Source organism: Zonotrichia leucophrys, chromosome 1 (assembly GCF_028769735.1).
Source record: "Zonotrichia leucophrys gambelii isolate GWCS_2022_RI chromosome 1, RI_Zleu_2.0, whole genome shotgun sequence".
Taxonomy (NCBI): Eukaryota; Metazoa; Chordata; class Aves; order Passeriformes; family Passerellidae; genus Zonotrichia; species Zonotrichia leucophrys.
Genome location: NC_088169.1, coordinates 32,365,480 through 32,437,568, shown reverse-complemented (window position 1 = coordinate 32,437,568; position 72,089 = coordinate 32,365,480). Strand labels below are relative to the sequence as shown.

General features: G+C 39.4%; 1 protein-coding gene across 6 annotated transcripts; it reads left to right on the top strand.

Annotated features, from left to right (window-relative positions):
- Nucleotides 1-18,592: 18,592 nt before the first annotated feature.
- On the top strand, nt 18,593-71,842 carry UBE3A (ubiquitin protein ligase E3A). 6 transcript variants are annotated; one of them, XM_064711255.1, is made up of 15 exons: nt 18,593-19,018; nt 22,684-22,773; nt 28,219-28,286; nt 36,500-36,618; nt 37,265-37,346; nt 39,962-40,006; nt 49,699-50,009; nt 53,133-54,388; nt 62,546-62,690; nt 66,168-66,373; nt 68,508-68,672; nt 69,053-69,208; nt 69,303-69,376; nt 69,847-69,990; nt 70,201-71,842. In XM_064711255.1, coding segments are annotated over exons 6-15 (2,580 nt in total). In that variant the 5' UTR covers nt 18,593-19,018; nt 22,684-22,773; nt 28,219-28,286; nt 36,500-36,618; nt 37,265-37,346; nt 39,962-40,004; the 3' UTR covers nt 70,322-71,842. The 6 variants fall into 6 exon arrangements, with proteins under 6 accessions (XP_064567325.1, XP_064567286.1, XP_064567296.1 ...); XM_064711216.1 differs by lacking the exon at nt 37,265-37,346 and adding an exon at nt 35,750-35,896; XM_064711226.1 differs by lacking the exons at nt 22,684-22,773; nt 37,265-37,346 and adding an exon at nt 35,750-35,896.
- Nucleotides 71,843-72,089: the final 247 nt, after the last annotated feature.

The following is a 72,089-nucleotide window of genomic DNA, read 5'->3' as shown; positions in this document are numbered from 1 at the left end:
GGATACAAGCATCATAAAGTCACCCTAGGACAAGGAGAGATTAATAAACTGACACAAGCTGCTGTGTCAAGTGACGACTGGAGATGGTGTCTTTGCTCCAGAGAGGAACAAAGATATCCTGTGTTTTGCTAACTGGTCTCACTTTCACCCCTGGCACTCACACCCACTAACTCATAATTAATTGACAACTTTCCTGTGGTTTTGCAATCATTGAAACACACTGTAAGAACAGATATATTAATTTCATTAATTTTCTCAGTGACTTGGCTAAAACTAAATGTTTTTTGGCTTTTTTTTGAAGATATGAAATAGAGAAATAGGACCAATTTTGGCATAGCTGCTGTATTCCACTTTTTTCAGCTCTGTGTTAAAATTTTCAGTAAGGCCCACTGTGCTGCTCTCAGCCATTACATGGACAAACAGGGATGTTTCACCACTTTTGGAGATTCCAGCCAGGAGTCCCTCTCTCTCTGCTGCCTGTTCAGGAACTCGGGGTGGGCCAAACACCTGGCCTACAAACAAAGAATTGAGAGCAGAAAGAGATGGTGTAACACATACACAATACTCAGTATTTCAGAAATGCCCACCCTCTTCCTTGTTTCAGCATGTTTTCAGAGATGTTCAGTCTCTTCACGAGCAGCAGAGATTCTGAAATGCAACTGCTACTACTTTGTGAATGGCAGTTTCAAGCATCAGTTCTGCTCCATGGTTTTTATTGTTGTGCTATTTTTACTTCACTTCTCTCACGTGATCTTCTAATGCAGCATCCTCCCCAGGTAGCATGGTGAATTATGCAGCCACCCTGCTTGAAGGGGTGAACATAACATAAGCTTTTACACAACTAATGGGTAGCATTTTCCAAAAGTCCAGATGAAAAGATTCCCTTGACACCTCTATTCATGCATTATGTGTGTTTCTTTTTGCATAGTGACTTGAAATTTCATGACATAAAAACTCAGTTATTTGCAAGTAGTATTCCTTTCCCTTAAAGAAGGGAATAAAACATTGCTAAAATTTCTTTCTTCTATGGAGGATAAGCTGCTTTTTTTTTGAGGGTTGTGCACTCACCCTGAGATTTTCCCCATTTCTGCACGAGAGTTCATCCTCCACTCTCAGCCAGAGGGGAGAGCCAGGCAGAGCAGCAGGGAAAACCAGCCAAGAACAGCCTGGGAAAATTCAGACACCTCTTTCCTTCAGTCCCTAGACACACACTGGCAGAAAGAAATACTAATAAGAACACCATCCATCTGATCTGCTCTTTGATTTTTAATTTTTGTATAGAGGGACTGTTCCAGTACACAGATAATGATCAGAAAGATGAGGTTTTGCCATAATCAATACAAGCTTTGAACCAATACTTAGAATGGTTAGCATTTTAATACAGACAGAAATATTTTGCTCTCCAGCATCAGGCCAGAATATTAACTAGCAGAAATATTTATTCACAGACCTTTCACAATTAGGTTCTCAGTCTGCATAAGACTTCTCAACTCAGAGATAGGTACAAGGATTTCAGTGGGGGAAAAATAAAAGTAAAGCCAAAAGACTTCAAGCAGCTTAGAATGTATAAAACTTTTTGAACAGATGATGAACATCAATGAGACAGAAAAGACAACCTTGTCTACACAACCATCTACAGCTCAAACTCGTCTCAAGACAACAGCAGGGTAAAGTCTAAATAGAAAATCAAAAAACTTAGTAAGTCTGATATCTTCAGCCTCTTCACTGGCATCAGGTACTCTCATATCACCTGGTTCTGCATCCCTCTCCCTGTAAACTGATAATGTGCTGTCCTAGGAGTACTGAAGTCCAGTTGAGATGGGCAGCTTGAGTTCAAAACGTAGCCCAGTGAAGACCAAAGTGATTGTGGCAGAGAATGAGCATGTGTATGAAACCTGAAACAAAAAGCAGAGGAAAGATCCCTTCTGCTGCTGCTCATCCTCAGCAGGCACTACTGGCACTGCACCCAAAGACTTGGACCTGGCCTTGGATGTACAGGTCACACAGGGCAGGGAGGGAAAAGGAACAACTTTCCTTCCTACTCAAGCCTTTATAAGTAGCAATAACTTCAGCTGGACAACATTGCATCTGTGTCAATAAATCCAGCTTGGCATTAGGATTGTGCATGTGCAGGATGCTTGTGCAACTTGTGAACCAACACTTGAATGAAACGCCTCTCATCTGAAGAAAAGTAATTTACTTTGCCAAGCCAACTCAATTTGACTTTTCTAAAATAGAAAAATAGGCCAGCTAAGCCAGAATGCAAATTTACAGAGTGATTTGGAGAAATTAAAAACTACTTTTGACAATCAGAAGGAAAATAAGAACAGGGAAAATTATAATGTACCAAGTAAAGCAGAATGTGAGCCATCCATGCTAATGCAGATTTTTTTTTCTCATTTGTTTTCCAGGAGTGTCTTCAAAGATATTGAAATTTAGCCTCTACACCCCAGACTGGCAGCAAGAATAACAACAACAATAATAAATCACCATATTTCAAAATCAAGAGAAAAACTAGGTCTTACAGGTTTTATTCACTGTCTTAATAACTTGTACTTATTAAAACTCATAGTAATTTCAGAGAGATCACAGTGAGATTCATTGAACTTTTAAAATCAGCAACCAATCAAGTCCTGTGACAATGCTTTAGGCTCATGAAAATGTCTGACAGAAATTTAAAAATGTTCTTGCATTTTTTTCAGTGTTTGTTGCTATCAATCCAAACAAGCATGTGTGCACACATTCATGCATGGATACAACTTACAACTTTTTCATAATGGTTTCCTTCCTCCCACAAAAAAAAAAAAATAAAAAGAGATTGTGTTGTTTTACCAATGCAAACTATTTGTAAACTCTGAATTGGTTCATTCCTGGTAAAGTGAAAATCATGAAAATCCTGTGGGCCCTCACTTGCTCCTTCACCTTGCTGCACTTTTCATACCCACTGTAGCAAGCCAGCCCCCAGCAAAAGTTCAGAGCCTGGTGACATCCCTGAACCAGGGCAAAATCCTCAGCCCTGTAGCTTTGAATGAGTGGGGCAGCCAGGGGAGAGGGAGGGAACAGAGGAAAAACTGCTGTATCACTGTGGAACGCTTGGCACCCCATGGCAGGAAATGAGGCAGCAAAGTCAGCTGCAGTCAAGCCTAATCCTCACTGGCAAGGGGCAGAGAAGCAAAGGGAATGATGAGGAGGAAACAGCAGGGATTTCCCCTCAGCAACAATGATACTTGAAAGCATGCAGACATAAAGTATTTTTGGACTGCCTGGACACTTAGCAGGAGCTGGGGATTATGTGTGTGCAGGAGTTCAGAAGAGGCTGCAAGAGCTTTGGGAGGATCCTAAACTGAGTGCAAAATGCCTAAATCTCTGGTCTGCTGTGAGAGGGAAGCTGCAGTGGTTTATTTTAGCTGGAACAGCTAAACAGCTTCCTGGGACCTCTGCTTGCCACAGTGGCCATCATTGTGGCAATGTTCAAGACACCTGCTGTCTTTACCTCCTGCTTCTCTCCACAAAGGTATAACACAGGCACTTTTATTGTCAATGCTCATGATTATTCTGCCTGTGAAACTCAATGCAAGGGTATCTAAACCCTCTTTCGTGAGCCTCTCAGCTCAAAAGAAATACAAGTGATGGCAAAATACCCCAATTTAAGCTATCAGAAAGGCCTCTATCATTTCTACCTGTACTTTCTGGGGGTCCAAGGACATTGGGCCAAATGTCTGTGATTGATAGGACAGCCCAGCTCCAAAGTCTGTCAGCAAGCAGAACTGACAGGGTCTAACAGAGGAACCCAGAGCAGGGACCCTAAAACATCCACATATTGCCTATTACACTGCAAAGATATCTGCCACCAGCAGGAACTCTGCCCAGATTTGTTAAATAACTCCCTACTGATAAGGATTGCATCAGCTCTCCAGATACAGCTTAATCATGCCAGTGATTTTTTGCTGTCCTTGAAATTCTCAAATACAGAGTGAAAGTGCTTTCCTTTTTTTTTTAAAGCATTGTTAAAAGTGAGATTGCCCCATATGTTTTATATTTTCAGTTCATTTGCTGGGACAGAGAATACCTTTGGGCAAAGTCTTTGTTTCCTTAACTTAACTCGGCTGTGCTGCCCATACAGATGAACAGTTTTCAGAAGTAAGGTACAGTTATGTCCAGCAGTAAGTACAGACCACTGTGGAATCTGTGGATTCTTTGCCATGTGGATGATGTCTTGCCTTGCGTCATTTTTCAGTTTCAGTATTCTTTGTCCTCAGTTTATGCACTATTTCTCCATTTCTTCAGCCCTCCTTGAACCATCTCACAATTGGGTTTAGGTAGCAACTAAACTGGAAAACTGCTCTGACCATCCCTGCACACCTTGCTGCAAATAATCTCCTCTGTTGAAAAATCTCTCCCCACTGTGGGGGCAGCTTCCCTCTAGCAGCAGTTCATGCAACAGGACTTTGTGAAGGGTCAGAGTATCCTTTGCTCTTCCTCACAAAATCCTAGCTGGATCATGCCACTGTGCATCAAAAAGAAAGCGCAGGGTCAAAAGAGCACCCACCTCATGCTGTCCTCCTGGCTGAGGGAGGAGGCAGCCCTGTGTGTGGAGGGTGCTGGTCAGACAGAGTGAAGGAGGCAGGGATGGAGCAGGCAGGCCTGCCAAGGGCTTCAGCCATGTCCAGATGCCTCCCTTTATGTTAACTCTTGCTGCCCCAGAGGGCATGGGAAAAGCAAGCCCTGAGAGGAGCTGGCAATAACAAGGCTGTCCAAAAGGCCACCTTGGAGGGATGGGGCAGGTTCCACCTCGGACCCCTGCCCACCACCAATGCCCCCTCCCCAATACCCTCTGCCCCCACATCCTCCCCCAACCTGCCAAAGGATCCTGTTTTACACACCTTGCTTGTCCATGAGCAGCCTTTCTGATGTCCAAAGCCTCTCTGGCCTCAGAAAAGACTCCTCAAAGTGACTGATAGTGTTGTCACATGCTCCATCTCCTCCCTTGAGCCTGGAGGGGCACTTCCATGACTCTGGGACACTTCAGACTGAGCAGTGGCTGAAACTGAATGGCAATATTCCATCCAAACACCATGTAAAAGACACCTGAATTCAGACCTGGAGTGGATGGGGATCATCAGTCTGCAGAGTTTGGGGGAGGCAGGGGGGAGATGAGGACCAGCAACTGGACCAGGAAAAAGCAAAGATGATCAAGAGGACAAAATAGGGAACATGGGTTTGGACACTGTCAAGACAATGAGGAAAATAACATTCAGAGGAGTGGAACTGGAAAACTGGGACTGGCTGAGTAGTGAAAGCATGAAAGGGCAAAGCATGGGCTGATGTTAGTAGGAAGAGTGATGCATAAATAAAACATGGTACAAGAAGAACAGAAGGCTGGGGAGAACCAGGGATGCAGAGAAAGGCGAGCATGTGGCATCAGAAGAGAGTAAGAGAGGCAAAGCAGCATGCAAAGAAAAAGTAGAAAGATTAAAGGAAAAGTTCTGGGAGCTGAGAGGCATTGAGGGTCTCCTTTTTTAATTTTCTGTCCAGAAATGCCTATGAAAGTTTCTGACAAAGCATCCCAGATCTCCCAAAAGCCCCCAGGCAACCCACAAAGGGCAGCTGGCAGCTGCTCTGTACCACCTTCTTCATTGCATACCTACCACAGGGAGATTGTTCCACAGGGAAATCGACATTTTTGTCCTGGCTGTTAGCATGTCCACACAAATCAATAGTATGATCAATCCACGTTTTCTTTGCTTTTTAGATACCCAGGCTAACAATTGTGTTTCCATCAGTTGCAGCACATAGCATCATGTAACCCCTGTACAGAGACTCTGCATTAGGAGGCATAATCTGACAAGGACTCTGCTCCACTGTCTGAGCTCACTTTGTTTTAGGAGAAGAGATTTCAAATTAAGTATTTGGAGCCAGTGCAACACAAATGTGTTCCTGTGAAATTCAAGCACATGGAAGGAAAATATTTTGATTTTATTCTTCTGGAGGAAAAAAAATCATCATCACACTTCCCAGAATAGTTTCTAGCTAAAAAAAACCTCATCAATGGACAATTTAATTTTCTTGAAATGGTGCTTTTCCTCTATAAATGAGTAAACTTACTTCATTTTTTTACCTCCAACTTTCTGTTGTTAATCTGTAAAGTACAGTAATGCTACCCCATCAACATTTTGAGGTGTTATGAAAATAAAGCCATGGGAAGCATTCAGTTGCTATAGTAATTAGCATCCTAGGAAAAGGCCAATAAGGAAACATAGGACTTTGTCTCCAGAACAGGGTTTAAATCACACATGAACTGTGTGCTAACCATAAAATCCACATAAAACAATGAGGAGAAAATAAAAAATACCGAGGCAAAAAGCCTGCAAGAATAAATATAACATGCATTGGCATAATTAAAGGCTCTATGGCTCACACATATGCCTCCTTTCTGACATTTCCTGAGAGATTTTTAAGTGACTTGGCAACCAGAAGAATGTTTTTATTAGTTAATGATTTGTGTGTCAAACTCTATTTAATTTGCTTTAAATGAGTAATTTAGTCTCTTGCTCAGATACTTGAGGAAATTATGAAATTTTAAGTTCTTTTTCCATTACAGTAGGTACCTCATAAATATATCTAAACCATACTATATACATATATTTTAAAAGCACTTAGGATAAAGCCTTTAAATTTTTTGTTCCAACCTTTGTTCACAATCTATTTCTTTTGCTCTGAAAGGCTTTCTTTTTGCCACCTTTTTTGTTCCACTCTATATTCAATAAAGAAGAAATGCTTCCTAATCACAAGACATGATGGGTCTTGCTACATTTCCAAACCGTCTTATGCTTGGGTGCTTAAGAGCATTTGGCTTTGTGCTTTGCATCTAACCAACAACGTACCCAGGTGAGCTTCTATTGGGCAGGGACTTAATCCCTGTCATGTTTAATCACTACATTAAAAGATTTAAAGACTAATGTTAAAGGCCATTCATTTTGGGCACCACAGACCTACAGGATGCAGTTGGGAAAAGCCACTCGGTTTATCCTGACAAAACCTGTCATAAATCTTTGAGAAGAAAAGCCAGGAGAGCTGAGAAGGAAACTCCTTTTCTGTGACACCCCCTCAGTGTGTCTCAGACATCCACCTAGACACCCTGGGACTTCCTGCAAGTTTCACACATGAGGTGTTACTTGCACCATTTACTTAAATAGCTGCACTAAAAGGTTAGTTTTGGCCCACTTCTGTTCTGCACAACACCAATGAGAAAGTTATTAGGTCAGTACTGAAAAATTCCATCCCTAGTCAGTGCAAAACTCTGCAGAGAGGATGACTCATCTGTTACCCAGTACAGAAAATGTGAGGGGGCCATTTTGCGCTCCCTCAGGAATCTGAACCCCAAATGTAAAATCTCCTGCTTGGATTCCACACTGCTGCAATACAATTGCTAGCAGCAGTAGTTAGGGATGTTTCTTCCTGTCCAGTTCACTGAGGTATGGACTTTGCTACAATTCCCCAAGTGCTGTTACTCTGTGCTTAACTCAAATATCAGGCAGCTGCACATCCAGGTTTGTCCCCTGGGGCCACACGACTCCAATGCTGCATTAACTCCACTGGCTTCCAAATACACTTCCCTGGTCCACATCCAGGACAAGGCATTTTCAGCCTGGTAATTCACCAGCTTGAGGACCCGGATGCTTACAGATTAACAGAGGCTATCCAAACCACTCACATTATTTTCCCAAGTGAGTGAAAAATAGTATTGTGATAGCAGTACATACAGTACCCTTATAATTGCTTTATCTGCAGATAAAATTTAGTTCTTCATAGACAGCCCTACAGCAATCACTACTATTTTCAGCTACCAGAACCTGGCACAAACGTCCAGGGAACAACTCTCTTTCAATAATCAACTTCTGTCAGCACCTGCAGAGCAAAGACATCCCTCCCTGATGCTTTTCCTGCTGCCCTTTTATCTATGCTGCCTTGACTGAAAACATTTTCACAGCCACAAAGCTAACAATGTCACATTTTTTCAAATACCAAGTCAACCCCAAATGCTGAAAAAAAATAATTGTAAAACAGCAGACTAGATAGTGATAACCACTGATGTACAATCTACATGATTTAAGAGTCTTATCAGTCAGGTAATTTCTTATGAATACTCATTTAGATTGACAATGTCTCTATATAAACATTTAGCAATTTATTCCAGTTTTCCTCATTTCATTTTAACAGTATATGGACTCATTCAGACCCTTTGTTTAAAAAAAAATTAAAAATGAGCATCAGGATAAAAATAAAAATTTTCTTTCCCATAGATGCATGACATCCCAATACAGGTATGTTCTAATACTCCAAAGCAACCTTTTCAAATGTTAGCCTTTATCATACATTTTCCTTCTTTTTTTCCTGCATCAGTGTCCCCCCAATAGATATATATAAAAAAAAAAAGGCTAGGGAAAACAAAATACTTTATAGACCAACCACTGCCAGCAAAAGACATTTGAAAATGAGACAAGTCATGATCTCTGTACACAAGAGAATTCTTTGCTCTTTGCTCAAGTAGGGCAGGAAAGATTTTTTTGATGTAAATGTAATATAAAATAACTTGCAGTTCAAATACTTCATCATTCACATGACTTACATGTAGTCTGTAATATAAACACCATGAAAAGAGGTCTTCTCTTGTGCTAGATTTATATTTATTTATTTATAATTTAAGGGAGTGGAAACTGAAATATGAGCACAAAGGAATTGTTAATGGGTGTCAGTCTGGGAGGTGGCCTCTCCAGTTCTCACTCACCATAAACGTGTGTCTGTGCAAGGAAGATAAGGCACACATGCCCTCTGTGCCTCTGATGACATCTCACCACGTCCTCTGGGGGACAGCATGACAGGTCTTTTCTTCTTCCAAGGTGTCATGGTTTAACCCCAGCCAGCAGCCAAACCCTACACAGCTATTTGCTCACTCCCCCACCAGCAGGACTGGGGAGAGAATCAGAAGTGTAAAAGCCAGAAACCTCACAGGCTGAGATAAAGACAGTTTAATAGGGAAAGCAAAAGCCAAGCATGAAAGCAAAACAAAAGGAGAAATTTGTTCACTGCTTCCCACAGGCAGGCAGGTGTTCAGCCATCTCCAGGACAGCAGGGGTCCATCATGCACAATGGTGACTTGGGAAGGCATATGCCATCAATCCAAATATTTTTCTGTTCCTCCTTCTTCCCTCCACTTTACATATAAGGAAGGATGTCGTATTGAGTCCAATATGCCTTTGGTCAGTTTGGGTCATCTGTCACAGCTATGTCTTTCCTAAATTTTCCATGGACTCGCAGTCTTCACATCAGCCTGGCAGTAGGAAAAGCAGAAAAGACCTTGGCTCTGTGTAAGCTCTGCTCACCAATAACAAAAACATCTCTATATTAACAACTCTGTGTTTAGCACAAATTGAGAACATAGCCCCATATCTGCCACTGTGAAGAAAATTAACTGTCCCCCAGAAAAAACCAGTACATAAGGAAAGTTCAATATAACAAAGAAAGCCATTGTTCCTTATGTATCCCATACTTGATATATCCCATGTATTATATTGGATTATAATGTATCCCATTTGATCACAATAAAACTGTGGATCAGAACTTCACTTACTATTAAACTTCAGAGATTATGTCTAACCCTGAGTGTTTTTACACTAATTTTGATATTATTTTCATATAATTTTAGTTCACAGACTTGGCATATTTTTTTCTGAAAGACAATAAAAATTAAAAGGATAAAAAAAAAGATTACTTAGACATGATAGTTAGTTATATCTTAATTAGTTTTGAAGCATATGACATGCTGTATGAAAATACTATTTCCAGCATTACAAGCATTATAGTATTAGAAATAACTCTACAACTTTGATTCCAGTTCATAAATTATTAATAAATATAAGTCTTAGCTGAGGACCCTACAAGCAAGCTTTTGAAAAATCTGCAGCTTTGACAGGGAAATCAAGCTGCAGTATCCACTCTTAGGGAAAGACTTTCTCATGCAAATCTTGCTTTTGAGTTCAGTAGGAGTATCTTTATGGATAAGGAAAAAAAAAAAAAAGTAGTATGGTGATACTTACAACATTTAGGGGCTCATTAATTTGGTTTAAGAGTGAAGAGCTTAACAGTATTTGTAAGCATGGAATGAACCAAAATTGGAAACTAAAGGATATTCCTTCTGGAATGTAACATGCAAGTCTTAGTAACATCAGTTCAGTGTGGGTATTTTAATAAAAAGAAACCTTCCCATCCTACACAATGCATCTTGCCACATGTCCATTTATTCCAAGGGACAGATTCTTCAGCAATTTTCAGCTGTTCACTCCAAGCTGGAGAGGGTATTCTGTGCTTTGAAGGAAAATTTTCCATTCCAACACAGGAGTTTGTGACTGAGTTTCAAAGATGCAATTCTAAGTACTTTGGGCCCAACAGCAAACCAGTTGAAAATGAACTTTTCATTTTCACCTACTTTATGCTCAATACATGTAAGAAACCCTAAATAACAGACAAACTTCCAGTCTTGTTCATACAACAAATGAAAGGAGCTGCAACCCAACAGACCATGCTGTGATGTCCACCATTACAGGACCTGCATTGTTTAAGTGTTTTACACTACCTTGCCTTGTGAGTGCCCATCCAGCTTTAGTATGCCTTTAAGTCTGCAATGACATCAATTTTGATCACTTTAGAAACATGAGATTATATTAATTTTCAATATCCTGTCTGGAATGGTGAGGGATACTTCTTAAATCAGATGTTACTTGTGAAGAATCATAGAAGCACTCCCCCATTGCTCCCTTCTGCAAAGTGGTGTCAGTTCAGCCTTTCAGGGCACAGAATCACATCTGCTCTGTGGCTTTTAAAAATATTTCTTTCCACAATTGCAAGGCTGTCAAGGAACTTTTAGGCTTACAAAGGAAAACATGACAAGAAGTCACAATTAACATTCATTGTATCTGTTTGAATCTGATTCCCTTGTGCATAAAAAGCTCTATATTTCTTCTTCAATGTCTCCAAACAAAGTGAAGTAGCTTGTTATATTTAAAGTACCTGCAATAAATGACTACAGAAGGTTAGGAAAGAACTAGTACTAAAAAGCCTATCAGATCTTTAGTACACAATAATTTACTCACAACCTTGGTCTTTTCCATGTAAATAAAATAAAATCGGCATTTCACAGTTTACACAGATTTAAAACCAGGCTAAAAAATTACTGTAACATACTTTTCTGAGAGACCAGAGAAAGAGGATCCTGTTTTAAAAGATATTAATTTTTAGTGCAAATGAGGTCTGCATCCAGACAGCTCCAGTCATCATAATTGAAAGAGAAAAGCAGTGGGAGCAGGGATCTCTGAAGCACCTTGGAAAAACTCCAAGGTCTTTGTCCATCCCAAGGGCGAAACATTTCAGTGCTTATTCAAGAAAAACTCACGCATATTTCAAGCCATTTTTCTTCTGTCACATGGGATTTTACCTTCTCAGTGAAAATAGCTATATTTCTTTAGTATGCCAAACAGAAAGATTTATTTTCTAATCTTACAAAATTCAAAATTAAGAAAGCAAAACTGAAAGCAAAAGAACAAATGCAAACAAGACCCCTTACCATAGATCTGTGTTTGGGCAGTAGTTGGATCAATATGAATGGGATAGAAGTTCAATGCTCTGCCAGATCAAACACATATTGAATGCTTTTGCTGGGTACAAAATAGCCTGGGTGATCTCTTCTGCAATATGGGTATTACCAGTCCAGAATAAGTTCCAGTTTTGGGGTTAAGAGGTGTGACAGGGTCACATGCCAAGTTCACATGGGTCAGATTCAGCCTCCAACATACTCTAGTGGGATCCCAAGCATGAAACTTTATCAATCCTATGCTTGTGTGGAGAGCTCAGCACCGGGGATAGTGGTTGCCTCAGGACACAAACAAATTATCCTACTTTTAACCTCTGGGTTCAAACACAGTTCATACCCTCTTTGACAATAAATTAACATTTTCATCCTCTTCTCTACACTCTTCAATGATCAATGCCTCCTAGACACTTGTCCTTCTTCCTCCTCCTCTGATGTTCCTCGGAAGTAAGACAGGCAGCAAGACACAAAGTGCAGGAATTAAACTTCCACCTGATACTAAACCCAGGCAATTCACTGTGACAAGGCACATGAAGCAGCTTCAGCTCTCCATCTTCCTCCCCATCACTATTTTTTTCCTGAAAGGGGCAGCCAGCCAAGCATCTGATGTTTATACATGGTTGAAGAAATGCTGTGGGTTGTACATTCTGCCTTTAGAGTAAGGTCATACTGCAGGGTAGGTCCTTGTAGCTACAGGAGGTTGAACCAGGTGTGTGGCTGTAGCTGGTGTGATCTGCAGTGGCAACACCTACAGTAAAATGAGTACTGCTGCTGAAGAAAGGAGGGGAGATAGGCTTGTCTTCTAACATCCTTCATCACTGAAGACAAGAGATGTTTGAGCTGTGGCTGGTGCTATTTCTTCTCAAGCTAAATAAGGTTGCATCTTCATGCAGACACCCCCTGTGAATGCCCTTTTCAAATTAAAGCCTCCCCAGACAACAGTAATAGTAAAGCAGCTTATAAAATACTGGGTGGAGAAAGCTGAATATTGATGCTAATTACCTGAGCCTTCAGCTTTTCAATTATGTCATGATGACCTTTTAAAAATCATTTATAGACTGGAAAAAATATGGAGAGCTGGTTGAACCTGATTTCACCAAGGTGCCACTGCAGTACTAATAACCAAACCATACTCAGTATTCAAGGAATGAGCTGTTTAAATAGGAAAGTAATAATGACATTAAAATTCCAAAGAAGAAAAAAAAGTCATAAATTGAATTTGTCACTGTGGAGAATAATCCAAGGATAAAGTGAGTTTCTGGCATGACACAAGTTCTCTTGGAAAAATAGAGTGTTTTGTCTCAAAAGCAACACTACAACTAGGCACCACGTGGTCCCTTTTTTAGAAAAACATGTATTTGCACTGGGATTGCTTATGAAATTTTTATATTTTTTTTTTTTTTAGCCATGGCAGGTTTATAAATGCAGTTGCCTGCATCCTTCCAAGCATTATTAAGCGTGTCACATTAATTGCACAAAGCCATTTTGCTCTGTTCAGCAAATCAGACTTCTATATATATCTTGGAAAAAAAAAATAGGCATGTGGTCAGAAAAACAGCTGTCAGTCAGGCTCCTCTTCTACAACCAAAACAATGGCTGGCCCAAACCTGCACAGCTATGTAATGTTAGGCAGCTTCAGCTGTGTTGAGTGCTGCAAAGCATACCAAGGTGTCCCCACAAAATCTCTGAGGAAACAAAAACATTGCTCCTAAGCATCTTTCACAGCTACAACTTCTCAAGACTTCTTTCTGAAAACAGATATGTCAGGAGCCAGGGCCAGACTGTGAATGTAGAAAAATAAGTAAAACAGCACAGCAGCAAGTAAAAAGGAAAACAACACCTCACCATAAACCACAGAATGGTCAAAAAAGGAGCATTTCCAGTTCATGTGCACAGGTGACCAACGGAAATTCCATGAAAACCTGCAGCAACCCACAAACCTCTCAGCCCCTGGAAAGAACTGAAATTGCCTGTATTCTGCTCCATCTACACAAGACTGGAGAACCTAAGTGCAAGGCTTGCAGAAAGATGATACACTGGACTTGGAGAAAAAGAGGTGCATGTGAGCTGCTTCTCCTTTCACCCTATTTCCTTCCAGAGGCCACTGGGCTGGGCAAAGCATTCAGGGAAACAAGACTCTCCCTGACAAGCTTATTTCAGCAAATGAATTGTGAAACCTCCCCCAGCTTACAGGGAGGACCTGAAACAACCTCACTCCACTGAGATAAGGCTTCAGAAACGGGAGTCACTTCAAGATGACACGAACCTTCACATCACAGCTTAACCAAATCATCTATTTGTGTGGAGAAAAGGGAGAACAAGTATGCTTTTCAGGAATCAGAAGTATGCATAGCCCTTCAGAAATGCCTGTATAAAGGGGATTTCTGGAATCTTCCAGTTGCCCAGACTAAGCTCTAACTCCAAACTTCAGTATTTTATTTCATCACTGATGACCTCTTCCCATCCCTTATCTTTTTATCTGCAAAGGGATGCTGAAGCATTTGGCTTGGCTCACAAAGTCTCTGTATGCTTCAGCGCACACCTATCTCCTAAGGGGTTACACTCACAGAGCTTCACTATCTAATTTTCACTCACATAACTATTTGAAATTAATGCCAAAAAAAGTATTATCAAACCATTTATATTGGGGGTTTTAAATTAAATGAGAACAGAACACACACAGCACTCTGTGTGTGTTTACAAACACAGGAAATTATTTGCTACAAAGTTCTGAAGTGAGATATCAACATTACTAAAATTAATATGCAGTAGACTTGGTTCACAATGGCATTTCTCCAGCATCATAAGTAAATTGTGGATGAGGCTTGGGATTCTATTTTTAAAGCCTTTTTCCTCCTGCTGGGAACCACTGCCTATTCCATACAACCTGTCTATGAGACAAGTTGTATTTGTTTCCTTCAGCAGTTAAAAAAAAACCCTGTTTGTTTCCAAATATTCAGATGTTAAAACTAGATTTTCTGCAGGACTTCCACTACATGACCAAGTAATTAGCCGTAATAGTTGATTTTTACTTTTTTACCAAGCTTCAATAATGTAATTACTTCAATAATGTAATTGAAGCATCTCACCAGAGCCTGCTCTGCGAAGGGATCGCTGCAAAAGGCAGTCACACCATTTGTTCCCTTCAGCTGCAGTCCATACCCAGGCCCTAGAGTTTCAGGGATTAGCAAGGAAGCAGGGAGGGAGTGGTGGCCTTTCCACTGGAAGTTCCAGTCACATTTCTACAAATTCAGAGCCTGTTCAGCTAGGCAGATCCAGTTGCTTTCCAGCAGCTGGCTATACCAATGTAAAGTAGCTGAAAGCACTCATGGCAGCAAAAGTATTCCTGTGCCCTAGTATCTCACCACTTCAGAATATGTAACACACTTAAACGAGGCAGGAAAGTACAATCATCCCCATTGTAACACAAGCAACTTAGGTACATCAATGGCCACAATTACTCTACTGCTAATCACGCTACCTCAAAGTAAAAAAAGAAGCCCCCAACACGGGCTACAAAACCTAAAAGTGATCTAGTATTTCCCCCAAAATGGCAACTTGTCCCCGGCAGAATCAAAACGAAATCCATCATGCAGCTTGGTCATCCGTGCAACACTGCCGTACTGCAATTAGTCTGGGGTATGTTCCTTAATGTATCATTCTTCGCCTGTCCACTGCCAGTGTGATTTGTCCCACATCTCAAAACAGAAGGTGAATCTTTCCACACCTGCATCCTTTTCAGAAAAGTCTCCTTCCCCTGCCTCTGTATTTAGCCAGTGCAATAAATAACCACCAGCATCCAGAGCAGCTTGTTCCATCTCGCACATTTCCTCCATCCGCTGTCATCTGCCCCTTCTTCATAGCTGCGTTGGTTTCTTCAGAAGAAAAGATGTGTGAACCATCTACACTATATTACCTCAGAGCAGAGATGGGTTACGAACTGCTCATTACTAACATGGGACAAGATCTCAGGATTGCGATCCATGGAAAAAAATGTAATTGATGGTCTCCAATGGGCAAAAAGCTAAACAAGTGTCAGCTACTATTTGGAAACACTGAGGGTTGAAAAACACCATCATCATATAAATCAGTTGTGTCCTATCTTGTATACTGGTCTTTTCTGCTATAAGGAAACAAGAAGCTGCCCCAATATCCTGATAAAAGTTATGGAGACAGCTCCCATGCAATGATTGACTGCCATAAATTCCAGGAAGGTTGTTAGGACTATCACCTCAGTATGCAGGGATAACATTGTGAAGGCCGGAGTTAAACTGGAGTTGAAACAGGTGAGGGATGTGAAGGACATGTAAGAGCATCAGTAGGTACATCAGCAACAAAAAGAGGACTAAGGAAATTGTGGCACTGCTCCTAAATGGGAAAAAGCACTGGTGGTAAGGTATAGAGAACAGAGTACATCAGTGCCATCACTGCTAGCAAGGTGTAGTCTTGGAACTCCCAGATCCTTCTGGAGAGGAGCAAAGCTTGAGGGAGAAAAATGCTGTTCTTGGATGAGGAGCATGAAGTTAGAGACTGCTTAGGTAAACTGGATATATGTAAGCTCATGGGATCAAATGGCAACTGATGACACAAACAGAGCTGAACAATGTCACTGTGAGGCCACCTTCTGCCATCTCTCAATAATCACAGTGTCTGTGAGAGGTCCCCAAGGGCTGCAGCCAAGAAGATGTGAGGTGTGGAGATCAAGGAGGATACAGCTGAGCAGCTTCACCTGAAAGTCTGGGAGATTATTTCCATAAGATCAAGAACTTCCCACCTGGGAACAGCCAGCATGGATATACCAAAAGCAAATAATGCCTGACCAGCCTGAGTTGAGAAGAGAAGGTTCTGTAGATAAAAAGTGAGCAGAAGCAAGAAGGACTCAGCTTGTGACACGCTGCCCCATAGCATCCTTACAGTTAAGCAGGAGGTAAGGACTGGACATGTGGGCTCTGCAACAGAGCAAGGGAAAAGTGGCAAGACAGGGCATTTTCCAGATGCAGGTTTTTTCAATATTACTGCTTCTGAGGTAACAGGAAAAATCATGGCACAATAAACTTTGGCCTGAATCTGAAATTTTAATACATGAAAGTTGGCAGGTTTTGCTACTATGTGGGAGAGAGCCTCCAGATGCAGAAGGCTGTGTTCATGCCAGTGATTATTTTTAGATGGTTACCAATGCCCATCTGAACACAGCAATCTACCCTGCTTTCTGACCACACTGAAGTATAAGAATACTTCATTCAGTCTTAGTATTTCAATTATACATCTGCCCACCATGTCTTCTGCGAGCACCAGGACTCTCTGCACTGGTTTGTAATAATGTCATTTGAGTCCACTGGTCTTACCAGCTATTACCCTGCAACAAACACAATAGGTCTCACAAAACTGTGCCCAAGAAGACATGTCCTCTTAAACACCTATTTCCTAGCCCAGAACTTGGCTTTAGTATCATATTTTTGAGAATTTGTGTTTATGGTTTTACCAGCTTATTCTGGCATTTGAGAACTACTCATATTTCTAGCTTATGCTTTTCAAAACAAAATAAATCAAAACCAAAAAGAATAGAGGATGGAAGCATCTCTATTTAATTGTCTTTATTAAGGGATAATGTAGAAAAGTCTGATGTATTTTCCTTTTCTACTTACTCTTTCCCCCCTTCTATGCTTGTAGCTCCATATATTTAATGCTTTAAAAAGTGAATGTCCAAAAAAAAAGTAAAATTTTCCAGGCATTGCCCCATTTTTAAATTATTTAATCAAACTGCTTTAAACAGTCACTTGCCAAAACACAACTTTTACTCGCGCTTTTAACATCACACGAAAAGTGTACTTGCAATGCATAGGCCTGGGTATAGGTAGGGGAAGGAGCAAGAATGACCGAAAAGGACACAAATTCTGCACAGAGCAGAGGGGAGAGCCACATGTCAGGCAGGGCTGCGCAGCACAATAGGGTGTGTTGCCCACCCTTCGGGTTCCATCCCTGACAGTCCCTGACCCTTCCAGCCCCACCAGCCAGCTCTGCCCTCTGTCCCCCCCAGGCTGCTAGGTTTGAATAACACCAGGCATTTGATGACCTAAATTTACACCGTGCTGGCTCTCTGCCCAGCGCGGCAGGCTGGCACAGCAAGGCTGTCCCCACTCTTTGCCACCTCTGGGTCACCGAGCCCTCGGTGTCCCCGTCCTCGCCCCCCCTGCCTGGGAGGGGCCACACACGGCAGGGCTGGCCAGGCCTGGCACCGCCTGTCCTCTCGGGCCTGGACTGACTCATGGCTCCAACACGGGCTCCCCTCCAGAGGTCACCCACCGGCCGCTCCCCTTCCACTGCTCCCTTCTGCCAGCCGGCCACGGTTCCCTGCCCAGATTAAACCCGATAAACCCTGGGCGGGCTGCCATGGGGCCTGCCGGACAGGCTGGACTCTGGTGGGGCTCGGTGGGGACCTGCCCAGGGACTCAGAGCTGGTGGCGGCCACTCTCCTTGCCCTCGGCAGCGATGGCTCCTTGGTGTGCCACCAGTCCCTGCACTGCCCGCCGGCCTCCTGTGTGTGTCCGTGTGTGGGTCAGTGCGTGTGCACCCACATGTATGCGTTAGTATTTGCAGATGCTTGTGTACACGTATATGTACGCGCGTGTATGTGTGCGTACGTGTAGGTAGTATATATGTGTGTGCCCAGCCGAACCCGACGTTCGCCCCCCTGCTCCCGCACACCGCCCCACCCACGCCGCACGGCCCGCACTCTGCGCGAGCGCACACGCAGCCCCGAGCCCAGCCCCGCCCCGCCCCGCCCCGCGCGCCCGCCTGGCAGGCGCCCCCACCCCGCGGCCCCGGGCTGCCCTCTTCCAACATGGCGGCCCCCGCCTCGCGCGCGCGGGCGCGCAGGCGCCGCCGCGACTCCGCTTTTCCGCCGGGCGCCGCCGCGAGTGCACACGGCCGGAAGGCGCGGCCCGGCTGCTCTCTATGGTTGCCCGCGGCGGGTAGCGCGCCGCCGCCGCCGCCTCGCCTCGCCCCCGCCCGCGCTGCACGCCGGGACGCGGCCGGTCCTCCCTCCTTCTCTCCCTCCCTCCTTCCCGCGCGCCCCCCCGCGCGCCCCGAGCCTGCGCCGCGCCGACATCCGCGTTGTCCCAAGATGGAGGAGCGGGGTTCGCGCTGAGCGCGGCCCGGCCGACACAGGAGCAGGAGGAGGAGACGCGCCCGCCCGGCCCGGCCCGACCGCCCGCCTCGCCTTCCCCGCCCCGCCAGGCCGCGGCTCCGGCCGCACCGGCAGCAGCAGCGCCTCCTTCTCGCCCGCGGCCCGGCCCCGAGTGCGGCGCGGCCCCCGCATGAGCCCGGGCGGCAGCGGCGGCGGGAGCGCCCGGGAGCAGCAGCCGAGGCGCCCAGGTCGGTGTGAGCGCTGCGCAGGGCCGGGAGCGGGGATGGCGCCCGGCTCACGCCGGCCCTGGAGGGGAGGGAGGCGGCCCTGGCAGCTCCCCCGCGCCGGGGAGGGGAAGGCGGCAGCCTCGGGGGTCCTCGCCTTCCGCGCCGTGAGCCGCACGGGTGCGGGGCCGCCGGGAAGGCCGGACGGGCGGGCGGCTCCGAGCCTCTGCCGCCCCCCGTGAGACCCGGCTCGCTGGGCGACCTTGGGTGAACCCAGCCTGCCCCTGCCTCTGTTCCCCGGTTCGGTCCCTACTCTTCGGGGCTGCCGTGGGCATGGTGCTGTCGCAGTGGGAATGGGAAGTGCTGCGAGGGTCTCTTAACCAGTGGCCAAAGCCTGCTTGACAAAGTGGGTCTGATCACTTTGCTCGTGTTACCCTCTGAAGAGTGGGATCCGAACCTGTGAACAGGCTGCCTTGTTGATGCATGTGATCTGTCGCTCCTGACTGCAGGACTTTTTGGGCTTCGGTTTTTAAGCATACCTACAGTATTTCTGTGAAGGGATGTTACACTTTACCGCTGATTTGTAAATCAGATGTCTAAGCTGATGTGTTGTGGTCATCCAGCAGTTACTACTGCTTAAGAAACAAAACATGTTTCACAATTCTCCTTTAAGTGACAAGAACCTGTAATTTATAGGCTTATAGTTATTACTTTTCTTTTTTCTGCAATTAATGGAAATACTTGTTTATGTTTCCTTCTGTGTAATGTGTTGGTCTAATTCTGGGACTAAGCGTGTGTTTTACACATCACTTCAGGAATGGTCCTTCTGTCTACGTGGAACTTACCTGCTTCAGTAAGAATCTGCAAACCTGAAGCCCTGTGAGAAATCGGCTTCTCAGAGGGGTTTTACCATGCTTCTTGCATGTCTAGCAGAAAGTTTCTCAGTGGAAAATTGCACCCGATTTTAGCTTTGATTTCTTAACAAAGTAGGACCTGCGTGATTGTATTGTCGATTTATCTTCTTTCTCTTTTTCTTCTTTTTTTTTTTTTTTTTGACTAGCTGACTGGTTTGAAAGGGAGAGGTCTAAAAGATAAGATTAAGTTCCTAATTCATGCAAATAGCATCCAGTTAGAGAGATTACCTGCTAAGGAGAAGCCAGCTCTGAGTTGTACTGTGTTGTTAGGCACTTACGGCGGGGGGGAGAGAGGTGTACTACTTGATAAGAATGAAAATTGTTGAAAAATGGGCTTACAGTTCTCACAAATCTCTTGGTTTAGATGTTGGCTCTGAATAGCTGTGCCCTTTCATTGTGAAAACAGTTGAAGGTACTTTTTAGAAATTTGAAAATATGGCAAAACTCAGTTTAATTGAGTATGTTGAATTGAAAGTATGAAATTTGCATCGCTAAATTGATATGGATCTGTGGAGAAAACTATCACACGTGTTTGTCTTTTAAAGCAGATGCACTTTGTAGTGCAGTATCATTCTGTCAACTCAGTACAGAAAAGTAGTGAAAGAAAGACTAGTCCACTAGTTACGTTTACAGAGCTGAAACTTTTAATTGAAATTATTTCTGTACAATGTTACAGATGCTTCATCTCTCTTTTACAAATACCTTCCAATCCACTCTAAGTGTTTGCTATTTAATGTAGCATCTTTCCTGCTGGAATTAAGAGGTTCATTTTTTTTATCAGAGGTGTTTACTGTTTCTCCTCATTGGAGTGTCCTGAGCATCTCCCAAGAATATAGAAACAAAAGCCCCAAGCTAGGTACCAAAATGAGTATTTAATTTGTTCAAGATTATTTCAGCGTATCTTTCTGTGGCTTGGTAAAAAAAGTCAGGCTTGAACAGTAGTGTGTTTTAAAGCCTAAATTTTTCAGTCCAAGTCCTCTTCAGAGCTCTAAAGTTGTGTGGGTTTGATCCTTTTTTTTAAATAACAAACAAGACTTCTGGTTTTTTCCTTTTTTATAATTGCTGCTGTTGCTTTAAAACATGGGAAGGATGATTCTTTTATGAATGGAATTGAAAACTGTGTGTATATGTTGAACACACCTGGAGTTGTTCTCAGTCTGTTGGAGTCCCTGTTAGAGCACCTGGAAATTGTTCCCAGTTGTTTTAATCAACTTGAGAAAATAAACCTGGTTCTTTTTCATATCATTTAACTTCTCTTCTGAAAGTATAGAATGTCGTGTGTACCACCAAGACCCAGCACACACAATATAAAATCATGTTTGTTTCACTATGATTGTCCTTTGTTGACATATTCTTCACTAGTTCTCAGAATTCACATAACCAGAGTTGAGTTTTAAGTTATAAACATGTTTAATAGTAAACATGTTTAAACATAGAACGTTTTCTATGAGCAGTAATTAGCATAGTACATGATATGACACTTACCATGGAATTTAATCAGTTTTTATGATTTTGTAAATATGCATCATCCTAATTTTTGCTGCGCAGGAATGATTTCCCCCCCCCCCCCATTACTTTTAGTTTACTTAGTGAATGTCCATAGAGAATTCATCTTCTTTTAAATGCAGGAAATTTCTTTCTCCCTCCCTGCACCAGTGTACTCATACACCTGAAGATGAAAGCCACTAATTCTTAAAAATAGAACATGCAATTGAGGGAAAAAGGAATATAATTCATGAAGTATCTAGGCATAGATCTCATTTCCAGCATCAATCTTCCTTTCTGGTAGTGTGGGCCAAGTCTTCACTCTAATTAATGAATATCTATTGATTTTTAAACAAAGGAGGTGTGTTTTACAAGTTTTCTGAAATATCCAGTGTATTTAAGGTAGCTGCGAATTTTTTAGAGAAGCAGTGTTAAAAGGTTTTCTGTCACTAATCAAACTCTGATTTGTATCTGGAAGGAGGGGAGTAATACATTTGCTATCAGGGTCTGTAATGAAAAAAATCTAGACTATGTTGTTTACTTAAAAAAAAAAAATACCCCCTCCCAGAAGTTCTATAAGCTGTGCTCAATAGCTGGTTCCCAGAGACAACAACAGTGGGCAAATCTCATGTTTGAAGTGAATTTTGTCACCTTAAATATTTTGACCTTAACATTTACTGCTGTAACTTCTTGTATTAGCAGGCAGTGCCTGCTGGACTCATAAAGCTGTGTTGCCCATGAATTAAAGTTTGGAAAAAAGCTGCTTCACAGGAATAGTAATGTGTGTAACATATCTGGTTGGTTAGCAGAAAGTCAGCAAATACAGTCTAAAGGTAACATTTTGCAATGAGGCAACACTTCAGTAACTACAGCAGCTGGTGACACATTTCTTCAGGAAAATAACCTCATAGGAAGAATGTGAAAATCAAATAATGTTGAGATTCAGGATTCAGGTTTGGCAATGTAACATCTGACTAAATAGCATTTTAAATTGCTATTTTTGAATAGCTGCACCTTCCTGTGGTTAGGAGGGATAGAGCTTATTGACAAAATAACTTGCTGGGTGCAAAATTACATTATGAATCAAATATTATTATAGTTCTGTCTAACAAATACTCTTATGAATGAATCTCTTAAAGGAAGCATTAACTACTTCTTACTTACTTTAATAGGTTGAGCCTGCTTCCCTGTATTATGCAAACTGCTGAATGGAGGAAGGGGGTGGAAGTCAGTCTTTACCGATACTCTTTCCGTTACCGTCCTGCATGGTTCTTTACCCATGTTTTACAGAGTGGTGAAGAATTAGGAGAAGCTGCAGTTGTTCTGCTGAGTGGAGCTAAATGGGTGGCTTCCTTCTGGACCCTCACTTCACTGTCTTAGGTAAGAAGGGTGATCTGCTTCTTTTGAAGCTACTTGAATTTCCTTAGGACAGAAGTATATATGGGTTTTTTAGAGAAACTTCTAGTTAGTGAAGCAGAGCTTTGAATTCTTTTTTTTTTTTTTTTGTGATCTGGTGGCTTGAAAAGGGCATTCACAGTATGTAGCTGTCCCAGTACTTTTCATTGAAAAGCATTGCTGTTTGCATCCATTCAAATAACTTTAAAAACATGCTCTGTGTACTAACATAACTTGCTCCTGAGAATCACATTTATCTTATGTAGCATGATGGAAGTGGGACTGTCATTCAGAGGTGGATTATAGTGGTGGTGGATATAGGACAACTCTAACTCATGTACCATTGACTGCTTGATATGGAGTGCATGACTTTTTTTTCCCACAGACTTGGAATAGTTTGGGTTGGACTTTAAATGTCATCTAGTCCAAATTCCTCTGCAATAAGCAGGGACATTTTCAAATAGATCAGATTGCTTAGAGCCCCATCCAGCTTAACTGTGTATATTTCCAGGGATGGGGCATCTCCTGTCCCTGGGCAATCTGTTCCAGTGCTTTACCACCCTCACTGTAAAAAATTACTTTCTGATATCATATTAATCTGCTCTCTTTTAGTTAAAAGCCATTACCTCTTATCCTGTCATAGCAGGCCCTTTTAAAAAGTTTGTCCTTCTCTGTCGTGTAAGTTCCTCTTCAGTACTAAACAAAAGCCAATGGGTCTTTTCAGATCCTTCTCTTCTCCAGGGTGGACAATGCTAACTCTTTCAGCCTTTTTTCATAGGAGAGCTGCTCCAGCCCTCTGATAATTTTTGTGGCCCTCCTCTGGACTTTACCCTACAGGTCCATGCCTGTTGTGTGCTGCGGACTCCAGACCTGGATGCAGCACTGCAGGTGGGGTCTCAGAGGAGTAGAAGGGCAGACTGATCTCCCGTGGCCTGCTGGCCATGCTGCTCTTGATGCAGCCAAGGATACATTCTGGACTGCAATGATACATTCTGGACACATTGCTGGGACAAGGCTGGTCTTCCAACAGGATCTCCAAGTTGTTCTGTAATTAATTCTGCTGCCAATTCCCATGTCCCCTGGCCTGTGTTGGTATCAGGTGTTCCTAGTCCGGGTTCAGGACTTTGCACTTGGATTCATTGGGTGAGGTTCTCATGAGCCTGCTTTTCAGTGTTGTCCAGGTCCCTCTGGATGGCATTCCATTCCTCAGGCATATCAGCCACACCACACAGCTTAGTATTGTTTGCAGATTTCCTGAGGGTGCATTAGGTGCCACTGTCTGTCATTGATGAACTGGTCTCACTATGGACCCCTGAGGGACACATCTTGTCATTGATGTCCATCTGAGCATTAAGCCAATGACCACTACCCTCTGTGTGCAGCCATCCAACTAATTCCTCATCCACCAGAGAGTCCATCTATTCTCTCTCCAACTTGGGATTAAGGGTGCTGTGGAGGACCGTATCAAAGGCCTCAGAAGTTCGGATAGATGTTATCAGTAGCTGTTCCCTTGTCCATTGATGCTGTCACTCTGTCATAGGAATCCATTAGGTTAGTCCAGCCAGACTTGCCCTTAGTGAAGCCATGCTGGCTGCTTCAAATCTTCCTGTCCTCCATGTGCCTTCATGTTCCTTCCTTATGTGACAGAATGTCAAAGCTGTGACCTAAACAACTAAAGACAAAATTTAAGTATCAAAAACTAAAGAGTGGTTTGAAACCCAAAGGAAATTTGATCTTGGTGGCCTGTGGATCAGTAGGATCACAAGCAAAAAAATTACAGAACCTCTGTTTGGGTTTGGTGGCTGTTGCATAATGGTCTGGCAATGATTAGTCCACATAGTTTGTGTTTCATTCTGGTGTTGTTTGAGGACTGTGACAGGACTTCTGACCAAGCTAGAGTTCTAGGTGTGAAGCTAGTTCATCTCTCCATAGAGAAGACCATGTTCATAGCTTCCTTTGGCAGACTGCTTTTAGGACTTTTTATTACTTCCTTGATAATCATTCCACCTAAGAAATCGATAAAATGAGGAGATCTGGATGACAGACACCCTCTCCCTTACCCTTAGGAGCTTTGTGCAGGGGAGGCACAAGAGTGATCTCTCTTGTGTTGCCAAGCTTGCAGGGCACTGAGATGCCAGGCTTGTCCAGGCAGCCAGGCTCTGGCACTGCTTGTGTGCTCCTGCTCTGGTATGCTCCCAGGGACCCAGGCTGCAGCAGCTGCAGCTCTGCAGGCTTGGCCTGTTACAGGGTGGTGGAGTGGCTCTTAAAGGAACTCAGCTTCTCAAATGGGACGTAGGTCAGCATACTTCAAGAATGGCTATCAGAGCTGTAGAAGAGTTTTGCTTTTGCTTTATGGTTAGTTGTGTGTTTGAGCTAACTAATACTTTAAATATTTTTATTTTACAATGTGTCACTTGCCTTTTTCTTAAAAGGAATCAAAAACTTCTGTAAAGCTAGATAATCCTGAAGAGGTCTGTCACTACCTCAGAATTTCTGTTTCCAATACAATCTTTCATTTTTCTTATTTGTGTAGCTATACTCAGATAATGATTGCTTATTATTTTGTAGTGAAATCTCATGTCCAAAGTCTTGATGATGAATGTTATGTTTTACTATGTGTGTACACCCAGGTTTATTTTTAGAAAGTCCAAGGTATACTAGTGTACACTGAGTAGCAACACCTTGTGTTTCAGCTGGTGTAGCAAAAATTGCTTATTGTAGCCAGTAGAAGTACATACTTAAGAGTCCCCACAACCTGGGAATCCCATCAGATTTCAAGGACAAGGGAGCTCCTGAGAGAATGTAACACTTCTGTGAAACACTGGTATTTCTTGCTTGCAAAGATTGAGTCCTTTCCATGAGAAAAATACTTCATTTGCATGATTCCTATAACCTGAATATCTGATTGAAAGAAGGACGTAAACATAAAACAGAATCTAAGCACCTGATAGAGATGATTTCATGATATTTTTTACTGGGCCAGACATGAGAGTTGCAAAATATTTTTTGTATTTTATAATGAATTTCGTAAATACTTTGTTATTCTGTATGCAACCGTGTGGTTAATTCAGTGCTTTGCTGTCTGTGTTAATATAATTCAGTGTGCCTTGAAGTCTCCTTATTGAAAATGCATGACATAGCTGTAAACAAGCAGCTTTTTTGGCTCTGGTCACATGATGGATTGAGATTTTTTTAATGTGGAGTGAAAACAATATGGTTGGCCAAGCTTTAAGTCATATTGTCATTTGCATTTTTTTAGGCAGATATGGCTTAGTGCTAATTAACTATACTGGAGGTGAATGTTGAAGTACATCTGACTTCATGAAATAATTTTCATTCCTTTTAGACAAGCATTACAGAGACTCATTAGCCTTATTTCCTTTTGTGTTGTCATGTCCTTTGAATGTAGACTTTAGACTTGGTAGACTGCTGAACTCTGTTCTGCCTTAGTGGTAGCTGTTGGGGAGAAACTGAAGGAGAAGAACTGGAAGTCCAGGAACGTCAGTTTTGTGTTGCTGGATTTGCTCTTCTGTTCTGTGTATTATTATGCAAATAACCTGTCTACATCTCCTCCTTTGTGGTCTTGTTTCCTCTATCAGTTGTACAGTCCTACCTTACTCCATAGCTTCAGTTCTTTTGGGAATTTTTTTTTTTTTTTTTGTCTCTGTTGCTGGGCAATAATCATAAGAACCCTGGTAGATGTATTTGCCATACTTTTTCAAGCTGTACTTGGTGCTCTCCTCCTACTCTGTGCATACTGAAAATTTGTGCGTCTGTATCTTAGAGGAGAATGAGAGAATTTTATACAGATGCCACTGCTCTATGTCTGTAGAAGAACAAATACATACATTGTGTCTGGAAGTCCTGTAACACAAGGTGTGAAAATATTGGTTGCATTTGTCAGAATACTTCTAACTGAGTTTGTCTAATGGCACCACAGTGAATGAAGAATTATTCTTTGGTAGAATATAAGGTACTTTGGATTTCTGCTGTGGATATGGAGTGGAAGTGCTGCCTACAAATAGGAAAATCATCAGTTACTGTCTCATGTTGTTTAGATGTATTTTTCTTCTGTTTTTTTCTGAATGGTAGGAAAGTTTTATTGACACAGTTGCATATTGTTAACACAGTAATCCTAACTGTACAGAAAGCTACATAATTAGTAGAATTGCTTGTTGAAATAGCAGTCCTTTTTCACAAAACTTGCAAGCTACCCTGTATAACTATTTTTTTAAAATACAAAAGAGTGTGCTCACATTGTTAGTGCTTGGAGCTTTAGTGGCAAAACTGGTCCAGGATCACCCCATTACAGTTCCCTGATAAAGAATTTGGCCCCTGACACCAAATGATTTCTTGCTGGTTTGGCATCTTCTAAAATAAAATGTAATTAAGGTAACCAGATTGAGGTTTCCTGTGTGGGAACCCTAATCTATATTGGAGATCAGCCCAAATCAGCTGCATTAAAATTGTTTGTTCTTAATAGAGTTTTAAGCCAAGATATTATGTATTAAATCTTCAGAGTGCTGAAAATGTGATATTCTGTGCCAAATTACTGACTTTTTTAGAAAGTAGTTAGTAGATTTCATGGAATCAGGGAATGGTTTGGGTTGGTAGGGAACCTTAAAGAAAAGATCTAAAATCCATGGGCAGGGACACCTTTCACTAGACCAGGTTACTGAGAGCCCCATCAGCTTGGTTTTGAGCAGCTTCAGTGATGGGGAATCCACGACCCCTATCTTTCTTTAGTTATATGCATATGTGTCTGTTTCTGTCACCTTTTCCCTCGAGGCTGGTTGTGCTTTTAGGTGTTTGTTGAAAATATTTCAAGTATGTTTTAGTCCCTTGTTAAATATGACTTCTCTGAAAATGAATTTATAGAAAAGCATACTGAACTCCAGCAGTTTTATGCACCCAGAACAAAGATTTGGTTCTATCTGTGACTTCTCCTGAATGTTTTTTTTTTCTTATTATAAATGCCAGTTCTTAAAGAAAAGGGGAAAAAAAAGGACAAAATAAGGGGCGGGAAGGAGAAAGGAAATTGGTATTTATAATGAACTGGATGAATGGAATTGTAAAACTCAACTGCATCACTACAGGGGAAAAAATAGGGAGCACTGTGTGTATGAACTTCACTCTTTTGTAGCCTATCTAACATAATAATTATTTTCTGTTGTGCTTTTCTATGAGAGGTGTGATTTATTTTTATATGGTTTAGGTTTAGGTAGTCCTGTGAGAAGTGGAGAGTTTGATATGATGATCCTTGTAGGCCCCTTCTGACTAGACATATTCTATGATTCTGTGTTTCCTTTAGTTGCATATTTGTGACTAATCAAATAGACACTTTTGAATGTACTGTCTTGAAGTTGTATGGAGCTTCAGATTAGTGTGAAGCATAGTGCAGGAACTGAATTGTAATGTTTTGCATTATAGGTACAAGAACTGTAGAAGTCCATTTTAGAGTTTGAAAGAACAAGATTCTGCAGCTCTGGAAAGATATGGTATGTTTATGTTTCCACTTACATTGTTTGTATGCTAATAATTGTTGTAACAAATAATTACACTTTTCTTCACTGAAATTTAAAAAAAGATTGAAAATTAATTCAGGAAGAAGCACACATTAAATTTTCCCTTTTTAACTATGATATTTATTACTTAATCATAATTCTCTAGAAAACTGACTTATTTGATTTTTCTTGGGGAAAATAAATACTTATGATATAACACTGGTGAATTCCCTTTTGATTTAACAAGCTCATCATCATGCTGCTACCATCCATTTATTTCTCCATGGATTGGATAAGAACTGATGTGTTTCTGAAAGATCTGTGGTTCTTTTAATTCGCTACTGAACATATTTATAGTGAGGCTATGACTTGAAAAATAAGTTTAGAACTTGCAGAAAATTTATGCAATCATCAGTGTAAGTCAAGTTTACAGATAGGAATGCTGGGAAATACAGAAATACAATCTTTTTTAGCAGTGTTAACATAAACCCATGGCACGTGGTGTCTCTTTTTTGTCTAGGCTCTTAAATGTCCAGCCAGCTAAAAGGTATGTACGTGTAATGTGGCAAGATTGGGACTTGAGCTTGTAGTTATTTCATTTGCCATTTCCTAACTGAATTTTGGTGTAGTCCTCTAGTAATACCTGGTATTACTGCACTACTTTGTAGTGTCTTTTTAAGTTCTGTAATTCTGCAACTTGGTACATTGAGAATTTTTGAAACTTTTAGCACCACTACATTGAGAAAAACAACAATTGGGTTAAATTTTCTGCCATATTAAATAGGTCTGTTAATGCATATGCATATTGTATATAGTTATTTCAATAACAGTTCCTAAGCCATGTGTGTTCTTTCTCTTTCAACCACTTAAATTGTGGGGAAGCTGATCCAAGTTTTCTGTGCCATGGGTTTATGTCTGGATTTTTCTTTTCAAGATAATTAACTTAGAAATATACTTAAAGTTTTGAAATCTCAAATTTGCAAAACAGTTGTTTGATGTCTTTTTAAGTTCTGTTTCATAGGAAACTATGGACAGGCTCTAATAAAACTGTTAATTCTAAGCTGAAACTTTAGCTGTAGTATGTACTGATTAAAAATTGTAAGTCTCTCAAAAAGCTACAATGTTACATTGTCACAATCCAGATGTTCCTGAGAGAATTGTATAGATTGGTCCTTTACTCTAGCAGGCATCTGGCAGGTAGTGTATATTCATTTTTGCACCCACAGCACCACTGGGACCACCCACCTGCTTCTTGCTCTCCAGTGTCAATACCAGTTCTGTGTATGATGGCTCTTCTTCAAACCTAAGCCATTATTTCTTTATTGCCATTATGCCTGCTGGCTGCTTTTCTTCTGGATGTTTAGCTGCTTGCCACTGTATGTATGCAGAGTCTTTGTAGTGGTATGTGCTTCGTAAGTTGATGAAGAATTGCCCTCTAATCCCCACAAATTGTGAGTGATAAATACTAATGGAACATCAGAAAAGCTGAATGTTGTACTACAGAACTGCATGGTTGCTCGGTTTTAATATCAGTTATATTTAACCAAACGTGCTGAAGAACTTGGTGAACAGAAAGATGCTTTACATGGAAGGCAGCATGAAAGATGGGTGGCAAAGGAAATCAAAACAGAGGATAAGCAAAAGGATAGATGGAATAAAAGTTTAAGTAGTAAAGCTGAAGTGAAGCTGTAAAACTTACCTGCAAAATAACTTAACATGATGAGTAGTCAATAAAAGAATTAGTAAAAGACATTTAAATAGGTGATTGGATTTCACCTGCTGGTGTAAAAAGGGCTTTTTGTTCATGGCTGTGTATCATTTTGGAGGGAGCCTGAAGTAACAGGTATAATGTAACTGAAATAGAAACAAATGGTTCTGCTGCAAAAAAAAAAAAAAAAAAAAAAAGAAAAAAAATCAAAGGGGGTGTGTGTAGTGGAAAGAAAAAAATCAAAAAATCACCTGTGGTCTAAGTGTAAAGATAATTTTGGATCTTTCCTACTTTTACAAAGGTGAACAAAATACGTGTATGATCTCACTGAAATATTAAACCAAAACCAGATATTGAAGGTGAAATCTAGAGTCCAAAGTTGCAGGAGCAGCTTTAGAAAGTAGAAATAACATGCAGGCCTCTAGGTTTTGGCCTGAGGGGAGGGAATGGGAGCAAACATTAGGTATTTTTCTGTTACTCTGTGATTTATGGATACCATAGTTTAACCCCAGCTGGCAACTAAACACCCAACAGCTACTTTCTCACCTACCCACACAGTGGGATGTGGAAGAGAATTGGAGGAGTAAAAGTGAGAAAACTCGTGGGTTGAGATAAAGATAATTTAATAGGTAAAGCAAAAGCTGTGCACGAAGCAAAGCGAAACAAGGAATTCATTCATCACTTCTCATGGACAACCACATGTTCTGTCCTCTCCAGGAAAGCAGGGCTCCATCATAGGTGACTTGGGAAGACAAATGCCATAACTCTGAACATTCCCCCTTTTTCCTTCTTCCCCCAGCTTTATACACTGAGCATGATGCCTTATAATATGGAATGTCTCTGTGGTCAGCTGGGATCAGCTGTCCCAGCTGTGAACCCTCTTCACTCCCTGTGCACCCCCAGCCCCCTCTCTGGTGGGGTGAGGAGCAGAAAAGGCCCTGACTATGAAAGCTGTAACATGAATAGCAATAACAAAAGCAACCCTGTATTAACACAAATCCAAACCACAGCCCCACACTAGCTACTATAAAGAAAATTACCTCTATTCCAGCCAAAACCAGTACAGTGGGGAGTATTGAAATCAAGGCAAAGTAAGTATACAGATATTATAGGATGGAGCTTTTATGTAAATCTATGTTTGATCTCTTTGTACTGAGATACACAAAATTCTGCCTTTATGAAATTCAGTAACTTGTGATTTTATTGAAATCTAAATTCCAGAGTAGCACTAACTTTAATTTGAAGATAGTAACAAATTCAGATTCCCATCCCAAATAATTTATTCGTGTTAATTGTTCTCATACTTATGTTCCTGCTCTAATTGAATTTATGGGCCTTCAGTTTCTATTAATGATGATTTTATATGCATTCTTTCAGTTAGAAGATTTTTATGTATTCTTTTTGTGCTATGAGAAGACTTAGTTTCTTCCAATATCTATATTGATAGGCTTAATTAACTTTGAACTCTTTTCATTGTCTAATCACAAGGCATTTTCTTCTATCTTCATGATGTTTTTGTGGCTCTTTTCTACTACTTCTGGAACACTTTTGAGAAGTACTGAATAATTGGAGAACTGGGTTTAAGTTTGGAAGATGTGTCAAGTGCTTTGTGCCAGGGACCCTTCATGAGCCATATCTGTCATTCCTTTTGTAATACATGGGAGCATGTGTACACTTGTACATCAGTTGTGACTGCTTTAGTCACTGTAGGTTGGCATTTTCCAGGATACAACCCAGTTCTTTTGGTTTTCTAACTCATGTGATTTTGCATTAGTTTTTACTAGTTGAATTGCTTAGCTTACCAAGCAGTGGGAAAAAAAGTCGTATAGAGGCCTTATTAGTGTTTGGTTGGGACTTTTTTTGGCCCCATTAGGATTTATATGATCAGGTTGTATTAGTGGCTGTTTTATTTTACTGTAGAATCAGTAATAATTTTGCCTACTAATTAAATGAAGAAATCTTGTCTTTTTATGTTTTCTGCATTGGAAGCAGCATACAGGCAAGAAAAGTAATTTGTACTTCCAACTTTATGAAGAAATATAGGCTCAAACATGCCTATTGCATTACTTTTTTTTTCTTTTCTGCATATGACAATCAAGATTGAATTTAGGGGTTATAAAAGGCCCACTCTCCTATTAGGTGTCAGTTTCTTACTGTATAGATGATTGTTTTGTTGTGGTACTCAAAGTCATTCTGGAAATATTTAAATTCATTCTTGGAGCATTCATAAGGACTCTTCAGAAGACTTTGGAAAGCTGTCTTTAGTGGTATATTCTTGAGAGAGATGGTTATATTTAATTAAGCAATTAAAATTCTGGTACTGAAAGGTAAGGTAAATTGTGGTACTTCATTGTACAGCAGATTACCCCTATTTTCATCATAGATCAAAAGAGAATATTAAATTTGGATCAAAGATTACTTGGGTAGGTAGTTAAAATTCCTTTATAAAGGAAACTTAAATTCTTACAATTGCCACTCTTTCAAAAAGGCATTCAGAAGTTATAGTTTAAATATGGAAAGTGTTCATCCTCTAGGGGATCTTCCTAGGCCTCAGATACTGTGTGTCAACTGCCAGACTGCATTGCTCTCACAGAAGGTGACCATCAAATAACCCAAGGATAGTAGCAGATTTAGGGAAGCCATGTAGGTAACAATGTTCAAATAAATTATTCCAACCTGGAAGTTATTTGCCTTTTTTTTGGTGGCTGACAAATAAGTACTTACAATCTCCAGGGTGTGGCTTTAGATTCTGTATGTTGAAGTTGGGAACCTGTTCTTGCCTCATGCTTGTAGACTTTCAAGGTTTATGGAAATGTGCCAATACCTTTCATCAAACTATGCAAGAAAGTTGCTTTTAGCCCCTTTTGATGCTTCTGAACTTGCTTTCTGACATCTTGTTCTTTCACTCACTGTTTAACTCCTGGAGTTGAGAGGAACATGCTTTTAAGAAAATATTCACCTGTGCCATCTTGGAGAAATAGATGTTGTTCTAAATCACTGCATAAACATTATTTATCCCATTCCTTTTTGATGAGGGCTTGTTGAAGTCACAAAGTTCTTCAGATACATAATTTCATGAAGGCATATCTTCATGTCTTGCTATCTGTAATAGGTGTAGTTGCAGCCTTAGTTGATTCTCCTTCTAGTAAATAGTCACTAGGCAGACACAGATGTGCCAGTCCCAAAGAGCGTGGCAGCCATCTTGGGTTTTTTGGGCATACTCCATTGGCACAAACTTCCTTTCAAATCTTCAGCTGCTCAGTGTGTCTGTAAAAGCCTAAGCTGTAAGCCATGCTGATCATAGCAGTTAGGACCAGAGAGATTTGTTTGAGTAATACAAATAAATATCTGCTCTGGGGCTCCTGTTTCTGTCTTCTGTAAGATAAGTTACAAACAGAGGAGGTTTTTTGTAGAGAAATTCCTGTGGCAGAAAAGCCATTGATTTAGACCAATTCACAACTCATAATACCATTTTCCAGGATCTTGGTGTATTCATCAGTGTGGTTTTCCTTTCCTGATCAAGTAGCGTCTTTTGACTCTCTTAACCAGATTGGAGGTTTTTGTGGCCTTGTTTGTGTCAAGCAGTCAAAATGTCCTTTGAAATATATTCAGAATAAATCTTTGATGGCAGTCCCCTTCACCACCCACTTTGTGTTCCAGCGTGCTGGTCTCTTTGCCAGCAGACACTACTCTGCTGATGCATGAATGAGTAAGGTTTTAGAAAAATTAATTCTTTCATCTGTGCTAGGGAATCCTTGCCAATCATATTCTGTCCCGCAGGAATGAAGGCAAGGATAGGTGGGAAAGGTAGGATGAGAAGGAGGTAAAAGAGAAAAATGATTCATTAAGGTTTTTGCATCTAGACTGATGAAGAGGAGCATGAGAATTTTAGATCACAATTCAGTAAGTCTAGGTTTAAGGTGTTGTGCAACAAATCAGAAATGCTGAAACTACCTGACTCAAAGCTCTGACCCGTGACAAATTCGGTTTGTAGGTACAAGTTTCACAACAAAACTTAGGTGAGTTTACTTCAGCTCAGTGAGATTTGCAGCAGTTCAGACCCTACCTCCCATCACAGAACTGCTGTTGGATACTATGTTTGGCGGTGTGGTAAATGAGACTAACAGAGTTGGATCTGGATCAGGCCTTGGCATAAGCTTGTCTTGACTATGACTGTGGAGCTGCCAGTATATTTTTTAACATTCCAAAATCTAGTGGTGTTTGAATCCAGCACCAGCACTTCATGTGCTCTGTCACTGTTGTCAGTCACGTTCATGACTTCTCCCATATGAAAGAGCCTCAGTAAAACTTTGTTTTACTAAGGTTGATGGCAGCCTGGTGTTCCAGCATGCTTCCATTTGAGGGAAGACTACAGTAATACATTTTTGTCAATAGTCTGGGTGGTGTAGGACCAAGTCTATGTGGGGAGTCATTAGCCAGGCACAGTCCAGAGTGTGAGCTGATACTTAGAGTAGTCAGAATGCCGCGTTCCCAACCAATGAGGCTTTAGTGATTTTACCACTGTCCTCTGATCAGTGTACTAAAAGTTACTTGGGCAAAGTGCTAGAAGCAGTGTTAGAATAAGCATCTGGTTCCTCAAAACTAAGGCTTGCCTAAAAGTGGAAGTTTTCAGATCTTAATCAGAATGTCATAAGCAGAGTAGTGTTTTACAGCTTCGTAGTTTTGCATCAGCATCTTGGGTTGTTGCCCTTTTGTACAGCTGATGGTCACAAACATTAAATGGAAAGTCTTTACCCTGCTCTGTAATGTTGACAGATGAGGAACCTTTCCAACTGACTTTTAATCATTGTTCTGTGTTCCTGGAATTGACTCAGTTAAACTTTGACAATTTACACCCATGAAACATAGGTACTGGAGAGCCTCTGTTTTGTTTTGGAGATTTTTGGTAGCCTAATTTTTTTTTACTTTCCTTGTGTCAGCTGCACTTGTGTTACAATGAGAACACTTAAATATTGCTGATGTTAAAATCAACAGATGGCACTTTACCTATCTCAATGAATGATAAAACTAATAAGCATAATTCTGAAACTAAGACAAATTTTGTTCTGGTCAGAGTTTGTGGCAGAATGGCAAATTGTAGTAGATTGGCAAAACTGGGCAGCTTTTCTGACAAACTTTAGAAAATCATGAGCCTTGCTAAGATCTTACTGTAATACTCTTGTAATACATTGGACTGAAGCACAAAAGAAGGTGCAGTAAAGAAATAAATGTTTTTTACTAAATATTTCAAGCTGTCTGATGTGCTCTCTTAGTATTTGCACCAGATTGTTATGTCTGCAGGTGTTGCAGAGAGCTGTGGTTGTGCCATCAATAGCTTTGTGCACCTTCATTCTGTGTGAGGCTTTTGCTGCATGGCAACCTGCAAATGTGGGGTTTCATCTGGGTTACCACAGGAATAAACTTCTCAGTATACTATATAGAGGTCTGTCTTCATAGCTACTGCTTTAAAGAGAAAGTAAGATGACTTTTTATGTACTAAATACAATATTAACATTGCAATTTTTATCAAAACTTTATATTATCAGAAAGTGAATGCTGTTTGTCATCTGATTCTCCTTCAGAGACCTTTTTTCCTTTCTGGCTTTCTCCAGTGCACTTAGAAGCCTGGGGGGGAGAGAGAATGGGATGAATTGAGTGTTGAGGATTATGTTTGGAAATATTTTATCCGTTAACTTTAGTTTAGAGTAGATAATAGCAGCAGGTAAGAGACTAACTGGTTCCTTTTCAGCCATGGAAGTAATCAGCTGGGGTGGTCCCAGGGCGCTCTGGGCACGAGTATTGCTGAGTGATCATTGGCTGCCACCTGCGTGACAAAGTAAAGGACCAACCCTTCCATTTATACCAGTGGAGCCAGATCACGGGAAACAATTGACAGGTAAAATATACTTTTGAAAATTTAAGGGAGAGGAGAGAGGACACATGGTAAAAATGGAGCAAAGAAGCTGAAAGATTTACCACAGATAGCAAAGGTTGCTCCTCTAAAACTTTTACTTATCTATAGCTTAATTCTTTTTGGGAAGAGGCACACAACAAAGTTCAGGTTACTTTGTTGCTCCCCTGGCAACAGAGCCTTGCTTGCTAAGAAACAATGTTAATCAAGTTGTAGCGGCAACACTTCTACCAGAATTTTATTGTAGTTAGAAATTACAGTTCATATTTATGCACACACTTCCAGATCCTTGAATCCTTGTTGTCTTGACATTGCGTGTTTTGCACTGGTCCAAGAGATGGGTATGGCTTTTGATTTTTTAGACTAAAAATAAGTTGCTGAATTTTCAAGTTTATCAGTTGATTGTACTGTAGTGAGTTACTCTAGAAGTTCAAATGCCATACAATAAATGAATGTAAGGACATCTTAATCTCGCTGATAAAACAATGCTTAGCATCAATATTTTTCTTATTTTATTATTTTTTTATTTAGAGAATTGGCTAAAATAATTTTTAAGAACTTTTAACTACATTATTTTTGCTTATTTAGAATTGTTAAGCTTATGCTTAGCTCAGCGTGATACAGGACTGGTGCGACAACTCGGTTTTGATCAGTGACTCAAAATTGTGATCACCCTGATGTCACCGAATGGCCACAGCTTGTAAAAGGTAAGCAAAAAGCCTATCAGGTTGTTTCTCAGGAGTTTTTCTACTATAATGTTTATTTTAAGGTATTTAATTTGTATGGCCTGAAGTTAGTTTTATAAATAATATGAAGTTACATTGTTTGTTTTAGATAAGTCAGCTGGCAAAGTTGAGTTATGCTCTTGCTGACAGGGATTTCAACGCTGGCTCAGTTTGCCCTTGCCTGCATTTTAAAATACAAGCAAACGCTGTGGTGCTCCATGATATCCCTCTTAAGAACAATGCTATCATTTAAAAGTCCCTGGTAGATTTTGCTGTCATACTGAATTTCTGTATAAACTGTTTAGCATACTTATCCAAGCATTTTGTGTGCAGTTTTTGTTTTGAAGTATTTATCCAGATGGCTTGATGATGTTAAAGTGTGTGTGAGCTTGCATACCATTACTTTTCTGATCTAGAGAGGTACACTGGAAATTAAAGGAGTGGCTTGTAGAATGGAGAAGTTGCTCCCTGTGTTATTGGAAATGAGCCACCGTTTGAATTTGCAAGCTCATACTGCAGTATTCAGATTAGTTGTTGTCTTGTGATCAGTATCTACAATCTAATTGAAAGCTGAAATTTTTAAGAGCATTTGCTCTCAGATTTTCTCTGAACAGAACTCTTGTTTCAGATTTTAAGCATGATGAAAGGACGTCTTGCCGTACTATATAGTTGTTTTTCAATACTGTTGCCTGCTCACAGGAAATAACAAGGTATCTTGTTTGTAAACAATTGGGTATTGCAAAATAAATAGCTTCTCAGCAAACAAGTACAATTCCTGTAATGAGATTGATCTTCCACTTCATTTTACTGAGTATTGAAAGCTCATTTTATTAGGTGCTTATGTTGTCATTTGAAACCTTTTAAAATCGAATTAATATATCCATTAATTGTTCTGCAAATCGTAGTTATAGTAGGTCTGTTCATGTGTTAGAAAACAATAAGCTGAAGGAATTTTCATCCTGTGTTCTGCAGAACCACTTACCTTAGAGGACTAGACCTTTTTTGACCCAGCTAGATGGTATTTTTTTCTTATATTGTTTATCTTATAGACACAAGCGCTTTTTTTTGAGTAACATATACTGAACTGTATTGTCTCTTTACAGCCCTAATAATATTCTCACAAATAGTGAGGATAGGATAAGATTTTGGATATACTGCTAGCTGTTTTCATGTCTGTACTGCAGATCATCAGGCTGCTTTTTTTATATTCAGAGTTTAGATGCCAATCTGCTCTTTTTCTGTAATTCTTCATGCTGGTGTTTATTTTAAAGGCTGAAAGGCTTTAGGTATTCTTGATGTTTTTTTTTAACACCATTATTTCCTTTGTATTTTCGTAGCAACTAAAAGCACTACTCTTTCCCAAATCCTCAATGTGTTGTTTGCCCCAATACTGGAATTAAGAAAGCAAAGCCTTAAATGTCCAGACATTTTGCTACCATTTTCTAAAGTCCTGGAAGTAAGCTAACCAGTATGAATATAAACATGTGTCTTTCTTCTATTCCAGCTTCTAACACTTAAATGCTCTGGTGAATGAGTGGGAAAAAAATTGAGATTCTTTTCACTAAGCATTTAGAGGCTTGCTTTGGTCACTGGAGTTAAAAGGAAATTCTTACTTGTTTTCTGCTGAGCAGTATTTTTGTCAGCAACTGCCTTGTCAGTCCTGAATTTAATGAGTAAGGGAAATGTTATTTGGAGGTAATAAATAGAGGCCAAATTTTGAGATTGGGCAGTTTTTATGTTATTTTCCAGTTAAAGAGTATTTACATTTTAAGCATGAGTGTAATGTTAATTGGATAGGAAGTTCAGAATTCTGTCCCTAGTGTCTGTTAAATTTTATAAGTTAGTGAAATACAAACAAATAATTTCCTGTGTTCTGCATCATCTGTCACCACACAGTATCCAGCTAACCTGGGAATTATAAATTGTCTGCCAGAAATGTCTTCTAGACACTGGGTCTGTTTAGTAGAATCCAAAAAGTTGTTAAGATCTGGTATTTCAGAAAAGCAACTAAAATTTTAGTAGAGCGTTTGGAGAACAGTCCAAACTTTAGTAGGAGAGACCATCCAGTAAAATACACAATGAAGCAGGAAAAAAGGAATGCATCAGGCTACATGTGGAGATTTCCAATAGCATTTAGAATGTTATAGATAGTTTTTTAATAAATAGAGAAATTTAGAAATTGCATTCCTATAAATATTGATTTTTTTTTTTTTCCTGTAAAGCTGTGGGAAAGTCTGCTTAGCTGTCCTAACTGAAGTCTCTCAGCAGACTGGTGAAACCTAAAAAGTTAGTCTGTTTGCAGATTTTAGCTCACTTCTGTTTTTAAAGAGCTGTCATGAAAGACATTTTTGTTCATCTAAGCTGCAGAGTTTTACTGTAATGGCTGTGCTTTGTTTCCACTCCTTGCACAGTATTTCCAGCATGGCAGTACTGGTCAACTGTACCAAAGGTTGTTCCCAAGCAAAGGTTCCATAAGGTCTGATTTCAAGGCGTCCTAAGATGATGGCAAACAAAATTGCTGCATTTGTACTCCCTTGTCTTCTGGCTTGTCTGGCTACAAACTCACTGGCTAGGGGGAAGTTCTGCCTCAAAGAGAGAAAAAAAATGCTGTCTGAAAAAAATCAACAGTTGAATCAGTGCTGTCTTAAGGAAGATGGGAATAAGGAGGAGCTAAATAACTATAATTTAGTCTACTTTAAGTTGGTATGGAGCTATACCCATTGAATTAGTCTGTAAATTAAGTCAGTGGGGTTGCCAAGCTAAACACAGGTGCTGCTTGTGCTAGGCAATAACACTTAATTCTGGATTTGGCTGGATTGAAGAAAACAGAAATCTGTGAGATTAGCTCCATGAATTCAGGTGGAGAGAGATAAGAGATTTGTTTTGATATCCTTTTGGACCCTGTTTCTGAGCTGCTACTACTTAGAGTCCAGCTCTGTAGAGAATTTGTTGGTTGCAGTTGATCACTGATAATCTTTGAGTACACGTTTGGTTACAGAAGTGGTTATGAAGAATTAGCCCAGAACTGGAGCACTGTGCAGCCTGAATGCAGAAGTACTGCCAGCAGATCTCTCCCCTAATGGCTCCTGTTGCATAAGCACAGGGAGAAGGTGCTCTCCTGCTTAGGGAAATTTAGCTTAATTATACTATCATATTTTATGTGATAAACTGTATTCTAGAGTTTGAGAAGTTAAATCTGCAAGTATGAAAATGTTGATGCTTTTAGTGATAATAAAACACTCATCGCATTCCATCTTTCATAACTTCATATTGTAATGACTTAAAATAACAAGCAGTGCTTAAGGTTTTCTGTCTGGTTTTGCAGATCACCAGGAGAACCACACTCTGAGAACATTGAAACTAGCCGAATGTAAGTAAATGACTGGATGAGTTTGGTTTATCTTGATAAAAATGTTCTGAACATGTATAACAGTCATTCTTGCATCTGCTTAATAAAAAGAAGACAAAAGCTGAGTAGAACTGTGAAATTACCTTAGCAAATTTCAAAGTAATATTTTGCAATTTTAAGCCTCTGTAGAAACGGATTTTGTTTGTTTTGTTTGGAGGGTGCATGAGTTGGAGCAAGTTCAGAAGTTTAATTTAACGTGAACCAGTAGATGGTAGCATAATACAGTGTCAAAAATCTTACAGCCTATATTCAGACTTCACAGAAGGGATGTAATTGCTACCTGCCATTCACTAACATCTTGCATGGCTTTGAAGACACTTCAGTATTAAGGCACAATACCTGCTGGTATCTCTTGTGGTAGATGGATTGTTGAACTAAGAAAATGAAATTGTGACTTAGTTTGGTGAATTTATATGCCAGTTACTTCTAGAAACTGAAAACTAGCTCTCTTTCACTAAACCACAGAACGTCTTGATGACAGATCTGAACCTTTTTGTCTGTCTTCATTAGGTTAGAAGCCAGGATGAACTAAAACCAAGATTGTGGTAGACTGAAACGTTCATTTAAATTCAAAATTCAAAGGAGTTGCTGGAATTTAGAGAACTATTTAAAAACAAAAAAGTTTTTTGAGACTTTATTTTTCTGTGAGTTAGCAAACAAAATTCTTTTCTTGCTTTTCAAACTGTCCTGTCATAGAACTCAAACAGGGAAACCACAAACTGCTCTTCTGGATAACAGCACAAGTTCCAAAATAATAGAGGGAATGTAGCCCAGTAGTTGGGTTCTGTCTGAGTCTTCAAAGGATCTGGGTTCATTTCTCTTCTGCCATGAACTTCTTCTCTGACCTTAAACTGTCTCCTTCACGCCTTCCCCCCAAGCGGTCTAGTGTTGTACATGCCGTGAGCTGGATGCCATTTTCAGGATGTTTTGCAGCCTAGTGGCATAGTGTGAATTGCTCAAGGACTTCTCAGCTGTAGCTGCCCAGCTTAAGGAGGAGTAAAACTGCAGTGAGCCCCCCCTGTATGTTGGACTGCATACCTAAAAAATGAGGAGGAGGAAACAGTGAAGGCTTTTCTGAGCAATTCACTGCAGTGAAGCCTTTTCTTGCACTAGGAGAAGCAATTCTCCTGGTATGACAGATTTTTTTTTTCCCTCACTCATACCATCTGCTACAGAAGTGCTGTCCAGCTGCTTTCTTAGGAATGCAGTGAAGGTTGCAGGGAGCCTGACCTGAGACGTGACTGCCTCTTCGTGTGTGGACTCTGTGTGTTGCTGTGCTAGAGATCACAGGGTAAAAGCCCTGCCATAATCTCTTATTCCTGCTCCAGTAGTGGCCCATGCTGCATTGTGATTTATTGTTCCTGCAGCAAGTTATGTCCTTTAGTTTCCCTGTCTTAGGCAAACAGAGGAAATAAGGCTGCAGGCTGGCTGTAGTCCACTCTGGATGTTACCAGTTGGATTAATGGTTTTTATGTATTTTAAGCAAAGATGTATCAGCAGCACACACCTTTGTTTCACTGGTGTGAAACAAAGACTTTAACAACCTAGCATAAATCAGAAGGAAAAGGCATTACAGTTTTTTTTCCTTTTAGAAGTTTGACAGTTTTTGTGCGTGTGTGTGAATTATCTTCCTTAGAACCGAACATAAAAAAAAATTACAGTAGTAAGCTTTTCTGTGTTATACCTGAATAGTTTTTTTTTTGTGTACACCAGTGATCAGAGTCGCCCTGACTTCATGAATTTTAGCTGTCTAAAATAAATATGAGCCAGTCAAGCTGTAGGAATTCACATATTTGATGAGTAGTTATACAGTATATTTGCAAAACTAAATGTTTTTTATCACAATGTGATATGGACTACACCTGTTACAGAGAATGTTTGTAATCCTTCTGCATAGCTGCTCTTGCCACATGAGGTGGAATGGCAGGTTGAGTGGTAGAGTTGTGACCTGCAAGCCTGCTGTGTTGCTAAAAATAGTTACTGTGTTATTTACATGCCTAAAATTCATTAGTAAATGTAGGGACTAAAGCAATTGGATTTTTGTTTGCACAATGAATGGTTGGTTTTGCTCTGGCTGGCTGATGTAATTGCTTTATTTATTTCCATGTTTTGAATTGCAAAGTTTCGTACCAAGAGCATAGTCATGTATGTTTCACATGTTTGCATGAAAAGAAATTTAAAGAAAATATTCAGATTCTTACACAGCAAAATCTTCCATATGTAAGTCTTGCTTATCCCAGGCTTTTTGAATTCTGGGTCTCCATGTGATGAACATGAACATCTTGGTGCTGACTCAAATTTACAAGTCTTTTATCTTAGAATTGTTAGGGTCAGCATTTTCTGGCTGCTCCTGTCACACATCTCCATTGACTTTCCCTTTCGATTCATATAACTTTCTTAAAACCTCTTTAGCACTACATCACATAATTTGATTGTTTAACAGTAAGTTCTTTTATGTTCATGTGTTTTCACTCTCTATTTTTTTTTAACTTATTTTTATCAAGGCAAAGGTATGACTGTCTTCATACAGCTTTCTGTGCTTTCATCTTTCCGTCTCTCTGCTTTTGAGGATGGGATTCTTTGCAATTTTGAAACCCTTATCTGTTTTTTAATATGACTGTAGCAAGACAATTTTTCTGAGACAAGATTGCGAGACAAATGCTGACTGTGTTCTTTGCTTCCTTTCCCTGTCTTCCTGCATTGCTCCATATAGCCAGGACAGACCTTCTGTTCTCAGGGTTGCCCTTTCTGAGAAAATGCCACGCTTTTGTCAGCACGTGATATTCCCAGAAGCACACTGGATCTAGAATACACAGTGGGAAGGAAGGTCCCTTGGGTTAAACCAGTGTGGTCCAAGCAGAGCTCACAATCCACCCCTACTATTGGGATACACCGCACTGGAAAGAATGGGGTTTGGAAAATGTGAGCTCCATACACAGGCATGTGCCAGACCCACATTTGCTGTGAGGCCAGAGGCTGAGGCAGGCAAAAGGTGTTACAGCACTGCTGGAACAAAGGGCTGGGCTCCAGCTGTGGGTGGACTCTTTGGCAGTTTGGTGTGCAGGGCTCTTCTAAAGGCTCTGTGTGGGCAGTGCTATTACTGGAAGCCTGTCTCTTCTAGCACTGCTCTTCTTACTCTAACTAAACAGAAGCAGGAAAATCAGCATGCAAGGTTTGAAGCTGAAACTTGCACAAAGCAATATTTAACTTCACAAAGATGACCATCTACAACACCTTCTTTAACAGTTTTTGGCATTCTGGTCGTCTTCTTTCCAAAGTATAGTATAACTGCTGCAGATGTGTCTCTTTATTCCACAAACACATCTATTGGAAGTTATTTTGCTATTAATACTAAAAAAACTGTTTCCTGGGTTTCTATGCATATTAATGCTTTTATTTTTTTCTATTAAGAAAATTGCTTATGAACATTTTGGCACTTCTAAGTTCCTAATAGCCATTGTAAAACAGGCTGTTGTAGATTTCCATTTAATGAAATTAGCTATCTTGGAGCAATCATAGAATCATCAAGACTGAAAAGGAACTTCAAGGTCACAGAGTCCAGCCCTTGGCCAATGACCACCTTATCAACTAGACCATTGCATTACATTCCACGTCCAGGCATTTCTTGGACAATTCCAGGCAGGAATGGTGACTCCACTACCTCTGTGAACTGCCCATTCCAAAGCTTGACAGCCCTTTCAGTGAAGATTTTTTTTCTGATGTCCAACCTGAACTTCCCCTGGTACAGCTTGATGCCATTTTCCTCTTGTCCTGTCACTGATTGCCTGGGAAAAGAGTCCAGCCCTCACCTGGCTACAGCCTCCTTTCAGGTGGTTGTAGAGAGTGATTAGGTCACTTTTCGCCCTCCTTCTGTCCAGGCTAAACACCCCTAGCTCCCTCAGCTGGTACTTGTGCTCCAAACTCTTCATTAGCTCCATTGCCCTATTCTGGACACACTCCAGCACCTCAATTACTTGCTTGCACTAAGTGGCCCAAAACTGGAGATGGGATTCAGGGTCCAAAGACAGGGAGATCACAGCCTCATCCTGCTGGCCACACTATTGCTGATACAGACCAGGTCACCATTGGCCTTCTGGCACTGCTGGCTCATGTTCAGCTGCTGTGACCAGCACCCCCAGGTCCTTTTCCACTGGGCAGCTTCCCAACCTCTCTGCTCCAGCCTGTGGCACTGCACAGGGTTGTTGTAGCTCAAGTGCAGGACCTGACGCTTCACCCTGTTAAACTTCATGCTGTTGGCCCTATCAATCCATCCTATCCAGATCCCTTCCTGCCCTCCAGCACCCCTGTCCAATGAGAGATTTGTTTGTAAAAATAATATAATAGTTATTGTATCCTAAGCAAAAACCATTCAGAAGCTTGTTATTTTGTGCTGCTATTTCCAGACAAGTATGAAACATTCATTTGTATTTCTAAAATTTAGGTAAACTTACAAGCAAAAATGATGCAGTTATGCAGATATTTTAAACTTCAGGCACATTTTGAATGTAAATGTAAACTTGAACGTAAGTGCTTTGTAGGTGAATTTTAAATTATTACATGCTTCAAATCTTTCAAAAATTCCATTAATGTTTAAACTTCTAATTTTCTCTATGGCAAGAGATTCCATTACATGGTTTTTCTCCAGTATTTAGTTTAAGGTATTTGAGAAATGCAAATTACATTCTGTTTCATAGGAACTTTTGAACCAGTACACTCAATCCCTGTTTTTTACAAGTTTTAGACATTGAAAAATTACTACAGAAAATGCAGCCTGGTTCACTTTGTCTTGGTTATACATGTTTCTCATGATACTCCACAATTTTTGCACCATTTAAATTACAAATGCCAAGTACTTACTATCTGGCTTTTTATTAGCTAAAGAACACATGGAAAGCCTAAAAGCAATTATTTTTCTGTAGCTACTACAAACTAATGAATGCTAATTTCATTTTAAACAGAAAAGTGTGCTTGTGAAATTGTTGGACTTCAAGGAAGGAAGTTGAGTGTCTATTTTAGGTGCCTCTCCTCCTCACTGAAGCATTGCCTGGGGAGGTTATACAAGGCCCACTGAGTGGGAAGTTTTCTTTCAGTCATAAGAATATGCCTGTGAAATGTTTACAACTTCAGCCACACCAGTGCAGTTTCATAGTTGGATGTGCAACAACACTGGGTATTTGGAAATGTTTATGCAGGTCAGTCACTACAGCCTGAGCTACAGTAGTAACTGTCTGTGCTCATGGGCAGCAGTGAGCCAGGCCTTGAGTTTTGTAAGGGACCAGCTGCTCTTGACCAGATCCCTTTATAGGAACTTGAAGAGAGCTGTGCTCTTCACGAGTGTAGCATGAGCTAAGAATAGAGAGTGGTTTTATGTTACTTTGCTTGATGAACCCGTTTTAATGCCTCAAGCCAAGAACTTTCGTTTTCAGCATACTAAATGAGCAGGGGAATGCAGAAAAAAATCAAGTTGTCACTTGTGGACAATACAGAGAGTATGCTACAAGTTCTTTTGCTGAATAATGTAGAAATAAGAAATGTGGGTTTTTGGCAATGGACAGTGATACTAATACCTGAAGTACACCAGTGGGAATGTGGTATGGAATGTCTGAAAGTCGCACACTGACTTAATCAGAACTGCATTTTCTGTAAGTCTTTTTGTTGATGAACCTCAGTAAGGGTAGCTCCTGTGGAAGGATTGGTAAATTCCCTTCTACCTTCTGAGGTCTGTATCCTCACTGAAATTTATTTTATTTATTTACCTAAATTTGTCTGAGGTAATGTGAAAAGTCTGTGGAGTAGCTGCCAGGGAGAGGGGAAGGATCCAGCTGGATCCCTTTAAGTTTATGGGGACTTATGGAATTCTAACAAGAATAATCAGAGACGGCTGATGTCATCACAAGGCCTCTCTCAAGGATTTTTCAGTGATCTTGGGAATCTGGAGACTTCTCAGTCAGCTGGAGACTGGCCGATGTTGGCCCAATATTCAAGAAGGGCAGGAAGAATGACCCTCCAAACTACAGGACTGTCACTCTCACATCAGTGCCTGGTAAAATTATGGAGAAGATTATTCTGGGAGTTACTGAAAAACAGCTGAAGAACAAACACCACAGACATCAGTCATAGCCACCGCTGGTTCATATCAAACCTAATTTCTTTTTATGATAAGGCTTCCCATCTCATTGAGCAAGGGAAGCCAGTTGATATAATCTTTTTGGATTTCTGTAAAGCTTTCAATACTGTCATTTTACAGTATCCTTCTGGATTCAATGTCCAGAACACAGCTGGATAAAAACATCATGTGAGGGGTGAGCAGCTGGCTCACAGGTCAGGCACACAGGGTTTCAGTAAATGGGGTGACATCAGACTGGTGACATGTCACTAGTGGAGTTCCACAGAGCTCCATCCTTGCCCCTCCTCAGCATCTTCATCAGTGACTTGGAGGCAGGTCTCCAAGGTATACAGAGCAGGTTTGCCAGTGATACTAAATTGGGAGGTGCTGTTGACTCCCTGGAAGGCAGCCAGCTTGTGCAGAGAGACCTCATCAGATTAGAGGGTTGGGCAACCACCAACCACATGAAGTTCAGCAAATACAAGTGCTCCTGGGACCTGCATCACAGAAAGGCCCCTGGGGACCCTGGTCAGTGGCAAGTTGAACATGAGCCAGCAGTGCCCTGGCAGCCAGGAGGGCCAGCCATGCCCTGAGGGGCATCAGGCACAGCATGGCCAGCTGGGCAAGGGAGGGGATTGTCCCACTCTGCTCTGCACTGGGACAGCCTCGCCTTGAATATTGTGTGCAGTTTTGGATATTGCAATATGAGGAAGATACAAAGCTGTTGGAGAGCATCTTAAGGATGGCTACAAAGATGAAGCACCTTGAGGAGAAGCCATATGAGGAGTGGCTGAGTCCACTTGGGCCGGTCAGCCTGGAGAGGGGCACTGAGGGGAGACCTCATCATGGTCTGCAGCTTCCTGGTGAGGGGAAGCAGGGAGCAGACACTGATCTCCGCTCTGTGATGACAGGATCTGAGGGAATGGCATGAAACTGTGTCAGGGAAGATTTAGGTTGGATATTAGGAAAAAGTTCTTCACTCAGAGAGGGGTTGGGCACTGGAACAGGCTCCCCAAGGAAGTGGTCAAAGTGCCAGGCCTAAGATCAAGAATTGTTTGTTAGGCACATGGTGTGATTCTTGGTGATGTGCTGTGCAGGGCCAGAAATTGAACTTTGATGATCCTTGTGGGTCACTTCCAACTAAGGAAATTCTATGAAATTCTAACACTGCTGTATTCTAGTACTGTTGTACACCATATTGTTCGCTTCCATACTTGATTTAAAAAAGAAAAATTAAAAATACAACCTTCTGTCTCTAATAGACTTTCAGAGAACTTGAGTCAGTGAGTTGCCAGCCACAAGTTAAAATAAAAGTGTTTGTACAAACAGACTTATTGTAGGCATGACAAAGTTTGAGAAGTAATCGGTAGCTAAAATCTAAAAGCAGAAAAAATGTTGAGTCCTTCAGAAGTTAACTGTTAGAGACAAGTCTAAGCTTAGCTTTATTTACTGGCATTTCAGACATAACCTGGTTAAAGTGAAGTGTTGTTTAACATGATAAAATGTGTTGTTAATGTATCAGTGTTTATACATTGATTTAACTTTATTCAAACTAGATATGTGAGCTGGAAAGGTGTGCATGTTGGTGGCCACATCTCAGGTGTAAAAATTCAGCTTTTTCATATATAAATACTTAACCTGCTTGCAAATTACAATATTTCACGCTCTAAATCTGGAGGTCTGGAATGATTGAAGGTCAGGAATGATCAAAGCACGAAATTTTGCATTCAGAAATAGTTGTCTCTGAAATAATTTATCGTTCCAAGTTGTACTAAAACGCTGTTGCTTTGAGGGGATTTGGATGGTTTTTCTTAAAGCCTCTATACTAATGGCTGAAGTAGGAAAGACAAGATTAAAAAAACCTACTTATTTTTAGATGTACATGGAGAGAGGCAGATTTTCATAAGTCTAGATATAAAAATGTGAGACCAGAACACTTCCCTTAGATTAGGGTATAGCTATTCCCTGTTATACAGTAATGGTTTTAATGATATTGCTCATGCTGCTTTTTCTTTCCACATCCATGTCAAAGTGCCATGGAAACCTTTCACCTCAGTTGGTTTTCTGTTTGTTTTCTGTTCCCTGGAACAAAAACATTCCAGGCAATGAAAGCTCAGGTAGGCATCAAAGTAATTGCTTTCCTTGTAAGATGTATTTTCTTCTCTGGGATTATGAGATCTTGAAGAGTGAAGAGAAAGAAGTAGAGGTTTTATTGCTGAGTAATCATTAGTCACTCTCAGAACATTTTCCCTTTTGAAGTAACTGCATTGAAACTGCTATTTAACCAGCCATTATTAACAGCAAGGTGCAGCAAATGCTGAGGAGTGCCAGTGGGTCTAGCACTTCAGTTCTGAAGTACTTGTTCTATGCAGAATCTGTACATACATCGGCATCAGGAAAGGCAATTTTAAGTTAATATCACAATTTCTGCTCCTCTAATCTTAGTAGTACTGTATCACTGAAGTTCCATAAAAAGCCTGTATGTAAAACCTAGTCAGAATGTTTGAAATCTTTCATAGTTGGTAGTTTTCATTAATAACTTATTATTTTAAATGCAGTCAAAGTTTAGGGGTTTCTTTCTGAAATATGGTCAAACATGGTGCTCTTGATGCTGCATGCAGCTGCTTCTGTCCTGGTTACCTGCAGCTTTCCAGTAATTTCTTTACTATTTGCATGTTTGTGTAGAAGTCTGTGGCCTTATTAATAAGGCAGTTACATTTCCTTTTGTGCATATATATAGTACTGAGCACTGGACTTGTACAGCAATACAGCTGTGATTTTTCAGAATACATACTTGACACTATAATGACAGGAGAAACAGAAGGATTTGGCAGATAGCACTTTTTGGGGTTTTTTTTTTGTTTTATTTGGACAACCATATAATTTATTTAAGCTGAGGATAAATATATCCAGCCTTGAGGTTATCTGTAATTATGTTTTTAGCATCAGTTTAATTAATCAAGGAATATTTTTTGTTCAGATTTAAATAGACTAAATATGATAATTTAGTCATCTGGAATCTTGTTAAAATGGGTAAAATAGTATAGTATTGATTGTATTGCTAAATAAATGTCTGAATTGTTTGTGTTTCATGCCTTTTTCATCTGTCAGTGGCAGCCATGCCTCAGTACTATATATTAGATTCAACGCCTGTGTAACTTTCAGTTTTGTTTCAGTTGCAGCCTTGTTTTGCATCCAAATTGCTCTCTTTTTTAGCGACAGTTGAGATTGTTCAGAACTGTACAAGACTGTTCAGAACTGTACAAGATTGTCTCCACTGTAGCACTACCATGTAAAGCTGAAAACTGCATAAACAGGATTTATCTTTTACTTACATAGAACCCAAAAATTAAATTGTGCGTTAAATATAATAGCATTTTTCAAGATGAGAATCCTGCATTTAAAAAAATCTTGCGATGTGTTCTCTCTGACAGAAATCTTGTGTTTCAGTGCCTGACTAATCTCTGCCTTGCTGATGCTATTGAATGAGCTTTGTATGTGAAAGCTCCACTAATCCTTGTACTTACTGTTTGAATGTTTGCTACAGGAAGCGAGCAGCTGCAAAGCATCTAATAGAGCGCTACTACCACCAGTTAACCGAGGGCTGTGGAAATGAAGCCTGCACGAATGAATTTTGTGCTTCCTGTCCAACTTTTCTCCGAATGGATAACAATGCAGCAGCCATTAAGGCCCTCGAGCTTTATAAGATTAATGCAAAACTCTGTGATCCTCATCCCTCCAAGAAAGGAACGAGCTCAGCTTACCTAGAAAACAATTCCAAAGGTGCCCATAACAATTCCTGCACTGACAGAAAAATGAACAAGAAGGAAATGCAAGGCCCGAGAGATGACTTTAAAGGTAAGATGTTTACAATTTTCATAAAATAAAACACATTTCATATGCACAAGTACAAGCCAACAGAATTCATTCTGGTGGTGTTCTGCTGACTTTAGTAAAATAGAATATTAGACAATTGAATATTTTCCTATGGATTCAGAAAAATGCATGGATTAAGGCTGAACACTGATTCCAAATCTAGATCTTGACTACATCTCTGTTAAAATAAACATGCATTTGTTGTCTTACAAGAATAGAGATTTTTGCAAATATGGAAAAGTTTTAAGTGCTGTTGTATGACTCTTTTAGTTTTGCTAGTTTCATAGTTATTCTGCAGTTAATAAATTATAAACATTATTCTTGAACTAATTTCAGATCCTATGTTGAGAAACTTAACAGATCAAATAAATAATGCAGTAAGTGATAGGCAATACATTCACCAAGCTTAAAAATGTTTGAGCACAGTTATTATTAAGCCAGTGTAAAATGAAATACTGTTCTGTGCATATGTTTTCCAACTTCTGTTTAGCTTTTCAAGCAATCTGTAATAGTAAATACATACTAATAGAATAATGTTAGTTGTCACCTTAACCCATGATGCAAACACGTCCACAAACCAGGCCAAATGGTTTTTAAAACCATTAACCTTTGAGCAGCCCACCTTTGAGTGTTGTGGCAAAAAGTGATAGAAACACAAGTCCAGATTCATTTATTTTAGCTAAAGCTGAATTTTTTTACTAATTTACAGCAAAGATTTAAAAAACCCTACAGAATTAGCAATAAAACATAGTGCTGTGTTATAAGCAACCCAAGATATTCCAGCACCAGTTTCTTCTTTATCTGATGCAAGGATAAATTTGTACCCAAATTACTTATGATCTGAATAAGCAGAGAGGCAAACATTAGGAAGGGGAAAGGGAAGGAAATGTAGCATTAGATGAGCAAGAGGCACATTAAGTCTGTTTTGTGTTTTTCCTCTTGATTTTTTTTGTATTATTAATGGAGATTTTCAGATACAGAATTTTCCTTATTCTGTCTAACCATCCCCTCTCCCCAAGGCAGATACCTAAGAGTCTTCTGAACCTACCTCCAGAGACAGTCTGTTGGCTACAGCAGTGACTCAGACTTCCTCTCTTGGAGCATCCCAAGTATTGACATTCCTTTGTAGCTGTATAGACAGAGAGCTTTTAATGCATTCTTAAAGCTCATCTGAGGCTTAGTTACCTTTGAAATTGGGTGATGTCTAAGGAATCTAGCACTCTGAATTTTTTTAAGGTCTGCTACAACAGTTGCTGGAAAATCTGCAGCAAAGTTTAGCAAAGCCGAGGAAAAGGATGTGCAGCTTCCTTATATGCTTGACATAGAATTAAAAGTTCTTAAGAAATTGAAAGAAATATGCTTCAGAAATAGTTAAATTACTTTTCTGGAGTTCTTGAAATACTAAAACCTTTAAAAGAGTGAATGAGGAAATTCCTGTTGAAGTATGGAAATCTGAAATTTATAATATTGTTGAATTGTCAGCATGTGCTGATAATTTTTATGCTATGGATAATGTCTGTGGTCCAGAGTCAATGAACTTGAGACTCTGGTCCTCATTTTGAGGAGCCATGTCATGGAATATCATCTGTATCAGCAGGTAAATTTGTCTTAACACAAGAAAATTAAGACTTCTTTTAAGACAAGTTTTGCTTCCTGAGCATGCACTGCAGCAGATAAAAATAGATGTTGTAAAGTCCTTTCAAAATGTTTTCAGTAGAGCTGGTTTTTTAACAGGACAGATAGTAGTTTTGAGATTTGTCAGTGTCTTCAGATTGGAAGTCTATCTAAGCTGAAGACATAAGCCCAGCCTTTCCTGTGTTACATGTGCTCTGAGAGTGGCTTGGGGTTCTGTGAAAGTCAATAGGTTGTCTGTCTTTGCATCATCTAATTTGTATTTTTAATTTAATGACTTCTTGGAATGAGTATCAGTGTAGGTAATCACATTTCAAAATATTTTGATGTACAACATGTTTATTAAACATTTTTATTAAAATCATACACTTCTTTCTGCAGAGGTAGGTGGTTCTAGCATGGTTGGTGAATACAATTTTGAGATTTTTCTCTAGAGATGCTATTAAACTGATTATGTTTTAGTTCTAAATTATGTGTCAGTTCAGAAGAATCTGCTTAAACTAGAATAACGTTTTAGGGTCTGATCATGTTTACAGTAATTCTACTGTAAATCCTCACCTGATGTGAAAGCACCTGTGGGTTCTGTTTGAGAACTAACATAGAAAGCTATAAATAATGTTTTATTTCTTTTTTCTAAAGAGAAAGGAAGATTTCAAATAACAAATAGACTCTTCGAATGACTTATTTTGTATCAGGAGTTTGGGGAGAGGGAGAACAGACAGGTATTTGGAACAGATGATGTGTGTAAACCATCTTGTTCCTCTGAATAACATGTTGATTAGTATACCCAAGTTGCTTATCTTAGTGAGGCCTAATGTACAAAGACATAATCTACATGCCACACTGTATGTGTAATTTAGAAGGCAGCCTGAATTTCAGAGCATATATTGAGGAGTTTGGGAAGGTTTTCAGGCATCAATTTAGTCTAAAACCAGTTGCAGAAAGCATTAAAAAGAGAAATAAGAAATCTTATATTCCCATTAACATACAACAAAACAAGTGATTGCGTCTTTTCTTCAAGGTCTGCTTTGAAAAAGGAGGTTGATACAGTCTAGTTTGTTTAGTTTAATGACTTACACTTTAACTATGCAGATTTACCAGAAGACTGTATTGTCACAGCCTTATTCATTAAGGCTTTTAAAGTTTAAGCCTCTTACTGATTGCACTTGTTTAGACAATACAGTACTGTTAACTACCTAATGTAGTTAATTGGCTGCAAAACAGTTTCACTATTGTGCACATTCTCTGATTGACATTCATGAATAAAATATTTTACTAAGTCAGTGAATGAAGTAATGATTTTTCATGCTAATGAAATTAGAAAGTATCTGTCTTGAATTTATTCAGTACTGACATTGTTTTTGCAGTTTCAGTGATGATATGACACACAGGTTTCTTAGCTAGGGCAAACCAGAAGTATATTATCTTTTTAATTTTTATATTAGTAAAACTAATATCTTTATCTTTTTATAGATGTGACCTTCCTAACAGAAGACAAGATATATGAAATTCTTGAACTATGTCGAGAAAAAGAGGATTATTCCCCTTTAATCCGGGTGATTGGGAGAGTGTTTTCTAGTGCTGAAGCACTGGTACAGAGTTTCCGAAAAACCAAGCAGCACACCAAGGAGGAGCTCAAGTCTCTTCAAGGAAAGGATGAAGACAAAGATGAAGATGAAAAGGAAAAAGCTGCCTGTTCGGCTGCTGCTATGGAAGAGGATTCTGGTGCATCATCATCTTCATCATCAAGAATAGGTGATAGCACACAGGGAGATAATAACCTCCAAAAACTAGGCCCAGATGAAGTGTCTGTAGATATTGAAGCAGTCAGGCGGGTCTATGATAGGTTACTTTCTAATGAAAAAATAGAAACTGCCTTTTTAAATGCACTTGTGTACTTGTCACCTAATGTGGAATGTGACTTGACTTACCATAATGTGTACTCTCGGGATCCTAACTATCTGAATTTGTTTATTATCGTTATGGAGAATGGCAATCTTCATAGCCCAGAATATCTGGAAATGGCTCTACCATTGTTTTGCAAAGCAATGAGCAAACTGCCCCTTGCAGCTCAAGCAAAACTGGTCAGATTGTGGTCTAAGTACAGAGCAGATCAAATTCGCAGAATGATGGAAACATTTCAGCAGCTTATTACTTACAAAGTCATAAGCAACGAGTTCAATAGTCGTAACCTAGTGAATGATGATGATGCTGTTGTTGCTGCTTCAAAGTGCTTGAAAATGGTTTACTATGCAAATGTAGTGGGAGGGGATGTGGATACGGATCATAACGAAGAGGAGGATGAAGAACCCATCCCAGAATCAAGTGAACTAACTCTTCAAGAGCTGTTGGGTGAGGAAAGAAGAAATAAAAAAGGTCCTCGAGTAGACCCCCTGGAAACTGAACTTGGTGTTAAAACTATAGATTGCAGAAAACCACTTATCCCTTTTGAAGAATTTATTAATGAACCACTGAATGATGTTCTAGAAATGGACAAAGACTACACCTTCTTCAAAGTAGAAACAGAGAATAAATTCTCATTTATGACCTGTCCCTTCATATTGAATGCTGTTACCAAGAACCTGGGATTGTATTATGACAATAGGATCCGGATGTACAGTGAGAGACGCATAACTGTGCTCTACAGCTTGGTTCAGGGCCAGCAGCTCAACCCCTACCTGCGGCTCAAGGTGCGGCGCGATCACATCATCGACGACGCGCTCGTCCGGGTAAGTCAGCAGCAGCGGGGCTTCTTGGCTCTGACCCGTGCAAACTGCGTGGGCTTGGAGGCACTGGGAAGGACTCTGTGTGAGTCACATAGACTAGGTTTCCTCCAGAAGAATCTCAGATAGCTTTATTGTTTGAATTCTAAGCATGGTGCTGGAGATTTTTATATTCATCAGAACTACTTCTGCAGATTTAGATGTCGTAAAGTATCAAATAGCTCTTATTCCCCATTATCAGATCCTGCACAGATCTTGATGGTGAGAGTAAGCAGCTGCTGCTTCCTTGTCCTCTGCACTGTCCTGAATGGTCTTCTGTTGGGTAGGGGTTTTCAGATGGAAGTTAAAATTAAAACATTTTAGTTGTGTACTCTTCTTGTGGACATAAAAATTCCTAGAAATAAAGCATTGTTTTAATTTGGTGCAAATACTGATATGACTGACAAAGGTAGAAAGACCTGTTAATACCAAAGAAGTGTGAGAGCAGCCTGTTTCTGAATCTGCTGACTTCTTCAATTAAAACTTAATGCCATTTGTTTATGCATTTTTTGAAGAAGGGAATCATACAGGATACAAACTATTTTACAGTAAATAGGTCCGTATAGGAACCTTAATATGTTCTCTATTTTAGGACCCATCCTTTTTTTTTTTTTTTTTGTTAAAGCTGGTAATTTTCAAAAACTCATTTTCCTGGGTTTTGTTATAAAAGCACAAGGTTTGCAAATTTTTAAATTTACCAACAGCTTTAAAACTTGTTACTGAAGACCTAGAGAGGTGTTTAGAGAGAGTTTGGGGAAATTACCTCATTTTGCCTCTCAGCCCAGCTGTTACTTGTACTTAAATTGAATGGGTGTAACTGCTAGTGAAAGTCAATTGTGAGAACCCTAAATAACCTCCTACTTTGATTTTTCTGTATGCCTAGGAATTTCCACCTTATTTTGCTGCTTCGTGGGAATTGCTGATATTATGATTTGTCAGGGAAAACATTTGTCTTCAATACCAAAAGAAAAAATGAAATTGTAGTACAGAAGTGGCTTCTGTGTGTAAACTCAACTTTGTATTAGGCAAATAAATATAAAAGTACGGTGTACCAGTTTTGTTTTTTTTTTTTTTAAGAATACTCTTTGTAGTTTCTCTACCTATCAGACTGACAGTTCTGTCCAGTTATATTTTGTCATATTACTGTAATGGAGTTTATTCCTTTGGACACATAAATACTGGAAAAAAAGGGAGGGATAATTCTTTCTCTTTAGGAAATGAAGAGGTAAAAGAGCATAAAAGCTAGTTTTAGTATATACTTTTCAATGTCAATTTAAGCAGAGCAAGAGCAAACCTTCCTCTTTATCTGATAATAAGAAAGAAAATCCATAAATATTAGAAAAGGCATTCTTTTACATACTGTTTGTTGTAGAAGTTGAAATCTTTGAGGACAAAAAAAAATATGCTTAGGTTAAAAGGCTTGTGGGCAACATCAAGTTGCAGCAAGGCCACAGCAGTCACTGCTGTGCACATTCTTGGCCTGTAGGAAGTTCAGAAAATTTAAATTAGATTAAGCTCAAACATACTAATCTAAATTATGATGCACTTGCAGCAGCTCTTGCTCAGCCTAGCAGCCTGAGTTACATGCCTGGGCAGTTGCCATGGATCCTCCTATGGCTGTTAATTGAAGCTGTCAGAGCATGCTAAATTATGGTGACCTGACTGTCAGAGCCACAAGGAAAGTAAGGATTTTAAACCGTTTATTTGGAGACAGAAAATAAAGGGAAAAGATAAAATTGTTCTACATTCAGGTAGTCTAAACTAAACTGTAGTGGTAGCCAAAAAGACCAAGTGCAGCCCAGGCATTTCTCAGAAGTGGAAAATGGGTTATATTCAGTAAAATGGAGATGAAGCACAGAGGTGCCATCCAAAGTGGAGGAAGGGAGTATGTGCTGTTTCAGAGATGCTACAAGGTTGCTGTTGTGGGATGATATGGAAGTAGGGAAAATTTTATTGTATTGGATGAAGTGGGTACAGAATCCACCTTTTAACTACTGATGTGTTTAACTGATGATACAAAGTATCGTAGCTCAGTGAATATATTTTAAATATTCCCCTGGAAGTGTTAGTGAATGGAATGCTCTAATGTTGCTGTTTGCCACAGTGTGCCTATTCTCTTTCATTTGTTTCTTCTCATTTTAATATCTGAAAAGATGCAGCAGAAATGCATTTTGGAAAGCTCAGAGTCTCTTCAAAGAAAATGTGAAGTCCCCTTAAGGGTAAAAACAATTATGGAGTTGAATGAGAAATACTGGTTTTTACAACTGGTAGCCCCTAGTTTTATTATCAGGAATCAGGCTTAACATAAGCAAAACAACATTTTGTTTTCCCCACTGTGTACCTCAGAAGGGTGGGTGTTTTTGCCCAGGACTTGTAACTCTTCATGAAAGAAAGATCCATCAAAAGTTAATGGACTTTATGAGCATTTTGGTGTGAGCCACACACAAACCTCGGGCAGTCTCGAAGCTGCAATTGTGCTGGTAGCTGGAAAGTTATTCCAGGGGAGATACTGCTCCACACTATTGTCTTTTGTCAGAAAGTGCCAATCTGCTCAAGAATTCCATGCTGCTGTTACTGGGAGTCTTTGCAATTGGTTCAGAAGTGATTTTAGTAATTTTCACAATTACTTCCTAATTGGTCTGAAATAGTTCTGGAGGAGGCTCTTCAGTCTTATGTCCTAAGCCTTAAAACAGTTTGCTCTGGCTCTGATGGGAATCTAAGATGGGTACCATGGGCTTCTGTAGCAGTACTGACAGCATCAAATCTAAGTGAAAGCTGCACTGGATCACTTTGCATCAGGGTTGGCTGCTGGTTTGGGTGTACAATATTGACCTTAGGAAGAGTCTCACTGAAAAATACCAGAAAGATCTTTCAAAGATAATAATATTCATTAGTGAAAGTATATCTTATATCTGTTCAGTGACAAATATTTCTGAACATGCTTAACATACATGTAATTAATTATGAGTACCAACATATTTACCCTCGAATTTAATATGTTTTGAACTTCAAAGGTTTGAATATTTACAGACTTGTAACTACTATTTATGTCACTAGACCTGTGTCTTGACAGAAAAGTCAGTGAAACTTTTTTGAGTATCTATGGAATAACTGCTAACTTCCTGATAAAAACATTTTCAAAAATATTGATGAAAATGAGGTTGAGATAGTTTTATTCATATTTTCCTTATTGATGTTGAATATTTTTCAAACAAATATTTTGATCAGCCTTTGCAATTTCTTGCAAACACACTAAATATTGGCTTTCTGCTGATCAGTTGAGCTGATAAAGTCATTACCAAGCTATTTTTCTCCTATCAATACTTAATATTTTAGGTTTTAGAATTCAATATGTATATATTCTCACTTCTTGGACTTCAGTAAGGCAAATATGAACACTGGTAAGTGATTTTTTTTGTTACTGTTAACATCATAGGACTTTTTTCCTTCTAAGTACTTGAAGCAATACTTTTTAAATACCTTGAAGGCATTATCTTGTTTAAAGTTGATTGTTGAGAGAATCTTAGTTCCCTAAAACACATACATCTAAGGAAAAATTTTATTTACAAATTTCTTGTTCAATTTCTTTGCATATATGAAACTTGCCTCAGAAACTTATTTTTTCTTTTTTATTGGAAATGATGTAATGAAACCTCTTTCTTTGTAGTATATACTTATTGTATACTTACTTCTATGTATGTTAGTCTGAAAAGTCACCTGGGAACAGGGGTGAAATGTTAGAATTTGTAACACTTTGGTCCCCACTTTTTTTAAGGAAGTCTGGTATTTGGGACTTGGTAGCTCAATTGCAGTTCCTGAAGGTAGTTAGCATGCTTTTTACTGTCTAGCAGATTTAATAGGTTAGCTGCACTGCTGAGTCACCTAGTGTGAGTGTGGTAGTAATGAAAGGAAGTACCTCCTTAAATCCTCTCTTCTGCCTTTTCATTCCCCAAGAACTATTCCTTTTGTCCTTCAGAGTTTACTCTTCCCCCACCCCCATGGCCCAGGTTAAATGTGGCGTTCTTCTCAGGTAGCAGTAATTTAAAGGGCGTGAGTTATGACACACAACTTCTGCAAGTGAAAACACGGTGGATTCCTTCAGCAGAATCAGGCTTGTACTTGGCTTGCAAATTAGAAACTCACTTTGACAAATTGCACGTGGAATGCAGGCAGCTAGTGGGCAGCAACCCTCTCCTGCTTGAAAATGTCTCTGCTGAGTGTTTTGATGAGCAAAACTCTTCTGTGACACCTGAACCCAGTAGGCAGATTCTCTCCTGTATTAGCAGCAAAGTACTTCAGGAGATTTGACGTTTCAGACCACATTGAAGTTTGTGTGTTCATATGAAAATGTCAGCCCTGGTATGCACTGGTTGGGTGCAGAGCATGTGGCTGTTGATGTGTGCAGACGCCAAATGCATGAACTGTAAAAAACAACCAGCTGGAGCAAAGGCTGCTTTGTCACTGTAACTATTACTTTCCATGCTGCTTTTTGGAAAAATGTGTTGACCAACTTATGTCATGATGTGTCACTGGTACTTTCAAGCTTAAATTAGCTGTGTTCTGTCATTTTTCTGTCTAGTGTGGCAAGCATTCCTGTCTCTGCCTTAAAGAGAACCTTTATGTTATGATAGATCTTAAGGTGGTTTGTGATCATTTTTAACTGAATAGAAATTAGTTCAATTGCTGTCAATTTTAAGCAGATTGCCAAACACTGCACACAGGTGTTACATTAATATTTTAAATGTCATATTTCTGTCATTCCTGTCACATTCCTGTCTTTCAGGAAAGCAGTGTTATTCTGTAAACAAAGTAAAATCACCCAGTGTCTTAAGTTGTGGAACATTGCTGTGTTTCAGCAAACAAAATACTGATACTCTTTCTAACGTCATCTCTCAGCTTTCAGCTTTTCAGGTCATACATTCTTCTGCTGCTTTTGACATTTTTAGGAATTTTAGGCAGTCCCTGCTTTTTAGGAAGTCCCTGGAAAATGTAGTGGTTATTTCAATGACCTGGCCAATCAAACCATCATGACAGAAAACAACTTCTAAAACTTCAGTAATTCACACAGATGATTGTGTTTCCCTCACAGCATCTATGTTGACAAGGTTGAGATAGTTATGATTATTAAAAGCAAACAGAGGCAGGTCCCAAAACATCTAGGAATCAGAGAGCAATAAGTGAAGTTCATAATTCCCTCCTATAGAAACACTGCTGCAGTTCTGCTTAAATTCAGTGCCTCCTTGCAGTTGTGTTTGCTGCTGTTGCCCACTGAATTCAGTTTTTATTGCGAAGCATCAGTGTTGACACAGATACTCAAAGGAGCAGCTAAACCCACAACTTTGAGTTGAGCAGCTTAGCAGCATTTTCCTGCTTATAGAATCTACTTCAAGGAGCATCAGGCTTTGCTCAAAATACTGGATTTTTGATAATCCTTTATCTGACTCCCTTGCAGACATCCAGTGCACAGTTCTAATCTGCCTAGCCAGCATTGCTCAACTAAGTCTGTTTCCTTCCTCTTTTTATAGGCTGTTTTTGTCAGCCAAAAAATAATTTTGAAATTTCTTTAACTGCTCTATATGTATAATTATGAATACCTTCCTTAGTGTATTTCCATGACACGATAGAGCCTTCACACTATGACATAGTTTTGCTGTCCCAGAAGAAATGCAGAGACAGCATATGCTTTCTCAGAACTCATGAAAATTCATAAATCATGCAATATATTAAATTACTGGTGGTAAAGACTACAAAGCCAACAAAGTCTTGGCTGGGGAGGAAAAAACCACAGCTTTATTGCTGTTGGTTGTAAGTGGAAGGGATCCAAATAAGAGAATTTCTGTCTGTCCAGCCTGAACATTTAACCCGTATTTACAGTTTTAAAATAAATGCTGGTTCTCTGTTTTTCAAAAGTTGCAAGTTTTACTTGGAACGTGGATTGAGCTCCATTGTTGCCTTAGGAAAAGAAATTTTTGTACAGATGGCTTAGGTGGTACATAACTAAGTTTTTCTGAAAATGTTGTGGTTTGCTGATTGAAATATAGATTAATCTCACTTGCTGTCATTATTGGGGTCTTCATAGCTTGCCTTTGTGGTTTTTTAACTGACATTTATATGCTATGAAGTTACACTCCCTCACTTTCCAAATTTAGTTGTCAATACCAGGTAGTGGAATTTTTTCTCCACATACTCCTTTTGCATGGGGTGCTTCAAAGTCTTCAAGCCCGTTATGATAACCCAGCTCAGTCTGTAGCATCCTGCCCTGCTGCGCTGCTTGGATCATGTCTGGCTGACTTGGTAGCTAGCAGGAGAAAATGTGTCTTGCTGGTGGTGTGATTTTGTCAGTCCATAGTGTCATTGCTGCTGCCTTTACCCTCTCTGTTCTGTTCCTTTTTTACTTTACACTTCTGTAGTAAAATTCTGGGCTGTAATGAGCATTGACTTGTGTGGATAAGGTAGGGGAATGAAATTAAAAGTAAGGTTTAGCATGTTAAGGACATCTGCTGATAAGTACAATTTGCAGTAGCCCCCATCAGAGGCAAATCTCACAAGTAATATGGTCTTGGTAGAGGAGTATACAGGTCCATCTGTGTCTTAATTTAGTGCTGTTGAGTTTTCTTTGCCACATAGGCATGTTTAGGCTAATTGTGCTGCATATGTGTAACCAGTGTGGTTATGCTTTTAAGTAGCATATTTCTTACCAGCTGCAAAATATCCTTGCTTGACTTCTGATTTACTGAAAGGATACATTTCTGGTGTAAGCAAGTGAAGGACCTGGCAATGTGCACTTACAGCCCAGAAATCCAGCCATACCCTGGGCTGCATCAAAAGCAGCATGGCCAGCAGATCAAGGGAAGTGACTGTTCCCTGCTACTCTACCCTTGTGAGACTCCCCCGTGGAGTGCTGCATCCAGCTCTGGGTCCCCAGCATAAGAAGGATGTGGACCTGTTGGGTTGAGTCCAGACGAGGGATGCAAAAATGATCAGAGGGCTGGAGCACCTCTCCTATAAAGACAGGCTGGGAGAGTTGGGGTTGCTCAGCCAAAGAGAAGGCTCCTGGGAGACCCTGTAGAAACTTCCAGCACCTAAAGGGGCTGATGAGAACTGGAGAGGAAGTTTTACAAAGGCATGTAGTGATGGGACAATGGCAAATGACCTCATATGATAGAGGAGAGGTTTAGATTAGATATCAAGAAGAAATTCTTTGCTGCGAAGGTGGAGAGGCACTGCAGCAGGTTGCCCAGGAAAGTTGGCAATGTCCCATCCCTGGAACTATTTATGGCCATGGTAGATGGGGCTTTGAGCAAGCTGGTTTACTGGAATGTGTCCCAGCCCATGGCAGAAGGGTTGGAACTAATGATCTTTCCAGGTCCCTTCCAGCTCAAACTATTTTGTGATTCTGTGGCCTCTAATGGCCTTTATATAGACTTGAAACCCTTGTAAAATGTCAGACTTTCAATTTGGTCTGAACTGAATTTTCAATTTCACAGCAGCAATGCAGTAAATCTGTTTAAAGGCACTGAAGAAATAAGAGCAAGAGAGTTTTGAGACTTCATTAGGATCAAGAAGAGGTAGTTGATTTGACTGTAATACTAGTGTCTTTTTTGTTCTTAGGTTTTTTTCCCCAGCTCTTTGTTTGAGAGATGCAAGTACTCCTCAAAGGCTTGTTTTCTGTCTCCCCCTCTGAAAACATATCTGTGTAATCCCTTCACAAAGCCGTTTATTGTCAAACATGTAGATCATATTGCAGAATCTTCATTGTCAGATGAATTTAATTATCCCAGTAATACATCTTCTTTTCTTCTTTTTTCTGTGAATTGTGTGCAACACAATGATAGCTTGTTTTAAATAACTGCTTAAAAGAATAGAAATAAGAATGCTAACAGCCAGTGAGCTTTAATGGGCTGACAGATCAGTTCTGTGGTAAGTTTCTTGCTGTGTATCCCTAGATTGTAAAACATGTTTAGAGCGGTTTAGGGTTACTATTGATTTCTCTTATTTTACTGTTGGGATTTGTGCTCGCTTTCTTCTTAAATTTGGCGGGTATTTTTATTTTCATTATTTGTTACTAAACTATTCTAGTAAACAGATTTACTAATTAAATTTTTCTGTCTCTTCACTCAATAGCTAGAGATGATTGCCATGGAAAATCCTGCAGACTTGAAGAAGCAATTGTATGTTGAATTTGAAGGAGAGCAAGGGGTAGATGAAGGAGGTGTTTCCAAAGAATTTTTTCAACTGGTTGTGGAAGAAATCTTCAATCCAGATATCGGTATGTGTTCTAATAATTTTCTGGTTTAATAGATTTTTCTCACAAAAGGTTGGCCTGGATGATCTTCCAGACTGGATTGTTCTATGTTTATGCTTTTTGTATCCACTGCTGTTTCTCTCTGAAGCTCTCCAGGTTCATTGATGGTCAGCAGAGTATTTGCCAGACCTTGAGGCTCACTGTGTTGCCAGCAGTCATCCTTCTAAAGGAGGAATGATGGAAGGAGTAACTGTGTATAGTTAATGGGAACCATCATTACTTGTTTGGATACAAATCAGTAGTACAGGGTTTCCTTGCTGGGCTCCTTTGTTTGTTCTCTCACATTTCTCCTCCCTTTGCTTTGTAATTAGCTTCTAGAATTAGTAATCAAACCAAAAGGGAAGAGCTTCTGCAATAAAACAAGAGTCAGACTGTGGGAGTTTTTGAGTTACTTCCTTCACTTCCTCCAGCTTAATAAATCTGATAGTCTCAGTTCTGCAGATCCAAAGTGTCACAGCAGTGTCAAATTTGATTGTAGTTAAAGAACCAACAGTAATTTGATATATTAAAGCCAAAATTTTACATTTGTGTTTTGGCAGTCATATTTCCATCATATTCTTGCTCCCTGCACCAATCATTTATGCAAGAACATGCCTCTTTTAGTGTGCAACTTGTCTGCTACTCTGAAAAGATGAAAATGTTATATTCATGTTAGAACAGCAATGAGACCTGCCAGGTTCCTATACTAATTCTGCATTTTTTGTGAAATATGATGTTACATTGTATTTCCTGTAATGGGTTCCATTAAAGAAGCCTAACAGCTCATGGCTGTTAATTTGGTTTCACTGTACTATTTTAAAAGATAAAGCTGCTGTTCTTGGCTTTGTGGCTTAGAAGATTGATGAAAATACACAGAAATCTATTTTGACTGGATTAGAAAGGAGGCATCAGTATCAAGTACCCAGAATCAGTAGCAAAATTCTGAACCTTGTCACTTGCTCTTCGCCATATGCAAACCAGTTCTTATAACAAGCAGTACAGAATCATAGACAAGTCTTACTCCCTCTGAAAAATGCTATTAACTTAAAGAGATTTGTAATCTGAATTAGCTTACTTTGAAGTGTGGTAAAATAAAGAACTTTTAGTACTTTAATTGATGAAATTTTATTTTCAACTCAAAATAAATACATTTTCAACTTGAGTTTATCTAAACAGAAGTTGTGTGGGTGTATTGAATTACTCTTTATTTAGTAGTGCTAAAGTGTGCTTAAGCTAAGATCCAAGCAGTGTGTATATACTCCTTGCATTTAAAGGTAGGTAATATATTAGAAATGTATGCATGTGTTAAGTTTCACTTCTGTATTAAAAATGTAAAAAAAGTATGCACATATTTTGTATTTATAGTGATTCGGGGGGGGAAGCTTTTTAGTGGCTTTTGGCAGAAATGTGTGCAGTATAGCAGTTCATGTATGCACCAAATATACCATGAGTGACTTTTGTTGATTATAAATGCTTTCTTTACCTGAGAAAACAGAGGGGATCCTTTAAGTGGAATTTAAAATGTCTGTCTTCAATAGGTATATTTGGAGAGATTTATATTGTTATTATAGTTTCTTTGACTTTTTGAGTATTTTGATAATAAACTACCTTAAAATTTTACTCAAAGGAGGCAACAACTCAGAAGAATACTGGTAAAGGAATAAGTGATAACTTCCTATAACTTCAAGGGCAATTGTTTTCGCCCTTCTTGAAGATTCCAGTTTCTTCTGGTGTTTCATTATGATTTTAATGTACTGTAGTCTTAATTTTGGTAAGGGAGTGAAATACTGTATTGCACCTGAAAGGGTTTCCAGATCTGAGTAAATTGGTGATGCTTCCTTATTAGATGTTTGCTGGAGTTGTTGGTTTTGACAGTTTAACTTTTCCATCATATTCCAAAAGGTTCAAGTCATTGCTTTATGTACCAGTAATCCAGAAGTTACTCCAGTTGGTTCAGAAAATGGCATACAGGATTCTATATAATGTTTGGCCTATATATGCCTGAGTTGCTCATCCATTTCTGGTTTCCAGTTGCCTTATCTGATGGGTCAGTCTGCTATTTGTGTGCTCCCCTAATGGCTGACCCAGGCCATGTCACTTGCTGAGATACATAATCCATTCTGGGGAATACCCAGAGACTGAATGAGCTTGGAGTTTATTGTCTTACATGGAATGAGGAAAGAGTCTTAATCTCTTGGCTGAAGATAATATTTTCAGTCTTCAGAATAATTTTGTGTTCATGTGGCTTTGTAATCAGTTTGTACATCTGCATAGGTTGTAAACAAGAGTATCTTTTAAGAGCTGACAAGATAAATCCTTGTGGCAAATGTAGTTGATATTCTTCACATGGATCTGACATGGTGTGTTAAGAGAAGGAGCTTGGGGCAGTTTTTCTTAGGCTCTGCCGGAAAATTATGACAGCTGTACGAGCAGCAGGTTATTGGGACTGTGCCTGTCCAGGGTGGTCTCTCTGTCACCTTAAGTCTATGGGGTTTGCATTTATTTTGTTTCAGTGTCTGGTCAGGTAAGCTATGGATTTTATTGTGGATGTTATTTATATATAAATAATATTTATATAAATAATTTATAGCCTGTGCACTCCAGTTTCATAAACAAGAGCTATCTTGTGTCTTGCTCCAGCCAAAAGGGTAAGACACTCTGCCTGTCTCTTGTCTTCACATTTTCTCCCTGCAACTTCTGGCATGTGCCAGTTCAACTGTTTGTTGAAGTCTTCAGTGCTCAGCTCATGAGCTAGGCAGGAAATCGGTCTCCTGAAATAGTGATGTGAATGAGAGAAGCAAAACCACTCTCTTCAGACAGTCACAAGCTGTTAAAATTGCAGACCCTTCTGTGATGCCAAGGTCCATTTTCCTCTCAAGTTAAGATGTGTTTAATAGCTGCAGTAACAATGGTCCTTGAAACAAGCAAACAAATCTCTTGGGCATCTAACTCTAAAATCATGGGTGATGGTCAATCCCTGCTCCATCGTCATAGCTTCCAGTTAAGTAGTAGGGCTGCATCTAGTCCTGTTCCTTTGCTGGAACTGGCCTTTGAGGACAGGCTGTCACTTCTTAGTAATTAGAGTCCTTCGGGGTTGTTTCATCCACATGTCTTTAACTGTGTTCTTTTCTTGTACTGCTGTATTTATCAGAGTCAGAATCACTGTTATCAGAGTGCTGCTGGTTCCTCAGTAGAGGAGGGGATGAAAGCTTGTGTACATGCAGCTCCAGTGAATGTTGCAGATATTGTATCACAGGTCTCTTGTGGGCTTTCAGTGGTCATGTAACAGTATTTTGAGCAGCTCCCATTACCCTAAGTAATTTCTCTTTGCCATTCAATTCAGTATAATGTTAAGTTAAATATTGCTTAAAGGCTAGTGCAAATGGGTTTATAATGGTATGTTTTATGTGCCATTTTTATTGAATTGTAGCCATAATTGGTTTTATTTTTTTTTTTTAACAGGGATGTTCACATATGATGAGTCTACAAAACTGTTTTGGTTTAATCCGTCCTCTTTTGAAACTGAGGGTCAGTTTACCCTGATTGGCATAGTACTGGGACTGGCTATTTACAACAACTGTATACTGGATGTACATTTCCCCATGGTTGTCTACAGGAAGCTAATGGGCAAAAAAGGAACTTTCCGTGATCTGGCAGACTCTCATCCTGTAAGTTCCTTCTGTTCTTTGAGTTAAATAGTGCAGTTTCCCTGCAATAATTTAATCTGTATTTCAGTTAAACACAGGATCACTGTCAGAAGTGAAAGTGAAGTAACCAGTGACTTGCATTCCCAGTCTGTATTTGTTAAAATAAATTCATAAGCAAGCAAACTTCTTGCTACCTTTGGTTTGGAGGAGGCAAAATTGTAACATCAATTAATAGGGCTCAGTATCGATAAATTTGGGGTTTTTTGCTACATAAACTCCCAAATGTTACTAAGAATTATTAAGCATAAACAAGCATTTCTCTTCCCAAAGAGACAAGTAAAATTAGGCTGTTTATAGCTATTTGTAGAAGTAAATTTCTACCCAAAAAAAAGTGCAAGTAAGAATAAATATGCAAAGATGTGATATTCTTACTGGTTTTTGTCTAAAGCAAGAGACAGATGAGGCAGTTTGTGAATATCCCTACAGTTAATGAATATCCAGTGATCAGTGTCCATTTTCACACAGCCATTCCCAACCAGTGGCTGTACACAAGCACTGAGCTGTGCATGTGCTTTTTTAGATAGAGCACACGTGTGTGTGCAGGATGTCTTGGCCCTGCTGCACCTGCAGTCAGAGATCACCAGTGGCTTCTCCTCCTGGTGCTGGTAGGAGTTGTTAGCAAGCTTCATTTAGTTTCAAACCATGGATGCTTCCCTTTTATAAGCAGTTATACAAAATCTTCATCTTTTCAAAAAAGATTAGTAAAATGATAGTGTCTGAAAAGAACTTGGCTTTCATGTTTGAAAATGAGGTGTGTTTAATCAATATGTTATCTTGTCTGCTTTGGATAGCTACATACAACAGCATGCCAGATTTGACCAGTTTCTCTGTATAATGTTGAGAAATAGTGCCCTGAGTTTCCTCTGACTTTTATTACATACTCAAAACTTTTTGTGACCAAAAAAAGTGAATCTATTTCTATGGAACAGGGCAGTCAGTGCTTTTCCTAATTTTTCTCCCCTGTTCTTATGTTTCTCCTCTAATACCTATGGTGATTTATTTTAAAATAATCCTTTTTTAACTCTTTGTATTCTCATATGACTTAAACTTCAGAGCTTCTCAAGCCTAAAATAAAATTCACAATAGTGAATTTCTCCCAGTGTTTTTACTAATGCTGTAGAGCATGGAGAATAGGATGTTCACCAGCCATCATCACCAATGGTTCCAAGTCCAGTGATTTTTCAGTGCAAGGTCCTTTTTAAAGGTTCTGTGGAAGAATCAAAAACACACAGATAGTGAGAGGTTGAGGCTTACATGTAAACTTTCATATTTCAGTTTGAACATTTGGGCGAAATTTATTTTTCTACTTCACTATAAAAATACAGTTGCACACAGTTGTTGCTGCCACCTTTGCTTTGTATTCTTTAGCCCTACGCCTCTATTGCAGCCAAATAATTGTTCCTTTGCTGCATAGGCTTTGGTTTCCAGGAGAGTCTTGGGCTTTTCCTAAGGCATAGCAGCGAGGAAACCTGGTTGCTCCTTTACATAGAGCAAACTCTTACAGGTAATTTCAGATTCCACTTGGTAAATTCTCATCAAACCTGTGATTTTTTTGGTTCATAAATGTCCTTGTGTTAAAACTGCCCCATCTGTGTTGCTTCAAGATTACTTCCTAGTTGGTTTCAGTTTTAAATAAGAAGTAGAAGATAAAAGCCCGCTGTCTGAATTTTATCTGGTATAAAATACTGGGGTTTCTTTGATTTTTAACTCATAAATGTTCCCCTTACTCGTGTAACATATTCTAGATGCCTAAAGTAAAGACAGATTCAAAAGACTTGAGATGTTATTAAAGGCTCTTAAGCTGCAGGTTTGACCATTGCATCTTGGAAGATTGGTAGGTACTAAAAGGCTCTTTTAAGGGAGTTATCACTGATTACTGTGTTTCTTTTTTATCTTTTTTACCTTAATATCTTCTGTTGTTTCTCTTTACAGATACTGAGCTTAATAAGTGATTGTTTGGAGAGATTTTTAGGTGACTTCTGTCATAGAATATAACAACCCTGTTTTGAGGCGGGTGGTTTCATGTCTTCATGTATTACTTAGTGGAATTTTTCAAAGCTTATTTTTGACAGACATGTATTTCTTATTCTGTTAGGTTCTGTATCAGAGTTTGAGAGACTTACTGGAGTATGAAGGAAGTGTGGAAGATGATATGATGATAACGTTTCAAATATCTCACACGGATCTCTTTGGCAATCCAATGATGCATGATTTAAAGGAAAACGGTGATAAAATTCCTATTACAAATGAGAACAGAAAGGTACATTCAGCTTTTTAAACAGCATCTGGAGTTCTTTGATATCCTGTGTGTAGAATTATGTAGAACCCTACAAAGGTTTGGTCTCATTTATAATTTTTAAGTTTAAAATGCTTTTAAAATAGCACAGTGTGGTTGTGAACAGAAAAGGTTTCTCTTAAAGAAAGCATTGGTACATGGATACATAGCTACTGGGGGGGATGTTTGACCTGTTTGAGCAGTATTTGAGACTTGTTCTTTTGTGTTGCTGAATAAAAACTGAGCTCAGATAATTTACATAGCATTACAGAATTATATGTATTTTGGGGTCTTGTTTTTTTGGGAGGTACTTCAAGTGGCATGTGTTGAAAAACTAAGGTTTTTTGGGGGTTATTTCTTTGCAGGAATTTGTCAATCTGTATGCTGACTATATACTCAATAAATCAGTAGAAAAGCAGTTCAAGGCCTTTCGGAGAGGATTCCACATGGTGACCAATGAATCTCCTTTGAAATATTTATTTAGACCAGAGGAAATTGAATTACTTATTTGTGGAAGTAGGGTAAGAATTTTGAATATACACTAGAAGAGTGGAGCTTTTTTTAATACTGAGTGTATAATTAGTGGTCATTTTTAAAAATATCATCTTCTTACAGAATTTAGATTTTCAAGCACTAGAAGAAACTACAGAATATGATGGTGGCTATACAAGAGACTCTCTTATTATTAGGTAATTCTTTCGAATTTTGTAAAGATAAAAGTACTTCATCTGCTTGTTTCTTCATAATGATTTTAATATTGTAAGATTTAGTATTTTTTGTAGTACTGGAGATGCAAATGTCTTATGTGTAATTTTTCGTTTCTCAAGTATTTTCATTACAGAAGAGGAGATGGTATAAGCATTGTTGAATCAGTGCAATTCCTTAGGAAATAGGAATAATAACATAGCTGCAGGACACAGCCAAATAATGTTTAAAGACAGTTAAACTGCAGTGTTTAGTAATATTTCTGATTTCTATTTCTGAATCTCATTTATTGGTAAATACATTCCGAGAGTTTTGGTTAATGAATGCAACCTGTAAACTTGATGTTAAGACTGATTAGAATTATTACACCTTCAAAGCTCAATTACTTTTGAAATTCTTATTTATACCAAAGAAAGTTTACAGTTTATTTATCTTTTAATTTCTTCTTTAATAGGGAATTCTGGGAAATAGTCCATTCATTTACAGATGAACAGAAAAGACTCTTCTTACAGTTTACAACAGGCACAGACAGAGCCCCTGTGGGAGGACTTGGAAAGTTAAAGATGATCATAGCCAAAAATGGCCCAGATACAGAGAGGTAAAAAAAAATAAATTCTACATTTTGCTTCTTTTTTTATAAATGGAAATGAATTATGTGCTTTTACATTATTAACCTTGTTAAATCTGAAAGTTGGATCTATAAGGAAAGTTTATTTTCTTCAAATTCATTATTTTTCGACTTGTAAAATAGAGATGTATTTCTTTTGCATGTTCCAAAATCTGAATTCTTGTATTTTTTGTCCCACAGGTTACCTACATCTCACACATGCTTTAATGTACTTTTGCTTCCGGAGTACTCAAGCAAAGAAAAGCTTAAAGAAAGATTATTGAAGGCCATCACATATGCCAAAGGATTTGGCATGCTGTAATAAGTATAACAAAAGGGATTTAAAAATGATGGTGATGATGTCCCTGTCCAAAAAGGCCATAAGATAGTGAGCTACAGTAGTCACCTGTGTTTGTGCCTCCCTTCTTTACTGGGGACATTGGGCTGGAACAGCAGATTTCAGCTGCTTATATGAACAAAATCTTTATTTTTTCTTTTAGCGTGAAAGTGTTACATATTCTTTCACTTGTATGTACAGAGAGGTTTTCCTGAATATTTATTTTAAGGGTTAAATCACTTTTGCTTGTGTTTATTACTGCTTGAAGTTGAGCCTTTTTGAGTATTTACAAGAAAACAAACTGTACTCTCCCAAGGAAAATATTGCCATCATTTGTAGACCATGTAACCTTCAAGTATGTGCTATATTTTTGTCCCTGTATCTAATCAAATCAAGAACTGTACTTTTTGAAGAGTTTGCTTTTGAAACTTGAAGTCTTGAAAAACAGTGTGATGCAATTACTGCTGTTCTAGCCCCCAAAGAGTTTCTGTGCAAAATCTTAAGAATCAATAAAGATGGAAGGGAGAACTTGGAATGTTAAATTGCAGCCTTGAGAACTTTACTTTAGTCACAGCACAACAATTAAAATTCATTTCACTATATGTTGTCTTCACATGTCTTGTAATAAACTGTGTTTTTAATTAGGAAACATTTCTTAGCATATGAAAGGGTAGAAATTTTAGTTACTTTTTTAAAAAAAGAAGTTTACTGGGGAAAGTGCATTTTCAACTGAACAGCTTTAGAGTAGGGAGTGAAGTGTCTGGAAAAAAAGATAGGAAGTTTTTGCTATATTATAAACAAAGCATGTGGAAGTGCACTTAAAATGAAGTTCTATTCTTAATTGCCTATTATGTTGACATTTAAAATAGACAATCCAAAGTCTTCCCTACATGTTATGTCATCATTTATTTAATGAATCATTTTTCCTACCTATCAAGGCACATGATCAGTGTTGCACCATAGTCTAAAGGGATGGCTACTGTATTTTAATCTCATCTAACAATAAGCAAAATTGAACAATATTAAACGTGAGGCCTACTTCATGTTGTACACTTCCAACCATTAAATAAACTGTTAGAAAGTAAGTACTAAGGTTATGTTCATCTACTACATAAAGTATTCAGTAGGTTTTTAATTTAACTCTACAAATCATATCAGAAATAAATCCTTTACCTTTCTTAGTCTGTGTTTAATGTTAATTTCTCCTGTTGCAATATATGATGAAGGGATTCTGCATTTGTGAGTGCAGATGGAACTGGCATATCTCTTTTCCAATACAAGCTGCAGCGGGCGTGCAGAGCTGAGCTTGTGCCTTGACAGTTGCTATACTGGCTACTACCGATCAAACCCGTGACTGTGTGGAATTGGCATTAAAAGGCTTAGTTTTGAAATCATTGGAAAAAGAAAAGATGTCTTTCAGGACTATTTTAATAAATTCTTTCTAGTAATAGAAACAGACAACTGTTATGTAACTATGATGCTGAATAAAACAATGACCTTTTTTCACCATGGTTCAGTGAAAAAGAAAACAAGTTACTTTCTTACTTTGATAAATTAGATATTAAATGGTTTGATTAGATGTTGTTGTAGTACTGAATAATTTGAAGATTGCAGGTATGGAAAGCTCTCCACAAGTGAACTGTAGTGATGTGGGGCCCAGCCATGTTCCCCTCTCAAATTCAAGCCAATGCCAGATGGCCCGGACACGGGACTGAAACGTACTGGGGAGGGAAAGGTGCTGTCTGTCTTCTGG

Bases quoted from the DNA above. Each gene is read 5' to 3' on its own strand.
- UBE3A (XM_064711250.1), top strand. From the start codon at position 36,599: ATGGCCACAGCTTGTAAAAG. The intron at 62,691-66,167 runs GTATGTGTTCTA...TTTTTTTAACAG, and splicing joins AATCTTCAATCCAGATATCG to GGATGTTCACATATGATGAG. The intron at 68,673-69,052 runs GTACATTCAGCT...ATTTCTTTGCAG, and splicing joins TTACAAATGAGAACAGAAAG to GAATTTGTCAATCTGTATGC.